This window comes from Mobula birostris, chromosome 7 (genome assembly GCF_030028105.1).
Source record: "Mobula birostris isolate sMobBir1 chromosome 7, sMobBir1.hap1, whole genome shotgun sequence".
Taxonomy (NCBI): Eukaryota; Metazoa; Chordata; class Chondrichthyes; order Myliobatiformes; family Myliobatidae; genus Mobula; species Mobula birostris.
In genome coordinates this window covers 168,931,056-168,992,003 of record NC_092376.1, presented here as the reverse complement: position 1 = coordinate 168,992,003, position 60,948 = coordinate 168,931,056, and the positions used below count along the sequence as shown (strand labels likewise).

The following is a 60,948-nucleotide window of genomic DNA, read 5'->3' as shown; positions in this document are numbered from 1 at the left end:
CACACTGTTTGAACATCCAGTTGGTGCTGTCTTTCACTGATTCTAGTCTGGTTATTATTCTATTGTGGAATTGTTGAGTATGCCAACTAGAAAATGATTCTCAGAGTTGCATATGGTGACATATATGTACTTTGATAATAAGTTTACTTTGAACTTTGAACCGAAAACCATTCCATGGGCAAAGTCACTAAGATTACGTTTCTTCCCCCATTCTGATATTTGTTCTGAACAACAGCTGAACCACTTGACCATTTCTGCATGCTTTTATGCATTAATTTGCTTTCATGTGACTGGCTGATTAGATATTTGCAGGTGTGTAGGTATACCTAATAAAGCGGCCACTGAGTGTATATCTAAAATAGCGAGTACCAATTCTTAACCATAAGTCTTTAAGACAGTGCTTGCATCTTATTGGCAGGTGTAGTGCAAATAATAAAAGGTGAAGGGATAATATTAAAAATGATGTGAGACTAATATATGACTAATTCTTAATTTCTGGCTATGTTTTTGCCCATTGTCTGTAGCACTTCGAAGTTCAAAGTACATTTACCATCAAAGTATGCCTACATTATACAACCTTGAGATTTGCTCTCTTAGAGTCAGCCATAAAACAAAGAAACCCAAAAGTACTCATTAAGAAAAGATTCAAACACCCAATGTGCAAAGAGAAAAAAAACAAATCATGCAAACAATAAAAAGAAGCAAATAGTCAAAGATACAATAAACACATGTAATAATATTTTAACAGAATTGCAATAAATGTTAAAATAAACAGATAGTGGAGTTTATGAGTCATATAGTATCATAATCAATACCCTGAACCTATTATTGTTGTGTGAGAAAAGAATGGCACAGCGTTTTAAGCAACTTCTAAGTTATCAGATCTAACGGGTCTTTAATGGCACAACTGTGATCTAGCACTAATGGACTGGCAGTGGATAAGGAAAGTTGCTATGGTAACCTTACTTAAATGTAAAATGCCTTTCTGTTACGTGAAAAGCCCATCATTCTCCAACAGTTGAATTCTCCTGAGACCTGAGCTAGCAGCCTGGACTAAATGTTGTTAATCCGCATACATTCCAGGAAGTAGAGTTCATCTCTAACTAATTCCATCTGCATCATTGACACCATCATTCTGCACTAAATGCTCAGGAATAACAACAAGCCATTCAGTTAATACAGATTGTTGGCAGCTCCCGTTTACACAGCTCACGTCTGGAAATGGGTTAGGATACTTAGGCATCCGTCATTCCACTTTCAGTTTCTGTCTCTGCTTGGACTGGCCTCTGCCTGGTTTTGACAATCGATGTGTAATCTCAGGTTACGGACTGCCCTCCCAACCAAACATTTTAAACAATCCACAGACTCATTACTTCATTGTCCAGAATTTAATGGATTGTTAATGGGTCTCATCACTTCAAAGTGCAGTACTTTTTATCTCCTTTTTTTTCCCCAAGCCAATACAATTTTATGTATAGCTCTCAGCACGCTCTAACTACAACTCCTTTGAATAGTAAAATGCATCTTTCTCACCGAAGCATAAGGAGAGTGCCAAATCATTTCACTTGTAACAGAAATGACATCCGTATGGAAGGCAATGCTTCAAGAGAATGTTTTTGGTCCAAAAGGAGAACGCTTGATCCACATTCTGCCAATTCAGATATCTGAAGAAAATGAAGATTACGTCTTATGCATTACAGGTAGTCAATGAAACAAAGCAATGTCTTACTATTTAATCAAGTTAAACCTTTTCATTGTGCAATGATTTATGGATCTTTTAAACCATTGCAAGATTTTGATGTTATAACTTTCTCTGCAATGTCTTCTTTCTAAAAATTTTAGTCACCAGAGATGAGGAGGTGCATATCACTTCTCTAAAAATTTTAAATCATGGCCTTAAAGAGACATTCGTAACTCAGAAGGTCTGGTACCTGGACGATCTAACACTGGTGGACGGAAAAGATGCAACTTCAGTAAGGTTTACAGTTCTTATCCTTTCCTTTCTTGTTTCAAAGAGTTGCGTCCTGTTCTTGGTGGAAAGGGGTTAAGAAAATAAGATGTAGCAAATCGACCATGAATAAATATTAATATATTAATCCAAATCTTGCATACCTAAGGCTGCTTGCTTTTAGTGTAAACTGGAATATTATATATACCTCATGTACTTTGGTTAATTATTTTGTCAGAGGTGTCTGTTTACAATAGGCGCGTACCATTTTTTACACAAGTGGCTAATGTTGATAATGTAGAATGCAGGTCCGTTCAATTTTCTGTGGTGATTTACTGAAAACTTGTGAAAAATAATCCCCATAAAACAGATAGAAATACAGCGGCAAATAACTTCAAATGACAGGACTGGAGATCAGGAAGATATGTTATAAGTCATCAAAGTGTGTCTTGGGAATCGGTAGGTAACACCACAGGCATAAGTGGCATAATTTATTGTTTTTAACATTCAGTTAACAAACTATCATTCAGATGTACGATTATACGTTATTAACATCAGCTAGCGTAGTCTAGCAAAGTAATTCATAGTAAAAAGGGTCATATTACCAAGGTTATAGTTCTTCAGTGTATTTGTTGCAGGAGCAGGGGAACATTACCTACAATGAAGGAATTATTATAACAGAATTTACAATATAACAATTCTGCTTTCATTGTGAAGGCAGATCAGCTCCATTATACTGTGACAAAGATTGAGATAATATTTGTAAAAAAGCTGCTTTATTTTTAAGAAGTATTTTTTATCTTAAAATTTCTGTTAGCATTATAAGTCATTCTAGAGGCTGAACTATTTAAAATATTGTTCTGTATACATTTTGATTTATTAATTCAACATTTTGAAATGAAATAAACTGATTTAGTAATTGAATTTTCAGTAGAGCACTTACAATGCAATTACACAGCAATGTAATATTTTAAATTCTTATTGGAATCTATGCATCTATAGTGACAATTCATATCGCAAAAGGAATTAGGAATAGCTTCTAACAGGAAGAAAATCAGAGATCACTGAGTATGAAGATATTCATTATTTTTATTCTGTAATATTTATTGCTAATTTTTCAGATGTGTTATATTACTATTTAAATAAATTGCTTATTGAGTTCAAAGATTGCATATCTTAAGAATGCTTCAACGTCTATCTCAAAGTTTATGTACAGTGTGATGTATTGGAATGGAAATGGTTAGGTACTCTACTTTTCCCTGTTTAACGAAGATTGTTTTGCAATGCAGAAAATGATTCATTTTTAGCAAATAATACTTAAGTTACCAGCATGTACTCAGAAATGGAGAAGTTTTATGCACGAGGAATTAACAATTGAAATGGATCTCTTTTCAATTCAAAGATGGAGACTGAAGGGATATTTAATTGGGACTGATTCAGACAGCATGAAATGGAAGTACCTCAGTAGAATGGTCAATAACCAGCTGATGTGGGTTAATGAAATTGTTACAAGTATTAGAGGGGAGCTTTGGAACACTCATTTAATCCAAAGCGTGGTGGGAGACTTGAAGTCACCGTCTGAAAGGGTGACGAAGGCAGAAGCCCTTATTTTGTTTACTTCTCTATACCTTATTTCAATGTCCAATTGATTATTACCATCAAGCACACTATTGAGCACTCCTACAGGAAAGTAGGGTCCATCATTAAGGTTATGCTCCCTTCTCACTGCTGTCATCAGGAAGGAGGACAGGAGCCTCAAGCCCCAACCGCCAGGTCCAGGAATAGTTATTACCATAGAAATAACAGGCTCCTGAGCCAGCATGGATGGCTTCAGTAACCCCACCACTAAAGTGAATCCACAAGCTACAGATTCACTTCCAAGGACTCTACAACTCAAGTTCTCAGCATTATTTATCTGTATGTCTGTCTATTTTTTTTCTGCACAATTTGTCTTCTTCTGCACATTGGTTGTTTATCAATCTTTATTCATGTATAGTTTTCATAAATTCTATTGGTTTCTTTATTTTCTTGTAAATGCCTGCAAGAAAATGAATCTCAACATATGTGATAAATTGGTTATTTGAAAATAAATTTACTTTGACTTTGAAGAACTAGAACCAGGAGAAATATGCAACAAGTGCTAGGAAGTGAAATTATTCTCAAATGCCCTTTGCTGCCAGGCATCTGAAAATGCATGCTCAATATTTTAATGGCAATTTCTTCTCCCTCCGACATCAGATTTCTATATAGTCAATGAACCCATGAGCACTACCTCACTATACCTCTTTTATTTCCTATTGTAACTTAGAGCAATTTTTAATTTCTTGCACAGTTCTGCTGCCACAAAACATCAAACGTTGTGATATATGTCAGTGATAATTAACATGATTCTGTTTATGATGGGCTGAATGGTCTTCATCTGTACTATAACTTCCTATAATTCTGTACACATGTTTTCAACCAGTTTCTCTGCCAGGGGTTTTCAGCAAGTTGTTGTGTTTAGATTCTAAATACTGGATTTTGCTTTTATCCAACTTGGTTGCTGGATATTTCCTCTCTAGTTCTTGCAAGCTATCAGTAGTCAGCCAAGAGGAGGGAAAATATTCAGAGGTAAGTCCCTAATGTAGAGAGGCATTTGATTTGGGGTGGCATCGTGAGTTGCAAAAGAGGTATATAAGCAGTAGTTGTTTTTCTTTCAAATTGCTGGTTGTAAAGCCATGAGACATGCTGAGTTTGTGACAAGCTGTTACCTAATTACAAGTTCTTGCTATCACACACCCATAATGCATTAATTATCTAATTAATTCCAGTATGTTCATTTAGTTCTTGGAGAAAATTTGTGTGTGTGTGTGTGTGTGTGTGTGTGTGTGTGTGTGTGTGTGTGTGGAAGTGAGATGCAAATTATTGTGTGAATCTTAACCTCCCAAAATTGATGGGGTAGGACAGAAAAGGTATAAAAAAATTTAAACAATTTTCTACTAAAGTTAAATCACTACTGGATTTAATGAACGTGGGATGAGAAGTGAGCGATGATTCCACTCCATGGAGGTAAAGATTCCATTAAAAAATTATAAAAGACAGCAGCCTTAGAGTAATCTGTTGGGCAGGTTTTATCATGACCTCCAGGAACCTTTAGATAGGAACCTTAACCTAACGTCAGTGAAAAAAGGCTGCTTGCATTAACCTTACCTATCATCACCATCATTATGTCCTGTTTATTTATTAAGATAAAGCACGGAGTAGGCCCTTCTGGCCCTTCAAGTCATGCACTCAGCAGTCCCTCAATTTAATCTGAGGTTAATTACAGGACAATTTACAGTGACCAATTAACCTACCAACTGGTATGTCTTTAGACTGTGGGAGGAAACCAAAGAACCCGAAGGAAATCCATGTGGTCAAGGGGAGAATGTACAAACACCTGACAGGCAGCTGCGGGGTTCTACTGGTCTGATATGATGTGAGTGATCACGGTCTCCATGACCATGACTGGTCTTGGAAATTTTTCTCCAGAAATGCTTTGCCATTGCCTTCTTCTGGGCAGTTTCTTTACACGACAGGCTATTATCAGTTGTCTGCCTAGTGTCAGTGGCTGCATAAGCAGCACTTGTGATGTGCACTAGCTGCTCATACGACCATCCACCACCTCCTCCCATGGCTTCACATGACCTCGATCGGGTGGCTAAGCAGGTGCTATACCTCATCCTGAAGGCTAGTAGAGGGAAAGATCATCTTTGCACCTGCTTTAGTCAAGACATATCTCCACCCCACCACCCAATCTCTACCCCTCATAATTTTGTACACCTCTGTCAAATCTCGTCTCGTTCTCCTACGCTCCAGGGAATAAAGTCCTAGCCTATACATGGAAGAGGCTTCCAAGACCCAGAGGTAAAGGAAATTGAGGGTAGTGTTGTGCTTTAACACAATTTCTGGCAGCTGGGACAGGATGATTTTTCTCCAAACTTACCCTTTTACACTAGGCAGGACACAAAAGATAAATTGATCATCTGTTCTGATATAGACTCTTTCACCCCGGGGTTAAACTTTGTACCACACCTCAGACTGAATACTAATCCCCATCTGAGTTACAGAGTAAACTGACCAGACTTGTGAACTTTGAAAACTACCTCTGTGTCCCTTTTATCACTTTCACTTTCCCACTGTTAGCTGAAGGATCCAATCATATTCACAGAGCACAACACAGAAGAGCCTCTTTGGCACAACTAGTCCTTGCCAAGCTATTGTACTGTCTAGTCCCGTCAACCCATAGCCCTCCATACCCCTTCCATACATGTGCTTATCTAAAATATTGAAACTGAACCCGTATCCACTACTTCTGCTGATAGCTCGTCCACATTTTCACCACCCTCTGAGTGAAGAGGATCCCCCTCATGTTCCCTTTAAACATTTCATCTTTCACCCTTGTCACGTGCCCTGTAATGGGTTAAAGAGCCAGCAGAGATGGAAAACACTTCGGAGTGCAGTATTGCTATTAACTAATATTATTTATTAGTAACTACGCAATACAGTAATATAAATGTAGATAAATCAAACAGGTTAGCAATGATTATATATAAGTAAGTAAATCAGTAACTGTGGAAATATATATGAAAACCAAGCTTCTTCAAATCTAGGGGTAAATAGATAGTCTTACAATGATGAATAAAGTTCAGTTCAGTTCGTGGTATTGAGCTGAGTAGTGATGGAGAGAGAGAGGGAGAGAGATTTGAGTCTTCAGGTGAGCTGACACCGTCGATCTTCTCGTTGTCCTCCAAAATCCTTTAAAAGTCGCCGACTGTGACCACAACAAAGGGGACTATTTTTCTGTGGTGGAGCTATCAACCCAGGCAAAGGTGGACACATGGACAACTCCCCACTGGTCACTCCTTTTCCTCACTGCAAGAGCCACTGATCGATCCGCCTGATCGATCCTCCAAAAACCCACATTTTCTGCGGGCACAACAAAGCTCATTCAGTGTCCCAAGCCATGTGTCTCCAGGTCTATCATCTGACTTCCTATTTATCTCACTGTACTGAGTACCAACTGTCTCTCAAATAACTCCTCCTTCCCTTCTCTGTGTAAGAAATGTACAAGCAGGCAAATGTCCTTGGAGAAAGTATAAACATACTCCAGAGAAATTATAACATCGATTGTCCATCAAATAACGCTGCCCTTGGTCTCCATAGTGACTTACGAGCTGCTCGGTGCTCTCTCTCTCTCTAACTCAGCAGAAATCCAAAAGTTATTCTCGTGCCTTAAAGTGACAGTCCAAAAGTTAGTCTTCATCTCTCTCTCTCTTTTCAAAACAAGATGTTGGTGTTAAATACCTCTCTCTCTCTCTCTCTTTCAAAAGTACAGTTCATAGGGGTAATGGAGCACAGATTATAGGGGTGATTTCTTAACCTATGATCTCTAGTTCTACTCTCACCCAATATCAGCAGAAAATGCCTGTTTACATTTACCCTGTCTATACCACTCATAATTTGTATACCCACAGGATGGTGGGAAACTACTGCAGGGTTCTCTCCTTCCAAATGGATGTCAACTCAGGTTTACACTTGTGTGGGTATCTCGCAAACTAAAGGAGTGGGTTTTGTGAAGTTTGGAGTTCGAAGTCCAAAGTAAATTAATTATCAAAGTACATAATGTTCACCCTGAGAATCTAATAACCATAATAAAATCAATGAAAGACCACAGTAAAGGGCAGGCAAAAGACTGTGCAAATATAAAAAAAAAGGACAAAAAGAAATAATAAATAAATAAATAAGCAATAAATATCAATACCATGAGGTGAAGCATCCTTGCAAGTGAGTCCGTAGGTTGTGGGAGCAGTTCAGTGTTGAGGCAAGTGAAGTTGAGTGTAATCTCCTAAAGTTGATTCTTTTCCTGGTAACTAATCCATCTCTCTGTTGAATCAATAATTGTTAGCAAGCTCGAAATTCGATTGTAGTGGTTTCTCAGTTCTATAAAGCAAGAGCTCTATTTTTAAATGGGAAATATTTTGGATTGGATACCAAACTCAACACCAACACTAGCTGCCTTTTCCAAAAGCTTACTTCTAGAAAGCATTATAGGGCTAGTGAAACAAAAAAAAAATACTTCATGCCACCTTTAAAGTTTCTTTCCTCAGGCATTTAATCTGATTAACCATTCTAGTTAGCCTCCACTGGTCCCCCTCTATCCATCACCTCAGTCACTCCATTGCATTGTATCTACTTTAAACTATGTTTTATAGTGCAGTTTATATTGTAAGTACATGGTGGCATTTAATCCATATGGATTTTATTCCATATTCATATATCTAGCATTATTTTATATAATTTGTTATTCTTTATATTTGTTGAATGTTATCTTTTTTTGTTGCTTATAGTGTCAACACTCCACAGCAAATCCTAATACATGTAAATGTATATGGAAAATAAAGATAATCCTTGATCCTTGATGAAAGCTTCTGGCTACAAAGAAATGATTTCCAGCCTATCATTAGAGTCATAACGCACAGAAAGAGACTGTTCAGCCCATCTAGTCCATGCTGAACTGTTATTCTGTCTAGTCCCATCAACTTGCACCTGGACCATAGCGCTCCATATTGCTCCCATCCATGTACTTATTCAAACTTCTCTTAAACTTTGAAATCGAACCCGCATCATTACTTTGCACTCACTGCACTCTCTTAGTCAAGATGTTTCCCTTAAATGTTTCATCTCTCATTATTAACCCTCAACCTCTAGTTCTTGTATCACCCAAACTCAGTGGAATAAAGCCTGCTTGCATTCATCCTATCTATACCCTTCATAATTTTGTATACCTCTCATGCTCATAACATCACTAAAGACCCATCCCGTTCCAGACACTGTCTGTTCAATCTCCTGCCATCTGGAAGGAAATACAGAAACAAAGACAGTAAGACTGAAGAACAGTTTCTTCCTAAAGGCTGTTGTGCAGCTGAATAATGCTGACCCCTGGCTTGCCAATGGTCTTTGAGTGTTACGGACTATGAAAGTCACGTGTTGAACGTAAATATGGGATTTTTTAAATTAAGCCGTACCACATGCGTTGTAAATATCTGTTTTGCACAGACTGGAGTAGCACCACAATCTCGTTATCTTGAGCAATGACAGTAAGGTTCTATTCTATTCACTATCAAACTCCTCCCATTCTCCTATGCTCCATGGAATAAACTCCAAATCCAGTCAACCTTCCCCTAAAATTCAGGTCCACAAGTCCTGGCAAAATCCTTGTAAATTTTCTCTGTACTCTTTCAATCTTAGTGATATTTTTCCTGTTGGTTGGAACTTTAAACAAGTAGCAAGAACTATTCTAAACTTTTAATTTTACTTGGGCACAACTTTAAGGTGATTGGAAGAAAGTATAGAGAGGGATATCAGAAGTAGGTTTCTCTTTAACACAGAGCAGGGTAGGTGCGTGGTGTATCCTGCCGGGGTGATGATAAAGGCAGATACATTAGGAAGATTTAAGAAACTTAAATAGGCACATAAATGAATGAAAAATAAAGGGCTACAAAGGGGAAAGTGTAGATCGATCTTGGAGTAAGTTAAAAGTTTAGCACGGTGCCATACTATTTTATGTAAAATTAGTATGACTATCTTATATCACCTGTAATAATGTCACCTTATGTCAGGGTGTCACTGTTATAAATGAGCCTATGCACAGCTTCATACATCATACAAATATGGAATATTAGGAAATTTATTTTGCAAGACGAACCATATGGTGCACCTCTGAAGATAGAAAAGGAGCCACCTGCTTAATAGCATACATCGAAATTGTAACAGCCCAGCAGAAAACAAATCCTCAGGTACACTTTCAGAATCAGAATCACTTCCATTTCAAGTAATGTTTTTACATTTCAAGAAGTATCAGGATGGGAATTTGAATTGCCAAGGCAAAGAAAGTATGGATCAAGTGCTGGTAAATGGGATGATAGTGACCATGGACAAGGCTCTGTTTGTCTGCTGAAATATTTTATGAAAATGCTTTACTGAAATTACATATTCTCTCTCTCTCTGCTCTCTGTCCCCCCCTCTCTCTTTCTCTCGCTCTCTCTCTTTGTCCTTTTCTCTCCCTCTCTCATTCTCCCTCATTCTCTCCCACACCCTCTCCTTTTTCCTCTCCTTCTCCCTCTCCATCTCCCACTCCCACCCCTTTCCTCTCTCTCTCACTCTTGCTCTTCCTCTCCAACACTTTCCTACCCTCTTTTCCGCTCCTTTTTCCCCATCCTCTCTCTCTCTCTTCCTCTTTCTCAACTATCCTACATATGTGAGAAGAAGGAAGGCTCTGTGGTAATCTCTTGGCAATCTTTAAAATTATTAATAGATTTGGTAGTGCAGACTTGGAGGAAATGTGTCCATTTGTGGCCAAGGTGAGAATCAAGGCCATAAGTATAAAATAGTCATGAATGAATCCAGTGGGGAATTCAAGGCCAAACCTCTTTACTCTGATGGTGGTTAGAATGCTACCACAAGGAGTGATTAAAGTGATTGGCATGGATGGATGAATTTAAGAGAATGATGGAAACAGTAAATTCAAACAGAAGATTCAAATTGAAGGCGGTGTTATTGTGCTTAGATGAAGAAGGAAGAGGGGAGGTTTAGTACAAGGGTTTTCAACCTGGGGTCCACAGACTCCTTTCTTAATGATATTGGTCCATGGTGTAAAAAAAAGTCAGGAACCACTGCTTTAGGGCATAAATCGGGATCTTTTAGATTCAACAGCTTCTTCACAATGAGAGTGGTGAATCTGTGGAATTCTCTGCCACAGGAAACAGTTGAGGCCAGTTCATTGGCTATATTTAAGAGAGAGTTAGATATGGCCCTTGTGGCTACGGGGGTCAGGGGGTATGGAGGGAAGGCTGGGGCGGGGTTCTGAGTTGGATGATCAGCCATGATCATAATAAATGGCGGTGCAGGCTCGAAGGGCTGAATGGCCTACTCCTGCACCTATTTTCTATGTTTCTATGTTTCTATGTTTCTTGTGCTGTTAAATTTGTTCAATAAGACATAAACCATTTATGGTAGACCATTCCACTAAAACATCTTCTGGAGCCAAGCTTCATAACTTAGATCACATTACGGAAGACCATCGGAAGTAGGGGCAGCAGGAAGTAGAGATGATAGCTCACAGCTCTGGTGTCCCAGGTCCTGACTTCTTGCCTTGTGTGCATGGAGCCTGCACGCTCTCCTTGTGATGGTTTTTCTTATTATAGCACATAGTTGTATGGTCTGGTAAGTCAATTAGCCACTGTGAGTTTCCTACTGTACTGCAACTGGCAGAATGGGGAGGGTTGGGATTGATGGGAACAATGGGAAGTAACAAATAGGACTATTGCTGAAGTTTGGTTGATAGTGAACACAGACCCAGTGAGCCGAAGAGTCTGTTTCTCAGCTATATGACTCTGTTGTGCACCATATGTAGCTTATTTTGTTCTCACATTTACCTGCAAATAGTCTCTCCAAATCAACTTTGAGAGTTCCTGTTTGATGCGATGAAAATTAGTCTTTCTTCAAGTTAGGACTTTTACTTAAAGATGTAACTTAAAGTTGAAGTTTTATAAGATGTTGGTAGGCCTAATTTGGAGTATTGTGTAAACAACAGGAATTCTGCAGATGCTGGAAATTCAAGCAACACACATAAAAGTTGCTGGTGAACGCAGCAGGCCAGGCAGCATCTCTAGGAAGGGATGCAGTCGACGTTTCAGGCCGAGACCCTTCGTCAGGACTAACTGAAGGAAAAGTGAGTAAGGGATTTGAAAGTTGGAGGGGGAGGGGGAGATCCAAAATGATAGGAGAAGACAGGAGGGGGAGGGATGGAGCCAAGAGCTGGACAGGTGATAGGCAAAAGGGATATGAGAGGATCATGGGACAGGAGGTCCGGGAAGCAAGACAAGTGGGGGGGGAGCCAGAGGATGGGCAAGGGGTATATTCAGAGGGACAGAGGGAGAAAAAGGAGAGTGAGAGAAAGAATGTGTGCATAAAAATAAGTAACAGATGGGGTACGAGGGGGAGGTGGGGCATTAGCGGAAGTTAGAGAAGTCAATGTCCATGCCATCAGGTTGGAGGCTACCCAGACGGAATATAAGGTGTTGGTCCTCCAACCTGAGTGTGGCTTCATCTTTACAGTAGAGGAGGCTGTGGATAGACATGTCAGAATGGAAATGGGACGTGGAATTAAAATGTGTGGCCACTGGGAGATCCTGCTTTCTCTGGTGGACAGAGCGTAGGTGTTCAGCAAAGCGGTCTCCCAGTGTGCTTCCAATGTGGCCTTTTATATATTGACGAGACCCGACGCAGACTGGGAGACCGCTTCAATCAGAGGGGGTGAGAGTGTGGAATGAGCTGCTAGCACAAGTGGTGAATGTGATTTTGATTTCAACCTTTAAGAGAAGCTTGAATAGGTATATGAAAGGGAGGAATATGGAGGGCTGTGGTCCGGGTGCTGGTCAATGGGACTAGGCAGTTTAAATGGTTTGGTAAAGACTATATGGGCCGAGTAGCCTGTCTCTGTGCTATTAAAGGTTTTCTCTGACTCTATGGCTCTATTCAGAGCTGAGCTGAAAAACAGCAGGTGGAGTTCAGCCCAGAAAAATATGAAGTGATTCACTTTGGAAGGTTGAGTTTGAAAGCAGAATACAGAGTTAATAGCAGGATTCTTAACAGTGTGGAGAACAGAGGGGTCAACATCCATTGATCCGTCAATATTGCCGCACAAATTGATAGTGTTGTTGGCGTATAGTGTGTTGGCCTTCATTAGTTAGAGGACTCACGTTCAGGAGCTGTGAAGTAATATTGCAGCTCCATAAAACCCTGGTTAGCCAACTTGGAATATTATGTTCAGTTTTAGTCACCTCATTATAGAAAGGATGTGGAGACCTTAGAGAAGATGCAGAGGAGATTAAGCAGGATGCTGCCTAGGTTAGAATCCATGTCTTATGAGAAAGGATTGAGTGAGGTAGAATTGTTTTGTTCAGCGTGATGGAGAATGAGAGGCAACGTGATGGAAGTGTAAAAGATCATAAGAGGCAGAGATCAAGTAGACAGCCAGGGACTTCATCCCAGGGTAAAATGGCTATTATGAGGGGCATAACTTTAAAGTGATTGTGAATGCCAGAGGTTTGTTTTTTATGTGGAATGTGATGGGTATCTTGTATGCCCTGTCAAGGATAGCAGTGGAGGCAGATACATTAGGAACACTTAAGTGACTCTCAGATAGGCTAATGGATGACAGAAAAATAGAGGGCTATGTAGAATGGAATGGTAGGATTGATCTTAGAGCTGGTTAAAACGTTGGTACAACATTGTACTGTGCTGTAATGTACGGTGTTCTGTGTTTAACTCTCCACTCATGTCCTCTTGTTTGAATCTCCCCCGCTCTCAATGGAAAAAGCCTATCGATGTCAAATCTATCTATCACCCTCATAATTTTAAATACCTCTATCAAGTACCCCCTCAACCTTCTAAGTTCTAAAGAATAAAGACCCAACTTGTTCAACCTTTCTCTGTAACTTAGGTGATGAAACCCAGGTAACATTTTAGTAAATATTCTCTGTACTCTCTCTATTTTGTTGACATCTTTCCTATAATTCAGTGACCAAAACTGTACACAATACTCCAAATTTGGCCTCACCAATGCCTTGTACAATTTCAACATTACATCCCAACTCCTATACTCAATGCTCTGATTTATAAAGGCCAGCATACCAAAAGCTTTCTTCACCACCCTATCTACATGAGATTCCACCTTCAGGGAACTATGCACCATTATTCCTAGATCCCTCTGTTCTACTGCATTCTTCAATGCCCTATCATTTACCATGTATGTCCTATTTTGATTAGTCCTACCAAAATGTAGCACCTCACATTTATCAGCATTAAACTCCATCTGCCATCTTTCAGCCCACTCTTCTAACTGGCCTAAGTCTCTCTGCAAGTTTTGAAAGCCTACTTCATTATCCGCAACTCCACCTATCTTAGTATCACCTGCATACTTACTCATCCAAGTTACCACCCCATCATCCAGATCATTAATGTATATGACAAACAACATTGAGCCCAGTACAGATCCCTGAGGCACACCGCTAGTCACCGGCCTCCAATCTGACAAACAGATATCCACCACTACTCTCTGGCGTCTCCCATCCAGCCACTGCTGAATCCATTTTACTACTTCAATATTAATGCCTAACAATTGAACCTTCCTAGCTAACCGTCGTGTGGAACCTTGTCAAAGGCCTTACTGAAGTCCATATAGACAACATCCACCGCTTTACCCTCGTCAACTTTCCTAGTAACCTTTTCAAAAAATTCAATAGGATTTGTCAAACATGACCTTCCATGAACAAATCCATGTTGACTGTTCCTAATCAGACCCTGTCTATCCAGAAAATTATATATATACCATTTCTAAGAATACTTTCCATCAATTTATCCACCACTGATATCAAACTCACAGGCCGATAATCGCTAGGTTTACTCTTAGAACCCTTTTTAAACAATGGAACAACATGAGCAATATGCCAATCCTCTGGCACCATCCCTGTTTTTAATGACATTTGAAATATTTCTGTCAGAGCCCCGGCTATTTCCACACTAACTTCCCTCAAGATCCTAGGGAATATCCTGTCAGGACCCGGAGACTTATCCACTTTTATGTTCCTTAAAAGCGCCAGCACTTCCTCTTCTTTAATCATCATAGTTTCCATAACTTCCCTACCTGTTTCCCTTGTCTTACACAATTCAATATCCTTCTCCTTAGTGAATACTGAAGAAAAGAAATTGTTCAGATTCTGCCCCATCTCTTTTGGCTCCACACGTAGCTGTCCACTCTGATTCTCTAAGGGAGCAATTTTATCCCTCACTATCCTTTTGCTATTAATATAACTATAGAAACCCTTGGGATTTATTTTCACCTTACTTGCCAAAGCAACCTCATATCTTCTTTTAGCTTTTCTAATTTCTTTCTTAAGATTCTTTTTACATTCTTTATATTCCTCGAGCACCTCATTTACTCTATGCATCCTATATTTATTGTAGATATCTCTCTTTTTCCGAACCAAATTTCTAATATCCCTTGAAACCCAATGCTGTCTCAAACTTTTAATCTTTCCTTTCAACCTAACAGGAACATAAAGATTTTGTACCCTCAAAATTTCACCTTTAAATGACCTCCATTTCTCTATTATATTCTTCCCATAAAACAAATTGTCCCAATCCACTCCTTCTAAATCCTTTTGCATTTCCTCAAAGTTAGCCTTTCTCCAATCAAAAATCTCAACCCTGGGTCCAGTCCTATCCTTCTCCACAATTATATTGAAACTAATAGCATTGTGATCCCTGGACCCAAAACGCTCCCCAGCACAAACCTCCATCACCTGACCTATCTCATGCCCCAACAGGAGATCCAAACAATCCCCCTTCTCTAGTTGGTACGTCTATGTATTGCTGCAAAAAACTATCCTGCACACATTTTACAAACTCCAAACCATCCAGCCCTTTTACAGTATGGGCTTCCCAGTCTATGTGTGGAAAATTAAAATCTCCCACAATCACAACCTTGTGCTTACTACAAATATCTGCTATCTCCTTACAAATTTCCTCCTCCAATTCTCGCTCCCCATTTGGTGGTCTATAATACACCCCCATAAGTGTTACTACACCTTTCCCATTCCTCAGTTCCACCCAAATAGCCTCCCTAAATAAGCCCTCTAAACTATCCTGCCAGAGCACTGCTGTAATATTTTCTCTGACAAGCAATGCAACACCTCCCCCTCTATCACACCTGAAGCAATTAAATCCAGGAATATTTAGTTGCCAATCACACCCCTCCTATAACCATGTTTCACTAATATCCACCACATCATATTTCCAAGTATCAATCCATGGTTTAAGCTCATCCACCTTTCTTATAATGCTCCTAGCATTAAAATTATATTAGATTAGATTAGATGAAATAAATGCATTTCAGAAATTTTCCACCTCTCACTCTCTGTTTATCACTAATGGTGCAAACAACTTTACTATTTTCTTTATCTTCCTTCGCCCCTACACCTATTAGGGTGGAATTGAGGAATAGGAAAGGTGCTGTGATGCTTATAGGGGTGTATTATAGACCACCTAACAGAGACCGAGAACTGGAGGAGCAAGTTTATAAGGAGATAGCAGATATTTATAGTAAGCACAAGATTGTGATTGTGGGAGATTTTATTTTTCCATACATAGACTGGGAAGCCCATTCTGTAAAGGGCTGGATGGTTTGGAGTTTGTAAAATGTGTGCAGGATAGTTTTTTGAAACAATACATAAAGGTACCAACTAGAGAACGGGCAGGGTTGGATCTCCTGTTAGGGAATGAGACAGGGCAGGTGACGGAGGTATTTGTTGGGGAGCAGTTTGGGTCCAGTGATCACAATACAATTAGCTTCAGTGTAATTATGCAGAAGGATAGAACTGGACCTAGGATTGAGATTTTTGATTGGAGAAAGGCTAACTTTGAGGAGATGCGAAAGGATTTAGAAAGAGTGGATTGGAAAAGTTTGTTTTATGGGAAGGATGTAACAGAGAAATGGAGGTCATTTAAAGGTGAAATTTTGAGGGTTCAGAATATTTATGTTTCTGTTAGGTTGAAAGAAAAGGTTAAAAGTTTGAGACAGCCATGGTCTTCAAGAGATATTAGAAACTTGGTTCAGAAAAAGAGAGGGATCTTCAATAAATATAGGCAGCGTGGAGTTAATGAGGTAATCGAGGAATATAAAGAATGTAAAAAGAATCTTAAGAAAGAAATTAGAAAAGCTAAAAGAAGATACGAGGCTGCTTTGGCAAGTAAGTTGAAAATAAATCCAAAGGGTTTCTACAGTTACGTTAGTGGCAAAAGGATAGTGAGGGATAAAATTGGTCCTTGGAGAATCAGAGTAGACGGCTATGTGCGGAGCCAAAAGAGATGGGGGAGATTTTGAACAATTTCTTTTCTTCAGTATTCACTAAGGAGAATGATATTGAATTGTGTAAGGTATAGGAAACAGGTAGGGTAGTTATGGAAAGTATGACAATTAAAGAAGAGGAAGTACTGGCACTTTTAAGGAATATAAAAGTGGATAAGTCTCCGGGTCTGGACAAGATATTCCTTAGGACTTTGAGGGAAGTTAGTGTAGAAATAGCAGGGGCTCTGACAGAAATATTTCAAATGTCATTAGAAACGGGGATGGTGCCGGAGGATTGGCGTATTGCTCATGTGGTTCCATTGTTTAAAAAGGGCTCTAAGAGTAAACCTGGTAATTATCGGCCTGTGAGCTTGACGTCAGTGGTGGGTAAGTTGATGGAAAGTATTCTTAGAGATGGTATATACAATTTTCTGGATAGACAGGATCTGATTAGGAAGAGTCAACATGGATTTGTGCATGGAAGGTCATGTTTGACAAATCTTATTGAATTTTTTGACGAGTTTACTAAGAAAGTTTACGAGGGTAAAATGGTGGATGTTGTCTATATGGACTTCAGTAAGGCCTTTGACAAGGTTCCACACGGAAGGTTAGTTAGGAAGGTTCAGTCATTAGGCATTAATATGGAAGTAGTAAAATGGATTCAGCAGTGGCTGGATGGGAGATGCCAGAGAGTAGTGGTGGATAACTGTGTGTCAGATTGGAAGGACGGTGTGCAGCAGTGTGCCTCAGGGATCTGTACTGGGTCCAATGTTGTTTGTAATATATATTATTGATATGGATGATGGGGTGGTTATTATGATGTAATTGTTATATGGTTATATGGTTACATCTGTTCCTACACTCTGTTTTCCCTCCCCCCTTATATCTAGTTTAAATCCACAGGAGCCTCTCTAGCAAACCTACCTGCAAGAATATTCGTCCCCCTCCAGTTCAGATGTAAACCGTCCCGCCGGAACAGGTCCCACCTTCCCTGGAAAACTGCTCAATTATCTATAAGTCTGAAGCCCTCCTTCTTGCACCATGTCTTCAGCCAGGTGTTGATCTGCGCTACCTTACTATTTCTAAACCCGCCTGCACGTGGCACTGGTAGCAATCCTGAGATTGCTATCCTGGAGGTCCTGTCCTTTAACTTGGTGCCTAACTCCCTAAACTCACCAGTCCTATCCTTTTCTATGATTATCTTGAGACTGATAGAACTAATAGAATTATGGTCTTATGGTGGTATGCCTGAGGTTTTCAGTTTTATTTTTGGTACAGTTTGTGTGTGAGGACACTATAGTCTGTTTGAGCACTTGGCAGTGTTCTTAAATCAAAGGCAAAAAATTCTAGAAACATTCACCATGTCAGGTAGCTTTTGTGAAAAGAGAAACAGAGTTAACTTTTCAGGTCGTACACGCTTTGGTCCGATAAATGGTCTTCAAATTGAAATATCAGAATCAGATTTAATATCACTGGCATATGTCGTGACATTTGTTGTTATTCAGCAACAGTTCATTACAATACATAATAATAATAAAAACTGTAAATTATGGTATATATATATATATAAATTTAAATTAAATAAATGGTTCAAATAGAGAGAAAACAAGTAGTGTGGTAGTGTTCATGGGTTCAAAAATTCAGAAATTGGATGGCAGAGGAGAAGGAGCTATTCCTGAATCACTGAGTGTGTGCCTTCAGCCTCCTGTACCTCCTCCCTGAGACGAGAGCATGTCTTGGGCGATGGATGGATGCTGCCTTTTTGAGGCATCGCTCCTGAAGATGTCTTAGATGCTGGGGAGGCTACTGCCCATGATGGAGCTGACAGAGTTCACAACTTTTTGCAGCTTACCCAATACGGTGATGCAGCCAGTTAGAATGCTCTCTACGATGCATCTATAGAAATTTGTGAGTAACATACCAAATCTCCTCAAACTCCTAATGAGAGTTGATAGCTGCTGTCATGCTTTCTTTTTAACTGCATCAATATGTAAGGCCCAGGATAGTTCCTCAGAGATGTTGACACCCAAGAACTTGAAAATGCTCACTCTTTCCACTTCAGATCCCTCAATGAGAGCTGGTGTGTGTTCCCTTATCTTACCCTTTCTGAAGCCCACCATCAGTTCTTTGGTCTTCCTGACGTTGAGTGCTAGCTGCTGCTCTGACACCACTCAACTAGCTGATCTATCTCGCTCCTGTATTCCTTCTGTTGAATTCTATTAATTCTGTTAATACTAGCTCAGTTTCTCTTTTCACAGAAACTGCCTCACCTGCTGAGTGTTTCCAGAAAATTCTATTTTTGTGTTTTGATTTGCAATCTCGATATATTGGCAAGATGTAATAAAATCCAATGAGCAAAATTGTAAAAGAATTTTATCGTATTGTACACGTCTTCTGAGACTAGGTTAACAATTTTGCCCTTTTCTTATTGTTACCATTAGAGAGGAGGTACAGGAGTCTGAAGACACACATTGAACATTTTAGGGACAGCTTCTTCCTCTCTGCTATCATATTTCTAAATGGACAATGAATCCATATGCACTACCTCACAATATTCTGCTCTCTTTTTTCACTGCTTATTCAAGTTAATTTAATATACAGTACTGTGCAAAAGTCTTTTGCACAGTAGTGTAGTAATTTCATGTATTGCACTATACAGCTGCCACAAAAAAAACTAATTTCATGACATACGTGAAGGATAATAAACCTGATTCTGATATGGGTCTTTATTGTAGACTGGGAGTGAGAAGGGAGCAGGGAGAGGGGCATCATGGTTGGGAAAAAGAGAAGGGAATGGGAAGCACCGTGCCACCTCCCGCCCCAGCAATACTTCTCTGCCACCTGTTCCACAACCCTCCGGTGGTGTTCCTCTCTCACCATTCCCAACATCCTGTGTTCCCGCCAGATTTACAAGTGCTCCACACTGACAAGTCCGGTACTGTGCAAAAGTCTTAGGCATCCTAGCTATATACATGTGCCTAAGACTTTTGCAGTGTGCTGTATTTATTTATATTAATATTAAACTTGTTAATATTACCCAGTGATATTAAGCATGTTTCTAATTCTGACTCATACAAGTTAATTCTGAGGAAATGTTCCACATTTCACTGCATAACAATGCATGGGGCAGCTGGCCTGATTGTGTGTATGACGATACTACCAGAAAAGAGATGGCACCTAATTGTAGCAACCATCACTTTGAATGGATTTCAGCCAGTCAATGTTTTAATCTGTTTTGAAAGGGTATTATAAAATTGATTTGCAGTTATAATAAAACTTAACCACAGTCACAATGTCTGCTCCAGTGCAATGAGGCTGATTGATATAGCTTCTGTTTTTAATATTAATGTTTGTCAATGCACATTTGAATAAGGGAGCATCAACTATGCAAGATGCAATTATGTTACAGATGGTGGAAAACAATTCCAAACAGACATTAGTTGGAAAAAAAATCTTTCAAAGTCTTAAATTCCAGTCAATACTTTTTTTATTTGACTTTTTTTGTTTACCATGAGAAACACTTAGAGCTTGGCTAATGGAATTTTATCACAACATAAATACTGTTACCAGCTCAGTTAAAACCTGCATGGAAGGCTTAAGCAAAGTATCACAATGAAGTTCAAGAAAAATTATTTGTCTGGATCACCTGTTCTCTTTTAGAAACATAGAAACATAGAAAACCTACAGCACAATACAGGCCCTTCGGCCCACAAAGTTGTGCAGAACATGTCCCTACCTTAGAAATTACAAGGCTTACCCATAGCCCTCTATCTTTCTAAGCTCCATGTACCTATCCAAAAGACTCTTAAAAGGCCCTATCGTATCCGCCTCCACCACCGTTGCTGGCAGACATTACACGCACTCACCACTCTCTGTGTAAAAATCTTACCCTGACATCTCCTCTGTACCTACTTCCCAGCACCTTAAACCTGTGCCCTCTTGTGGCAACCATTTCAGTCCTGGGAAAAAGCCTCTGACTATCCACACAATCAATGCCTCTCATCATCTTATACACATCTATCAGGTCACCTCTCATCCTCCGTCACTCCAAGGAGAAAAGGCCGAGTTCACTCAGCCTGTTTTCATATGGCATGCTCCTAATCCAGGCAACATCCTTGTAAATCTCCTTTGCACCCTTTCTATGGTTTCCACATCCTTCCTGTAGTGAGGTGACCAGAACTGAGCACAGTACTCCAAGTGGTGTCTGACTAGGGTCCTATATAGCTGCAACATTACCTCTCGGCTCCTAAATTGAATTCCATGATTGATGAAGGCCAATACACCGTATGCCTTCTTAACCACCGAGTCAACCTGCGCAGCTGTTTTGAGCGTCCTATGGACTTGGACCCCAAGATCCCTCTGATCCTCCACACTGCCGAGTCTTATCATTAGTACTATATTCTGCCATCATATTTGACCTACCAAAATGAACCACTTCACACTCATTCTGAGAACAAAGATTCTCGAAATATTTTCTTTCACAAACCTAAGATATCCCAAAATTCATTCAAATCTGCTACTTATGAAGTGTTGTACAGAAGAAAATCTCTTATTGAGCTTAAAATATAGACAATCAGTATGTATATCCTCCTTTTTCTGCACACTTATGTGTCAGTCAAAGAGCCTCTAGAACATCCCTTCATATGTGTCAATTCTCAAGCAAAAGAAACATTGACTGCACTCTTTTCCATAGATGCTGCCTGACCTGCTGAGTTCCTCTAGCATTTTGTGTTTCTCTTCATATTTGTCTCGACTACCATTCCTAGCAGGAGATTCTAGGCACTCAACACTCTGAGTGTAAAAAAGCTCATACCCTCCTTTGGACCATCTCACTAATATTTTATAATTTCACCAATGAATTCAACGGTAATGTAGATCACATCTTAGTGTTCAGAGGGGCCACTTGGGGCTCATTGAACTTCTCACATTAAACGTATGGCCTCTAGTGATAGAACCTAGAAAAAGACACCACTCTCTACTCTACGTTCCTCGTAACGCTGGACAACAAAGGTGTTGCTTCCTGAATATTTTTGGGTGCATTTTATGGATTTTGGGCTGTTACTGAAAATCACCATGAGATTTCCCTATTATGTAGCATTTTTAAAAATAATTCCCAATATTTGTTATTCAAATTCATAACTCAAGTCTCCTGAAGACAGGTGGCAGATCAACTGATGATCCCACTGGTGATAGCACAGGACAGTTAACATCTTAGTCCACGTGTATTCTGTAACTCAAGTCAGAATAACTGATGAAATGTTTAAGGAAGGGCTTCTTTGTTGGGCCACAAATCAAACAGGTCATCAACGATGGGAAATTTGAAGAATCTCAAATGGGACCAGAGTAAATCTCATAGAGGTCATTCAAGGATGATGTTGAAAATTTCAGCTACAGAGCACCGAACTACATGCATTTGGTTGACAGCTGGCTTCAAGAATACAAAGCGATGAAGTGCAACATGTCTCTAAAGATTAATTTTCTGCATTCCCATTTAGACTTCTTCCCTGCAAATCTTGGTGCTGTCAGAGACAAGTATGGTGAAAGGTTTCACTAGGATATTGCAGTCATGGAGAAACAGTATCATCGCAAGAAGAATCCATCATTGCTGGCTAATTATGCAAGAATCTTCAGACACTGATTACATATGAAAATGATCAAAAAAACATTTTTAACTTAATTTATCTATTGCTAAGCATCAGCACCATTGTGCCGTTAAACGCATTATATTCAATAAAAATTTTCTTGTTTCTCCAAATTCCTATGTGATATAAATAGTTGAAATTAAATTTGTGTTCAGCTTCAAGTGGTCTATTATAAACAAAAAAATTACTAAGGAAGCAACAGTTCCAAAACAATTTGGTGTCTAGTATAATTTTATAAAATACTATCAGATTTTCCATCAGCCTCTGCCACTTCATAGAAAACAACCCAACTTAGTCAAATCTCTCCCCATCACGCATGACCTATAACCCAGGCAGTAACCTGGTAATCCTTCTCTGTATCCTCTTGAAAGCCTCCACGTTCTTCATACATTAGAGTGACCAGAACTGAATGTGACATTCCAGATGTAGGCTGAACAGAGTTTGTAAATCTGCAATATAGTTGACTCCAAAGCATTTTAATTCAGCAGCAACGTAATGATCCTCAGCTCCTGATGTTTGAAGCTCAGCGAAAATGGACCCAGACCCCCAAAGGATAGTAAGGATGTGACCTACAAATTACAATGAGAGATAGAAACTGCATACCAAAGGGCAATGCTACAGTATTCATGAGGAATTTCAATACGCAGGTAGATTGGGAAAATCAGGTTGGTGCTGGATTCCAAGAGGGGGAGTTTCTGGAGTGCCTATAAGATGGCTTTTTAGAGCAGTTCATGATTGAGCCCACTTGGGGAAAGGCTATTCTCAATTGGGTGTTGTACAATGAACCAGAATTGATTCAAGAGCTTAAGGTAAAATATCCTTCAGGGTAAGTGATCATAATATGATTGAATTCACCCTGAAATTTGAGGGGAAGCTAAAGTCAGATGTAACAGTATTACAGCAGAGAAAAGGGAATTACAGAGGCATGAGAGAGGAGTTGATCAGAATTGCTTGGGAAAGAACACTGGCAGGGATGACGTAGAACAGCCAAGGCTGGAATTTCCGGAATCATTTCGTAAGGCACAGGATAAATATATACAGTATATACATATATATAGCGCGCACAGCTCTCCGGTGAAATGATTTGTAAGTAGGATGCCGTGGACAATTCTGATTTGATGGAGACAGACGGGAGAAGCACAGAGGAACATTGGGAGAAATTTCTGAAACACCCAGTTAGCTGCCGCTGCTACTGTGCGATCGAGAATCTCCGGACAGAAGTCCCCAAAATCCCCAGCTTTGCCTGCTGCTGGCGACTGAGGCTGGGGTTGAAGTGTTCGGCAGAGATGGTGCTTGGTACTCGGTGTCGGAGGGCTGATTGGAGCTCAAAGTTTTCGGATGACTCGGAGTCGGACTGTGGTCGAGCATGGCAGGGAGATTTTTCTTCCTTCTCCCGTCTGTGTGAGATGTGGGACTTTCGAGAGACTTTGAACTTTTTTACTGTGCTCATGGCCTGTTCTTCATCAAGTTATGGTATTGTTGCACTGTTTTAAATATATGTTATAATTATGTGGTTTTTGTTAGTTTTTCTGTCTTCGTCCGTCCTCTGTTTCTGTGGTATTACACCGGAGGAATATTGTATCATTTCTTAATGCATGCATTACTAAATGACAATAAAAGAGGACTGCGTGTCTTCATAATCTAAAAAAAAGTATTCTAAAGGCAAGGTGACACAACCATGGCTAACAAGAGAAGTCAAAACCAACATAAAAGCTAAAGAGAGGACCTATAATAGAGCAAAAGTTAGTGGTAAGTTGAGGATTGCGAAACTTTTAAATACTAACAGTAGGCAACTAAAAAAGTCATTAAGAAGGTAAAGATGGAATACTAAAGGTAAGCTAGACAATAATATTAAAGAGGATACCAAAAGATTCTACAGATACATAAAGTGCAAAAGAGAGGCGAGAGTGTATATTGGACCACTGAAAAACAATGCTGGAGAGGTAATAATGGGGGACAATGAAATGATGGATGAACTAAACAAGTATTTTACATCATTCTTCACTTTGGAAGACACTAGCAGTATGGTGGAAGTTCCAGATGTCAGGGGTCACAAAATGTGTGAAATTACCATAACTAGAGAGAAGGTTGTTGGGAAACTGAAAGGTCTGAATGTAGATAAGTCACCTGGACCTGATGATGTATACCTTTGAGTTCTGAAGGAGGTGGCTGAAGAGATTCTAATGACATCAGTAATGATCTTTCAGAATCACTAAATTCTGGAATGGTTCCAGAAGACTGGAAAATTACAAATGTCACTGCACTCTTCAAGAAGGGAGAGAGGCAGAAGAAAGGAATCCATAGGCCAGTTAGTCATCTCCGTGGTTGGGAAGATGTTGAAGTTGATTATTAAGGATGAGGTCTCAGGGTACTTGAAGGCACATAATAAAACAGGCCATAGTCAACATGGTTTCCTCAAGGACAAATCTTTTGTAAATCTTTAAAGAAATAACAAGCAGGATAGACTAAGGAGAATCAGTTGATGTTAAGTACTGGGAGTTTCAGAAGGCTTTTGACAAAGTGCCACACATGAGGCTGCATTTACATGAATGATTCCCACATAGATAAAGCAGTGATTGATTGGCAGGAACAAAGGGTAGGAATAAAAGGAGTCTTTACTGGCTGGCTGCTGGTGACAGGTGTTGTTCCACAGGGGTCGCTTTCGGGACTGATTCTTTTTACGTTATATGTCAATGGTTTGGAAGATTTAATTGATGGTCTTGTTGCAAAGTTTGCAGGCAGTATCAAGACAGGTGGAGAGAAAGGTAGTTTTGAGGAAGTACTTGGAGACAGATTTGAAGAATGGGCAAAGAAGTGGCAAGTGGAATACAGTGCCGGGAAGTGTATGGTCATGCACTTTGGTAGCAGGAATGGAAGGGCTGGATCTTTTCTAAATAGAGAGAAAATAGTGTAAAGGTAGATAAATCTCCCGGACCAGATGGAATGCACCCTTGTGTTCTGAAGGACGTAGCTGTGGAGATTGCGGAGACATTAGCGATGATCTTTCAAAAGTCGATAGATTCTGGCATGGTTCTGGAGGACTGGAAGATTGCAAATGTCACTCCGCTATTTAAGAACGGGGCAAGGAAGCAAAAAGGAAATTATAGACCTGTTAGCTTGACATCCGTGGTTGGGAAGTTGTTGGAGTCAATTGTCAAGGATGAGTTTATGGAGTACCTGGAGGCATATGACAAGATAGGCAGAACTCAGCATGGATTCCTTAAAGGAAAAGTCTGCCTGACAAACCTATTGCAATTTTTTGAGGAAATTACAAGTAGGCTAGACAAAGGAGATGCAGTGGATGTTGTATATTTGGATTTTCAGAAGGCCATTGACAAGGTGACACACATGAGGCTACTTAACAAGATAAGAGCCCATGGGATTACGGGAAAGTTACATACATGGATAGAGCATTGGCTGATTGGCAGGAAACAGAGAATGGGAAAAAAGGGATCCTATTCTGGTTGGCTGCCGGTTACCAGTGCTGTCCCAGAGGGGTCCGTGTTGGGGCCGCTTCTTTTTACATTGTACATCAATGATTTGGATTATGGAATAGATGGCTTTGTGGCTAAGTTTGCTGATGATATGAAGATAGATGGAGGGGCTGGTAGTGCTGAGGAAACAGAGAGTCTGCAGAGAGACTGAGATAGATTGGAAGAATGGGCAAAGAAGTGGCAAATGAAATACAATGTTGGAAGGTATATGGTTATGCACTTTGGCAGAAGAAATAAACAGGCAGACTATTATTTAAATGGGGAAAAAATTCAAAGTTCTGAGATGCAACGGGACTTGGGAGTCCTCGTACAGGATACCCTTAAGGTTAACCTCCAGGTTGAGTCGTTGGTGAAGAAGGCGAATGCAATGTTGGCGTTCATTTCTAGAGGAATAGAGTATAGGAGCAGAGATGTGATGTTGAGGCTCTATAAGGCATTGGTGAGACCTCCCTTGGAGTACTGTGGGCAGTTTTGGTCTCCTTATTTAAGAAAGGTTGTCATGACGTTGCAGAGGGTACAGGGAAGATTCACTAGAATGATTCCGGGAATGAGAGGGTTAACATATGAGGAATGTTTGTCCGCTCTTGGACTGAATTCCTTGGAGTTTAGAAGAATGAGGGGAGACCTCATAGAAACATTTCGAATGTTGAAAGGCATGGACAGAGTGGATGTGGCAAAGTTGATTCCCATGATGGGGGAGTCTTGTACGAGAGGGTATGACTTAAGGATTGAAGGGCATCCATTCAGAACAGAAATGCGAAGAAATTTTTTTAGTCAGAGAGTGGTGAATCTATGGAATTTGTTGCCACGGGCAGCAGTGGAGGCCAAGTCATTAGGTGTATTTAAGGCAGAGATTGATAGGTATCTGAGTAGCCAGGGCATCAAAGGTTATGGTGAGAAGGTGGGGGAGTGGGACTAAATGGGAGAATGGATCAGCCATGATAAAATAGTGGAGCAGACTCGATGAACTGAATGGCCGACTTCTGCTCCTTTGTCTTATGGTCTAAAATATAAATAACTGAGGTGCAAAGAGACTTGGGAGACCATGTGCAGAATTCTCTAAAGGTTAATTTGTCATTTGAGTCTATGATGAGGAAGGCAAATGCAATGATGGCGTTCATTTCAAGAGGACTAGAATATAAATGCAAGGGTGGAATGTTGAGTTCTTATAAAGTACTGGTGAGCTCTCACTTGGAGTATTATGAACAGTGTTTGCTCTGTTATCTTAGAAAGGATGTGCTGAAACTGGAGAGTATTCAAAGGAGGTTTATGAAAATAATTCCAAGATTAAATGGCTTGTCAAATGAAGAGTGTTTCATGGCTCTGGGCCTGTATTCACTAGAATTCAGAAGAGTTAGGGATCTCATAGAAACCTTTTCAAATGGTGAAAGGCCTTGATAAAGTGGATGTGGAGAGGATGTTCCCTATGGTGGAAGAGTCTATGACCAGAGGACATGGCCTCAAAATAAGGGGCTTTGTTTTAGAACGAATCTGTGGAATTTATTGCCACATGCATCTGTGGAGGCCAAGTCTTTATGTATATTTAAGGCAGAGGTTGATAGGTTCTTAATTATCCAGTGCAGGAAGGGATACGGGGAAATGGCAGGAGGTTGTGGCTGAGAGGAAAATTGGATCAGTCATGACAAAATAGTGGAGCAGACTCTTTGAGTCAAATGGCCTAATTCTGCTCCTAAACCTTACAGTCTTATGGTCTAAAACCATCCTGATAAATTTCTTTTAAACCTATATCTCAACATTGTGAAAAATAAAAATAGAAAATGATCAACTATTTTAAAACTTTTCCCTTCTTTATGAAAGGAGGCACAGAAGCATAGTAGTTGGCACAATCACTTAACAGTGCTGGTAATCACTGATCTGAGTTGGATTCCTGCTGTCTGTACAGTCTATATGATCTTCCTGTGTCCAAGTGGGTTTCCTTCCACAATCCAAGGACATATGAGACAGTGGGTTGTGGGCTGCTGCATTGCCTTTGGAAGAGTAGTGGCACCTGCTGACTACCCTCAGCATAGTCCCTGGACTGTGCTGGTTGTAGACACAAAGCAATGCATTTCACTGTATGTTTAAACGTATATGTGACAAATCAAGCTAATCTTTACCTGCATGGCTGACTTGCTATATTCCATTTTACATTGTCACACAAAGCAGGGCTTAGGTGTGAATCTTGAAGACAGGAGGTCTTGCAGATGCTGGCGATCCAGAGTAACACACACTAAATGGAGGTGGAACTCAGCAGGTCAGGCAGCATCTATGAACAGGAATACACCATCAATCTTTTGGGCCGAGACCTTTCATCAGGACTGGAAAGGAAGGGGGAAGAAGCCAGGAGAATTCCTCTCCTTAGATGCTGCTGAGTAGCTCCAGCATTTTGAGTGTGAATCTTGAATGTCATTTGGATGCTTGAGCGGAGGAAGCCACTACATTAATATTCAATGCAACACTCTGTGCAGCACAGTGTAGGTCTAACCATTGATTTTATTTCCACTTCATTCCCAGATGTAAAGAGGCCACTTAGAAACAAACACATGCTGTAGATTAATTTTGGAACTTTCCTGTCCTTTTTGCACAATGCAATATCCAGTGGTTCAATCTGTGGTTGAGTCATCTGGAACACAATGGTTTAGAGAGGCCAGTTTAATCAAGGCTCTTTATCAGGAAATATCTTTCAGTAAGTAGATTTTAATCTGATTTGGAATTTTTCTTCCTGCATTCTGAGAGCAATTTATTCTGATTTGCTAATAAAATGCAATTTAGTAAATCTTCTATGAGCCCCAAAGTGGCCCATGTGTACGCTAAGATGTGATCTACATTACATTCATTGTTCAAACTATAAAATATTAGTTAGATAGTAAGTGAATCAATTATGGGGTTAGTACATGTAGTACTGAGTAGTCCAGAGGCCTAGTCCTACTTTGAATTCTTAGCATCTGGAAAATAAACTAATGATCTATATTTCAGTTTGAGGAAACACCTTTAAGACAGCTAGATGATAAAACCTGTCCAAATCCACAATGACAAATAAGCATTTATCTGTGTGTCTGGAATATGGCCATTCTGCCCATCTTACTAGTGTCTGTTGGATCACTGCCTCCTGCTTCTATTTTTTTCAATAACCTTCAAATATTGTCTTCCTTATCTTTTCCTGATCTCAAAATCTTCCTGAAATATTAGCTTTAAATTCCTGGGTATTGACATATTGCATGACCTGCCCTGGGCCCAGTACGTATTGCAATCACAAGAAAAGCAAGTCAATGTCTACTTTCTTACAAGGTTAAGCAGGTCCAGTTTGTTACCAAACACTCCAAAAATCTTCTATAGATGTACTGTTGAAAATATCCTGACTTGGTGGTTCATGGTCTGGTATGGAAACTTGAAAGGCACAGGAACTTAAGAAGCCGCAAAGAATGGTTGACCCAACCCAATACATCACAGACACATCTCTTCCATCCACCAGTTGTATCTACAGGAGGTACTGCTTCAAGAAGGCAACATCCATCGTCAATGATTCCCGCCAATCAGGCCATGCCAACTGCAACAAGCAGAACCTTCAACAAGTAGAAGGTATTGGCACTGCATGAAGAAGACAGCATCCATCAGCAAAGGTCCTCACTATTCAAGCTATAGTTAACAGCAGCTAGGAAATGCAGAAGTCTAAAGTCCCACAGCACCAGGTTCAAGGACGTCAGCCATTCGGTTTTTGAATCAGTCTGCACAACCCTAATCACTACAGTAACATAATGACCAATTAGACCACATTTGTGCTTCAATGGACTTTTTTTCTGTTTTAATTGTGCTCCTTCAAGTGACTTTGTATAATTTATGTTTAATTCATGTTTTGTAAATTTATATTTTTATTGCTATAGGTAGCTATGGAGACCAAGTCACTTGATATATTTAAAGCAGTGGTTGATGGGTTCTTGATTAATAAGGCATCAAAGTTTACAGGGAAAAGGCGGGAGAATGGTGGTGAGAGGGATAATAAATGAACAATGATGGAATGGCAGAGAAGAGTTGATAGTCCGAATGAGCTAATTCTGCTCCTGTGTTTTATGGGTAACCATGATATGGGTAACCATGGGCAATATTCAGCATGACAGAAATACACAGAATGACAGAAAAATCAACTACGGTCAGTTTTCAGGTAGCAGAATCTGATTTATTATTGTTGGCCTATGTCATGAAATTTGTTATGTGGCAGCAGTACATTGCAATATGTAATAGTAAAAACTGTAAATTACATTAAGAACAATATGTATATTATATCGATATATATATGTGTATGTGTATATATATATATATATATATATATATATTTAAAATTAAATTAGATTAAGTACTGCAAAAAGGGAAAATAGTGAGGTAGTGTTCATGGATTTAATGTCCATTCAGAAATCTGATGGCAGAGGGGAAGAAGCTGTTCCAAATTCACTGATGTGTGCCTTTAGGCTCCTGTCCTTCCTCCCTGATGGTAGCAATGAGAATAGGGCATGTTCTGGGTGATGGGGGTCCTTAATGATGGATGTGACCTTTTCAATGTGGCATTGTTCCTTGAAGATGTGTTGGATGTATTCTACGGGTTATTTACATCTGGAATAGTCTATATTGTACATAGAGGAGGGCCAAAGTCTGGACTGACAGAATTTACTTAAACTTCTATAATGCTTACACCTTCATATAATCTCATAAAAATATACCCCACAAGTGTAACAGGTGGGGTATAATGGGTAGCTCTGTTGGCCCCACCTGTGACCTATCAGCCCCAATCTCAAGCTTTTATACTTGTTATCTCCCCTCCAGACTCTTAGTCCTGAAACAGGGTCATGACCAGACGTCAATATTTCCTTTTCCATCAGATATATTGCTTAACACATTAAGTCCCTCCAGCAGGTTGATTTTTGTTATACATATATCTCTGTTCAGTTTCCAGCATCCTCAACATCATGCGTCTCCTGGAATAAAGGGTTAACATGATATCTGCTCAGCCAGAGAGAGGAAGCGGCAGGAAGTCTCTGGTTTAGCTGATTGCAAAGTAATGTTTCCAAAAGTTGTTTTTCTTCTGCTGGCAGCTATACAGTCACAGTCAGATGAGCAAAAGCCTGTGAGGTTACTGACCTGAGGCAAATAGCTTTCTAATGATTTCATCATCTGACCTCCTGTCTCCAACTCCCGAACTCACACTGTGGTTTCCTTGTGCAGTTGAAAATTCCACATGCATTCCTCGTGGAGAACCCAAACAATTTCCTTCCTTAGTCCTTTATGCTTGAAACATCAGTGTCGTCAAAGCATGACTAAATGTAGAGGCTGAAAGTTCTTACAAGTTGTGCAATACTTTTAATTTAATTTTAATTTAGAGATACAGCACAGTAACACACACTTCTGGCTGAATGAGTTGGCACCACCCAATTACACCCATGTGACCAATTAACCTACTAACCCATACATCATTGGAACGTGGGAGGAAACCAGAGAACCCAGAGGAAACCCACACACTCGCGAGGAGAACCTACAAAATCCGTACAGACAGCAGTGGGAATACCACCCGAGACACTATGTTATGCTAAATGCTAATCTACTGTACTTGAATTGAATTGACTTTATTACTTACATACTTTATATACTATAGGAGTAAAAATCTTCACGTTACGTCTTCATTCAAATGTACAATATGCAATTATAGTAATTTATAATAAATAGTATATACAACAGGATGGTCAATATAACAGAGAAATACAATTGTATCAGCATGAATTAATCAGTCTGAAGGAAGAAGCTGTCCCAGGGCCTGTTGGTCCTGGCTTTTATGCTGCGGTACCATTTCCCAGATGGTAGCAGCTGGAACAGTTTGTGATTGGAGTGACTGGGGTTTCCAATGATCCTTCGGGCCCTTTTTACACACCTGTCTTTGTAAATATCCTGAATAGTGGGAAGTTCACATCTACAGATGCGCTGGGCTGTCCGCATCACTCTCTGCCGAGTCCTGCAATTGAGGGAAGCACAGTTTCCATACCAGACAGTGATGCAGCCAGTCAGGATGCTCTCAATTGTGCCCCTATAGAAAGTTCTTAGGATTTGGGGCCCATACCAAACTTCTTCAACCATCTGAGGTGAAAGAAGCGCCCTTGTGCCTTTTACACCACACAGCCGGTGTGTACAGACAATGCGAGATCCTCAGTGACGTTTATGCCGAGAAACTTAAAGCTGTTCACTCTCTCAATCCCAGATCAATTGACGTCTATAGGGGTTAGCCTGTCTCCCTTCCTCCTGTAGTCCACAACCAGCTCCTTTGTTTTTGTGACGTTGAGGGAACCCAACTTGAGTGCTGGGCAGTTGAATTTGACCTAAAACGTGATGCTGATCCTGATTGAGCAGTCTGAATTTGGAGATGAGTTTGCTTGAAATTATAAGATTGGAAGTGGAGCTGCATCTACTTATGTTAAGAGTCCAACAAAGGGCCTTTACTGCCCTGATGCTCCAGAGATGAATGTAGGTCCAGGTACATGGTGTCTGCTCCTGACCTGTCTTAGCAGTAGGAAAATTGCAGTGGATCAAGGTTGCCTGAAAGGCTAGAGTTTATGAGTGCCATGTTTACCCTATTGAAGCATTTCATGTCGGGGGATATCAGAGCCTCCAGTCAGTCATCATTAAGGCACTTTGCCTTGTTGTTCTTAGGTATTGGGATGATAATAGTTTTCTTAAAGCAGGAGGGAATCTCAGACTGAAGCAGGGAAAAGTTAGTGATGTCTGGAAAACCTGACACAGGACTCATGGCATTAAATCTCTTCTCAAAGTGAATATGGAAGAACTTAGCTTTATTTATTAAAGCAGTTTATTGGCAGACCAACTCATTCAGAATGCCGCTGCTAGACTTATAACCAAAATCTGAATGAGAGAACATATCATTCCTGTAACAGCTACTTTGCGTTGGCTTCCTGTATCTTTTAGAATTGATTTTAAGGTTCTCTTACCTGTTGTTAAAGCTCTTAATGGTCTGGGACTGGAGTACATCACGGATTACTTTTGTATTGTAATCCTTCTCAAGCTCTTAGGTCTTTTTCTGCCAGTCTCTTAAAGTTAAACAATCTTCCTCAAAAGATAATTGACAGGTCAGCTTTATTGAACTACGCTTTTAACTGTGGAAGTTAATACCTAAAACTATAAAGGATGCAGACTCATTTGACACTGTTACGTGCAAGCTCAAATCCTGTATGTTTAACCTTGTTTTTTAACCAACATCTTTTTGGCTTTTATTTTATGTTCATGTTTGAACAGTGCTGTGCAAAAGTCTGAGGCTCATATATAGAGCTAGAGTTTTACACAGCACCTCATTTGTCAATGTGGAGCAGAGAGCATGTCTGTACATCTGGCAAGAGCAAACGATGGTGGGAATGGCAAGTGTGGAGCACCGGAAGTGGGGTTTGGGCAGGTGGCAGACAAGGAGTGCTCGGGGCTGGGGGGGTGGTACGGGTGCAGACGAACCCAGCCCTGAGACAGCAGGCAAAGTCATTTGATTCCAAACAATCGGTTTATTGATCATTGCAGAGTGTCTCTCTGGTGTTTCCTGTTCCCTCCCCTCTCCCTTTCCTTTTTCTCAACTATGATTCCCCTCTCCCTGCCGCCTTCCCACTCTCAGTCCACAATAGATATCCATATCAGAATCAGGTTTATCATCACTCATATATGTAATTAAATTTGTTTTTTTTTGCAGCAATACAGTGCAATACTGTACATAAAATTACTACTGTACTATGCCAAAGTCTTAGGCACCCTAGCTATATATATATATATATATATATATATATATATATATATGCTTAAGACCTCTACAAAGTACTTTTATCTCATTGTAAAGTACTTTGAACTACATCATCTTTATGAAAAGTGCTCTATAAATAAAGTTATTGTCATTTATTTGACAGTTTCAATATATGATCTTGCAATAAGTTTTTCATTATACAGATCTATACGTACTTGTGCCTGTTCACATGAAACTAAGCTCGGTTCATCTTGATTTAACTTCATGAAAAAGTCATCCATCAGCGCTATTAACTCTTTTTCTTTCCCCTTAGATATTATGTGAGCTTCTGAGTGTCTTCTCCAGAATTTTCTCTCTTTAACCTCCAACAACGAAGGTTATTATCTGGAAAACCATTAAGGACACCAGGAGGCAATATCGAGCCAAGTTGGAAGCCCAGGCTAACCAGAGGGATGCCAGTAGACTATGGCAGGGTCTAAATGAGATCACTGACCGCAAAGAAAAGGCTGGGAATATCAATAACTGTGGTGCTTCTCTTTCTGATGAACTTAACGTATTCTACACAAGATTCGAACAGAAGAGGAGCGTCCCGCTCCCTCTGGATGAACCGGACCTGGTGGCATCGAGATTCATCGTCACCGAGGAGGACGTTAGAAGGGCCTTCCTGAAGATAAATTCAAGGAAGGCGACGGGCCCAGATGTTGTCCCGGGACCGGTTCTCCGGGCCTGTGCAAGTGAGCTATCTGGAGTGTTTGCTGACAGTTTCAACTGCTCCTTGCTTCAGTCTAAGATCCTCTCGTGTTTTAAGAAGGCAATGATAGTCCCGGTGCCAAAGAAGAGCAAGGTGGCATGCCTGAATGACTATCGACCTGTGGCTCGGACATCAATTGCTATAAAGTGCTTTGAGCGATTGGTTATGGCACACATCAACCACAGCCTACCGGTCAACCTCGACGCTTTGCAATTCGCCCTACATTCTTCCTTAGAACACCTAGAGAATAAAGATGCATACGTAAGGCTCCTTTTCATTGACTACAGCTCTGCTTTTAATACCATCATTCCAAATAAACTGATTCCTAAATTCCAGAACCTGAGCCTTAGCACTCAGATCTGCAGCTGGATCTTCAACTTCCTCACAGACAGGACCCAGGCTGTAAAAATAGGGGACAAACTCTCCTCTACAATCACCCTGAGCACCGGTGCCCCACAAGGCTGTGTACTCTGCCCCCTGCTGTACTCACTGTACACCCATGATTGTGTAGCCAAGTTTCCATCAAACTCAATATGTAAGTTTGCTGATGACACAACAATTGTAGGCCATATCTCAGGTAATGATGAGTTTGAGAACAGAGAGGAAATTAAGAACCTGGTGGCATGGTGCGAAGACAATAACCTATCCCTCAACATCAGCAAGACGAAAGAATTGGTTGTTGACTTCAGAAGGAGTAGCGGACCGCACGACCCAATTTACTTCAGTGATGTGGAAGTGGAACAGGTCAAAAGCTTTAAGTTCCTCAGGGTCAATATCACAAATGACCTGACTTGGTCAAACCAAGCAGAGTTCACTGCCAAGAAGGCCCACCAGCGCCTCTACTTCCTGAGAAAAGTAAAGAAATTTGGCCTGTCCCCTAAAACCCTCACTAATTTTTATAGATGCACCGTAGAAAGCATTCTTCTAGGGTGCATCACATCCTGCTATGGAAGTTGTCCTGTCCAAGACCGAAAGAAGCTGCAGAAGATCATGAACACGGCGCAGCACATCACACAAACCAATCTTCCGTCCTTGGACTCACTTTACACTGCACGCTGTTGGAGCAGTGCTGCCAGGATAATCAAGGACACGACCCACCCAGCCAACATACTTTTCGTCCCTCTTCCCTCCAGGAGAAGGCTCAGGAGCTTGAAGACTCGTATGGTCAGATTTGGGAACAGCTTCTTTCCAACTATGATAAGACTGCTGAACGGATCCTGACCTGGATCTGGGCCGTACCCTCCAAATATCCAGACCTGCATCTCAGTTGTTTTGCACTACCTTACTTTCCATTTTTCTATTTTCTATTTCTGATTTATAATTTAAATTTTTAATATTTACTATCGATTTGTAATCCAGGGAGCGGGAAGCACAGAATCAAATATCACTATCATGATTGCCAATGACCTGTCCAGCTCTTGGCTCCATCCCTCCCCCTCCTGTCTTCTCCTATCATTTTGGATCACCCCCTCCCCCTCCAACTTTCAAATCTCTTACTCACTCTTCCTTCAGTTAGTCCTGATGAAGGGTCTTGGCCTGAAACGTCGACTGTACCTCTTCCTAGAGATGCTGCCTGGCCTGCTGCGTTCACCAGCAACTTTGATGTGTGTTACTTGAATTTCCAGCATCTGCAGAATTACTGTTGTTCGCTATCATGATTGTATGTTCTAGTATCAATTGTTTGGCGACAATAAAGTAATTGCTTTCGAATCATTGAGCATAGATGATGTCTCGCACCCTAATTTGTCCAGGCGGATCAAGTTGCCTGATGAGCTTAAAATATGTTTTTTCAATTTGGCCCCTATCCCTCAAACCCTTTTTTGTCCATGTAACTGCCTCCTAATTGTTTAACTGTATGTACCACTACCACTTCCTCTGTCACCTTATTCGGATGTCTACCACCTTCTGTGTGAATATCTTGTCTCTGAGGTTCCCTTAAAATCTTTCCCAACTCACCTTAAATCAATATCCCTTAGTCTTAAACTCCCCTGGGAAAAAGACTGTGACTATTCTCCTTATCTATGCCCCCTCATAATTTTCGATGCCACTGTAAGGTCACTCCTCAACCTCCTGAGCTCCAGGGAAAAAAAAGTCCCACACTATCTAACTTCTTCTTACATCACAAGCTTTCCAGTCCCAGTCCACTAACACTATGCTCAAGCCATGTTCAACTTTTACCGATACCTGCCATTCTCTAGTCCAGCGAATGAAGGCAGAAGAGCATTGTTTATCAGTTTAAAGTGAAGTAATATGAAGTACCATTTTTTTGCAGTTCCTGTTTATATTGGAGAAATGCTAACCCATTCTGAAATTTGTGCATGGTATGTGGGTGAGGTAGGCAATGCACCATTCCCACCACTCTCTGTAAGGAGTTTGTACGTTCCACCCCATGACCGTGCAGGTTTCCTTTGGGTGCTCTGGTTTCTTCCCACAGTCCAAAGATGTACCAGTTGGTAGGTTCATTGTTCATTGTAAATTGTTCTATGGTTAGCCTGGGGGTTGCTGGGTGGCATGGCTTAAAGGGCCAGAATGGCCTATTCCGTGTTGTATCTCAATATAAAATCAATTGCCTTTTTTAAACTTACACACAAAGGACTTCACATGTAATGCTGGAGGGATTCATCAGGCCAGAATGGCCTATTCCATGTTGTATCTTAATATAAAAACAATCTCCCTTTTTAAACTTACACACAAAGGACCTCACACGTAATGCTGGAGGGATTCATCAGGTCCTACAGTATCTATTAGGCAAAATAAAGAGGCTACATATTGTCTTGGCCCAATTGAGTTATGCCAGCATTTTGTGTGTGTTTCTCTGGATTTCCAGCATCTGTAGAATCTCTTGTGCTTACACAAGGAACCTGTCTCACGTTGTTCTGCTCAAATAGTGTTTCAGAATCAGAATCAGATTTATTATCACTGGCATATGTTGTGAATCTTGTTGTTTTGTAGCAGCATTACAGTATAATACATAAAATATTACCATAAGTTACAATAAGAACTATATACAAATAAATAAAGGAATAAGATTCTTAGGATTTTTAAGATTAGTTTTATTTGTCACAAGTATATTGAAACATACAGTGAAATGCCTTGTTTGAACCAAAACAAATCAGCGAGGATTGTGCTGGGCAGCCCACAAGAGTTGTCACGCTTCCAGTGTCAACAAAACATGCCCGTAACTTACTAACCCTAACCCACACATCTTTGGATGGTGGGAGGAAGCAAGAGTACCCACGTGGTCACAGGGAAGAGGTACGAACTCCTGACAGACAGTGCAAATTCAACCCTAATCTTACAGCTGGCGCTGTAAAGCATTGTGCTAACTGCTACGCTACTGTGCCATCTCATGAATTGTTCAGACATCTGATGGCAGAGCTTTAATGCGACTGTGAATTTAAACATAACTAGAGTCATAGAGTTGTACAGTATGGAAATAAGCCCCACATCCCACTGCGCCAAGTGAAATTTGGCTCCACTGCATATTAAGCAAACTTAATCAGATTTAATCCGTTAGGAACTCTTTATTTATGATTGACCTGTTGCAGGTCCCACACTGTGCAAGATGCAGTTACAATCCGCACAATGTTGTACTCGCTTCAAGTATTTTGCCCTTTTCAGTAAGGAAGATTTGAAGAAGAATCAAGGTCACATATCTTGTTGGGTCTCCTTGCCCTCATTTAAATTCCCAAAATGCATTACTTCAAACTTGCCAGAGCTAAATTCTGTCCAGTATATTCAAGATTGTTTAATGCAGAGGTTCCCAAACCCCTCAGTTAATGGTTGGGGTCCATGGCAGAAAAAGTGTTGGGAGCTCCTAGTTTAATGCCATTTTCAGCACACAAGTGTAAAGGCGAACAAAATAATTTTTACTCCAAATCCAGTGCATCATCTAAGGAACACAATATGATTATGAACACAATAGTAGGAAACAAAATACATAAATACATAAGATAGTTTATGTTCATAGATTGACTATAAAAATGCTAGACACAAGTGTGTCTGTACATACGGTGGCTCTGGCAGGAAATGATAAAGTAGTGGTGGTGGGGGAGGCAGGGGGAGGTGTGGAGGGTTGGGTTAGTTGGGTTAGTGGATGGAGGTGTTGATGGACTTTACTACTTGAGGAAAGTAATTGTTTTTAGGTCTGGTGGTTCTGGCACGGAGGCTAGGCACCCTGATGGGAGTGGGACAAACAGTCCATGAGCAGGGTGGGTAGGATCCTTTATGATGTTACTGCTCTTTTTCCAGCACCTTTTTGTATGCATATCCTGTATGTCCTTGTTGGCGAGTAGACTGGTGCACTGATGTGACACCAAATTCAAAGCACTGGTGAGAACTATAAGAATTATCATCTGAAATGGAAACTTGATAGGTTTTATATTATATTACAGCATGAGCACGGAACCATTTTAATAATTCAATGATTGTTCTAAAATATAATATTGAAATTTGTAACCATTACCCACATGTTAAAATTAGATTAGTAACTAATGATTTATGGGTCTGATATTATCTTTTGTCCTACACTGAGGATGAATGTTTAAAAGCCGCTATAACAATTATCCTTGTTGGTTTTCTCTCCTGCAGGATAACCCACACCTCGATCTACATTTTCAAGCTGTCTACAGCTGGGAGGCCAGCAGCACTGCAGCCAAGTACGCATTCGTAAGGAGCTTACGAAAAGTGAATAAAGTCTACCTGCAAAAAGATATTCAGTTTCTGAACTTTGACGATGACTACATCAAAGAAATGAGTTTCTTTGGAGTCCCGGAGGACACAATGTTGGTAGTACAACTATGCTTACAGGCTTTCAACTGTATCTGCTTGTTGGGTTCTTTGTAGGGGGGTTCACCCTAGTATTTTCTGATATAATTCCCATCATTATCATCTAATTCAGTGTTGAAAATTCTTTTTGTTAGATAACTGAAACGTTACTTCAATAAAATATGCTTTATCATTTCCACCACTACTTTATCATTTCCTGTCAGAGTACTCCTGTGCCTAGCATCACTTTATGGACATTCAATCTGTCTATGTATATAAGCTATCGTATGTAGTTATATTTATTTGTTTGTTTTTCTATTGTGTTCTTTATCTTATTGTGTTTTTTTTTTGCTGTATCGAATCCAGAGTAACAAGTACTTCATTCTCCTTTACACTTGTGTACTGGGGAAGACATTAAACAACCTGGAATCTTGAATCTTGGATTTTCTTACAGCCAAAATATTAACCATTCATTGTCTCTAATTGCACTGAAAATTGAAGGCTATATTTTTATAAATTAACAATGCCAAAACTTCCAAGGGGCCCACAACCTTGTCACAGGGTTTGGAGGTTTGCGTGCCTCAGTGACTCAGAGAGCTATGCTGGCTGGAGTCAAGGCCTCCTGCTTTGGCCTTTGTAGGGCCAAACAGGTCAAAAGGTTGAGGCCAGAATAAGAGTGGTCCACCAGTCCTCCGGGTTCAGAGGTTCAGCTCAGGGCTAACAACCCTAGCTGGTCAAAAAAGAACTGTTATAGCAATAGCAATAAAAAATCCTATATCTGTGTGCAACTGAGGAACCTGAATTACATCTGGGGCACAATAGAGAAGATGACCGAGGACAGACAGAGATAGGGCACCCTCATGCTGCCCTAAACACCGGCAGCATAACAGGCAAATACTCTCATATCAGGACTAAAATCCAGTGATTCTGGTACGTAAGTAGCTAGTTATAAAGCTAATTTATTTATTATGTATCAGGTCAGAAGTGACATACTGCAATAATAATGAGTAGCTGACTAATCAAAGAAATCAACCTCTGTCAATAAGTGTCTCTGGAATCTAGACATGAAACAAGGATGAAGAATATACAGAAAGGAGAATATACAGCATATCGAAAATACAATGTTTACCAAGTGTGGCAGGTCACATTATTTGCTGGCTGTATTAAAACATTTTATCTCATAGATCAATAATATTAATGAGTCACACAAGGTACTGATGCAACTAAGTGTGTATTCAAATCCAAGCAGCAGAGGATCATTAGTATTAACTACCTGGGTCAAAGTCTTTTTTGAATCAGTAGATAGTAGATTTAATTTTTACTCCACCAAGTTATCACAAGATGAAGGCTAACAAGTGGTTATTAAGGTGTGGAATGCATTATCTGTCATGTGAGATGACTTCAAAGACATTAAAGGATTGGAACTAAATGCAACATTTTCTGGAAATTTCATGCTAAAATTGGAAGAATGAAAAACTGATCGACAGGAAATGAAATTAACCATAACTCCTCTCATGAGAAAAGTCAAAGTTAAAGTAAATTTATCATCAAAGTACATATTTGTCTCCATATACTATGCTGAGATTAATTTTCTTGTGGGCATCTGCAGGAAAATAACAAAGTAAAATAGGATTTATGAAAAACTATACATAATGAAAGACCAACAAACTACCAATGTGCGAAAGAAGACAAATGGACTTCAAAAAAGACACATCTTTTGCTTTCTTCTTCTATTTGATAAAGTGAACAGGGAAACATTAATTTCCAGACCAGTAATTATTACCGAGCAACAGCACATGAGAAAATAAGGAACCAGGGCAGGGCAAAATTTGGGGTTTATTTCCAACCAAAATACATGCTCTCTCTTCCTGCTATTTTTTTTTCTCAGCTGGTTACTGGTGTCTGATACTCTGTTAAATTATATTAATTCAAAGAGACTCGATTTTGAGTAAATATTACTTCCATTATGCTGTCTGCCTTGAGTGTAAATCAGCAGCAACAGGTTATGCTTTATTTATTAAGTAAACTCAGAAGGTAGTCCATTAACAAAAAGTTGCCTGGATGAACATCTGACCATTCTTTATCTAAACGTACAAAATAAAAGCCGAACATGTCACAATGGCGGGGGCATTGGGAGCAAGGGTGGACCCAAATGCAAGACACATCTTGTGAGGTTACTTAGATTTAGTTTATTGTTCGATATCAGGAGAGCTAGGCAGGAGCAGGAGTAGCGAACTGGACAAGGACTCAGGACTATGACTAGGCTGGGACCAAGGGTCTGGGCTAGGACTCAGAATCGGCTCCCAGAACTAGAGGAGACATGAAGAGGCTAGGGTATGGACTCCAAGCCCGAGACTGGGCAAGGACGCAGTACCTGAGTCAGGACCCAGTACCTGGGTCTTGCCTCGGGCTCGGACCCCATAACCAGGCATGGACATGACATGGGCTAGGGAAAGGAGGAACGTGGGAACACAGAGCCTCGGTCTCATGGAACCATGAACACATACACAGAACACAGAGTCAGGTCCCCTACTTGGGTACAGGACATAGGGCCAGGACTCACACACAGAACAGAGAGCCGGGACCCCTCTTTGGGTACAGGACATAGGGCCGGGACTCATGACCCTCCGCAGGGCCACGGCAAGATGGCCTGACTTACCCCACGGAGGCAAGGACAGGATAAGACAAGACCAACACGAATGAACACCAGACAGTACCTATCTAGCTCCGGTGATGGAACTAGATCAAAGTGCAGGCGGGGGCTGCAGACGAGAGCTAGAGGCAAGAGGGGCTGAGAAGGGATTCAGGCAAGGGGGTAGGACAGGAATCACAGACCACCAGGGCCAGGACTTGACTCAGAACTGGGAAGCCACCAGGACCAGGACTTGACATGGTACTTGAATGCCGCCAGGGATTGGACTTGACGTGGTACTTGAATGCCGCCAGAACCAGGACTGGATGTGGTACTGGAATGCTGCTGGAGTCAGGACGTGGATGTGATACTTGGATGCCGCCGGAGCCAGGACGTGGTGCTTGGAACCTCCGGGTAGTGCCGCGCTCTCGACTCGACCCGGGAACAGTAGACAGCGGCTCTTGATTCTCTCCGGTGGGTTAACTGACGGACCCACCTTGATGAGGAAACTTTGCAGGCTCGCTTCGGCAAGGTAACTGGACAGGGTTGCTCCAGTGAGGAAAGGCGAATTACTGGCACTCGCTTTGGGCAGAGACAAGGCTTGCTCTGGCCAGATGACTTTGCAGACTTTGCAAACGCTCCCACACCGAACGACTGAAAGCCGGAGACTATAAACTACCGGTTCAGCCGAGTGTTAATTGCCTCTAATCACCAAAATCGAGGGACACGGGAAAACAGGGAATCAACGGTCCGGATCGTCACTTAAACAAGCTAAATTTAAAGGGACCCCGATCCGGACCATGACAGAACATCACAATGCAGTAATTAAGTGAGAGAATAATTGAATTCAGAATAGAGTTCTCATGTTGATATTTCTTTTTCGATAATCTGGTAAAATAACTTGTCTTAAATGTATAATTACTAATGATGGAAGGTTAGTTTCCCATAACTAAAAACCCCAAAATTTGTAAAGTACATTTTGTGGGAATTCATCAGGTGTGTTGAAGAATTGTGTTGCATTATCTAGGACTTCCTGGATGTGAAATAGATTGTAGTCAATAGGACTATTAAATTTTGTACGCATAATTTAGTTATTTATAACATGACAATTAAATAGTGAATCCTTGAAGTAAAACTGAAACACGTATCCATGTTCAGATCATCCAGGAAAATACTGCAGCACTTGGAAAGAAAATTCGTCACAGGACACACACTTTAGTAACAATTGCGTCTGTGCTCCAGTCAGTCTAGCTTCCTGTAGGTTCAGTTCAATATCAAAACACTTCAAGTATAAAACTGCACACCCAAATCTCCAAGGCAAGACTAAGAAAGGTCTGTACTGTCGGAAGTTCATTTTTTAGAAGACCTGTTGTTTGGAAGAAGAGATAGGATGTTATTTCAAGGCACTGGCCTCCTTAGAGTGTACCTCCTTATTAACATCATTAAAAATGACTACCTAGTTATTATCATATATCTGTGAAGAAATTCATTTTCACATTTCCTGTAGTACTGCTGTGCCTACACTTTGTCAGCTACAGCTTTAGATCCCTTTGGGGTCATAATGGGTTGTGAAAGGCATTAGGCATGATGGCACAGTTGTCAACATAACACTGCCAGAGTGCTGACGACTTGTGTTCAAATTCTATCATTGTTTGTAATGAAATTGCACATTCTACCTTTGACTGTGTGGGTTTGCTCTGGGTGCTCTGGTTTCCTCCCATATTCCATTAGCCAGTGTGGGTTGATTGGGCTGGGAGAGCCTATTATCATACTGTAGCTCTAAAATAACATTTCTGTATATACAGTAATGTAATATACAGCTGCTAAGATTGCACAGTATGGTATTTGTCAACATGGAGCGGGGAGGGAGTTTGTAAACCTGGCGGGAGCAAAGGATATTGGGAATGGTGAGGATGGAGTGCCGTGGGAGGACTATAGGATAAGTAGCAGAGCAGGAGTGCCAGAGGTCGGCGCGGGTGCAGACCCACCCAGTCTTGAGAGACCAGGCAAGGTCATTTGCTTCTAAACAACCGGTTAATTGATCATTACAGAATGTCTCTCTGATGCTTTCTACTTACTCCCCATCTCCCTTCCCCCTTTTCCCAAACATGAATCCCCTCTCCCTGCTGCCTTCCCACTCCTAGTCCACAATAGAGACCCATATCAGAATCAGGTTTATCATCACTGACGTGAGTAGTATTTTAAAATATTTAACAAATTCTCTTAAATTCTTAGACTGATACTTGTAGATATGTTTTTTTTGCACTGGGTTTGAAATTGCTCCATGCTGGCTAACTGCCATCTTGCCATACTGCTCTAATGAAAACTTGCTGTCTATGTCATTAACACAATGCAGGTAAACCTGGCATTTTGTTTAGCAAACCAAAACACTGTTGATTACCAAGTGAAAGACTTATTATGTGGAACTGGATGGGACTCAGGAGGCAGTTTGGAAGCACGTGCAAACATTTTCCATTAATTCTAAATGCACCATAGCCTGAAAAACATTTTGCTAATTTTGTTCATCATTCCTCTTTCTGACGGTTTAACAGACACTGAAATGAAACTAAAGAGGAAATGGAGGAATGCTAAATGATTGAGATGGGTATCACCACAATGTACAGTTTCTTATCCTCTACTTGAGGCATAGCACTTACTGTACACATTAACTTTAATTCTCAAGGATTATGCCAACCTTTAATTCAGCATATCGGTGTTACAGATCATAATTCCAATGTTGTTCTTTGGAAGAGGATTTCAGAGAAGATTTACATGCAATGATATGGATGGTATCTGAAAAAAAATCACAATAACACATACAGTAGCGCTACAACACAAGCCAGATAACCTGGAATCAACAGAAATGCTGGTTGCTTAGTACTTAAATCATGGCGAATTCCTTGTTTTCATTTGAAGATGGACCAACAGCTCCCAATATCACTTGAATGTGAGCAGATTAAATCTGACATGCAATAAATATGACTGTTCTATAAAATTATACTATTCAGAACATGAAACATGTTAAATATATTCAAAGTCTAATTTTAAACATCATCTTACATTATATATTTGGTTCTATCAACGCATTACGTCTGTAACCTTAAAACGTAATTTTAATTATTTGTTATGTCTTCCCTCCTGCTGTGAAATGGGAACACATCTTTTTCCCTTATTAGGGAGAGAGAGAGAGAGAGTATTCATTAAGTACCTCTGCTATCTCCTCCGGTTCCATACACACTTTCCCACTGTCACACTTGATTGGTCCTATTCTCTCACATCTTATCCTCTTGCTCTTCCCATACTTGTAGAATGCCTTGGGGTTTTCCTTAATCCTGTCCATGAAGGCCTTTTCATGGCGCCTTCTGTCTCTCCTAATTTCATTCTTAAGCTTCTTCCTGCTAGCCTTATCATCTTCTAGATCTAGTATGGAAGAGCAAGAGGATAAGACGTGAGAGAATAGGACCAATCAAGTGTGACAGTGGGAAAGTGTGTATGGTACCGGAGGAGATAGCAGATGTACTTAATGAATCAATCTTGGGACCGAGTTTAAGAGCTGAGAGGTAATGTTGCGGCTATATAGGACCCTGGTCAGACCCTACTTGGAGTACTGTGCTCAATTCTAGTTGTCTGTCTACAGGAAGGATGCGGAAACCATAGAAAGGGTGCAGAGGAGATTTACAAAGATGTTGCCTGGATTGGGGAGCATGCCTTATGAGAATAGGTTGAGTGAACTCTGCCTATTCTCCTTGGAGCGACGGAGGATGAGAGGTGACCTGATAGATGTATACAAGATAATGAGAGGCATTGATCGTGTGGATAGTCAAAGGCTTTTTTCCAGGGCTGAAATGGCTAGCATGAGAGGGCATAGTTTTAAGGTGCTTGGAAGTAGGTACAGAGGGGAAGTTAGGGGTAAGTTTTTTTACGCAGAGAGTGGTAAGTGCGTGGAATGGGCTGCCGGCGATGGTGATGGAGGCGAAAATGATAGGGTCTTTTAGGAGACTCCTGGATAGGTACATGGAGCTCAGAAAAATAGAGGGCGATGGGTAAGCCTAGGTAATTTCTAAGGTAAGGACATGTTCGGCACAGTTTTGTGAGCTGAAGGGCCTGTATTTTGCTGTAGATTTTCTATGTTTTTATGTTTCAATGTAACCGTAGCAAAAGTGGGGGCACTTCAAGTGAACTTTTGAGGAGACGCAATCGTGATCTTGTACATAGAAAGAAAGCAAACCTTGCTTTTTGACCTCAGGCACTCTGAATTGCCGTACAGGGTGCCTTTTGATGCAGAGATTTTTTTTTTATTTATTTACTTAGAGGCAAAAGCGTTATAACCGCTTTCACCCAACAAAGCCACACCACCCAGCATCCCACCTATTTATTGCCTAATCACGGGACAATTTACAATGACCAATTAACCTACTAGCTGGTATGTCTTTGGACTGTGTTAGGAAACTGGAGCACACGAAGGAGACCCACAAGGTCATGGGGAGAACATACAAACTCCTTCCAGACAGCACAGGAACTGAACTCTGAACTCCAGGATCTCTCGAGCTGTTACAGTGTCACACTAACTGCTCCATTGGCATGGCATTTTTATTTAAATATGTTTTAATTTTCACTAACCCTAACCCATATGTCTTTGGAAAATGGGAGAAAATTGGAGCGCCTGGACAAAATCCACAAGGACACAAAGAGAATGTACAAACTCCTTACAGACTGCAGCATGAATCGAACCCCAATCGGTGATCACTAGCAGTGTAAAATGATTGTGCTAACTGCTACACTACCGTACCACCCAAGCTGAACATCCAGTGTGTGCACGTCAATTTCCAAACAACATCGACTTGAAAGTGATAGAGTAATTTATCATTTGACATTGGGTGTAGTAAGATATCAGCTAGGAGACCAGGAATAATTCTGTTGCTTCTTATTGTGACTGTGCATATATTCTAGGCCTGAGATTAACATTTCATCTGTAAGGTGGATTGCATTGCCTGCTAAAATATCAAGATTTTACGAAAACCTGAGTAAAAGTGTTTTAAGCTAATTTAGTTTCTTCATGAAAATTATGCAGAAGTGAGGATGATATAATGATTTGTGATTGAACTATGGTGCTAAATCAGTTTTATTTCTTTTGGGGCTCTTCTTCCCTCACAGTCTCCTAAAGGAGATAAAGCTGTGTGCACAGGATTGGCGCCCATTGATAATTCCATCAGAGACTTTTATATGCTGAAGAAGAAAAATTCAACCTTAAAAGAGGTGAGAAGGTGCATTCATAATACAGTACTTGCATAAATCATACTTTGTGATTCCAAGACATTTCAATAGGTTTCAATAGGTACATTTAATGTCAGAGAAATGTGTACAATATGCATCCTGAAACTCTTTTTCTTCGCAAACATCCATGAAAACAGAGGAGTACCCCAAAGAATGAATGACAACTACAACATTAGAACTCCAAAGCCCCCCCCCCCCAGCTCCCCTCCCGTGCACAAGTAACAGCAAGGCAATGACCCCCCCTCCCCCACCAGCAAAAAAGTATCAGCATCCTTCACCGAGCACTCAAACGTGCATCAAAACATCGATAAAGACACAGACTTGCAGTACCCCAAAAACTACTTGTTCACCCAGTAATTTGACATGCCACAGACTCTCTCTCTCTCTCCCTAATAAGGGAAAAAGATGTGTTCCCATTTCACAGCAGGAGGGAAGACATAACAAATAATTAAAATTACGTTTTAAGATTACAGACGTAATGCGTTGATAGAACCAAATATATAATGTAAGATGATTTTTAAAATTAGACTTTGAATATATTTAACATGTTTCATGTTCTGAATAGTATAATTTTATAGAACAGTCATATTTATTGCATGTCAGATTTTTAATCTGCTCACATTCAAGTGATATTGGGAGCTGTTTGTCCATCTTCAAATGAAAACAAGGAATTCGCCATGATTTAAGTACTAAGCAACCAGCATTTCTGTTAATTCCAGGTTATCTGGCTTGTGTTGTAGTGCTACTGTATGTGTTATTGTGATTTTTTTTCAGATACCATCCATATCATTGCATGTAAATCTTCTCTGTAATCCTCTTCCAAAGAACAACATTGGAATTATGATCTGTAACACCGATATGCTGAATTAAAGGTTGGCATAACCCTTGAGAATTAAAGTTAATGTGTACAGTATGTGCTATGCCTCAAGTAGAGGATAAGAAACTGTACATTGTGGTGATACCCATCTCAATCATTTAGCATTCCTCCATTTCCTCTTTAGTTTCATTTCAGTGTCTGTTAAACCGTCAGAAAGAGGAATGATGAACAAAATTAGCAAAATCCAGAACGAGGGGTCACAGTTTGAGGATAGAGGAGAAGCCTTTTAGGACTGAGGTTAGGAAAAACTTCTTCACACAGAGAGTGGTGAATCTGTGGAATTCTCTGCCACAGGAAACAGTTGAGGCCAGTTCATTGGCTATATTTAAGAGGGAGTTAGATATGGCCCTTGTGGCTACGGGGATCGGGGGTATGGAGGGAAGGCTGGGGCGGTGTTCTGAGTTGGATGATCAGCCATGATCATAATAAATGGCCGTGCAGGCTCGAAGGGCCGAATGGCCTACTCCTGCACCTATTTTCTATGTTTCTATGTAAAATGTTTTTCAGGCTATGGTGCATTTAGAATTAATGGAAAATATGTGCTCGTGCTTCCAAAATGCCTCCTGAGTCCCATCCAGTTCCACACAATAAGTCTTTCACTTGGTAATCAACAGTGTTTTGGTTTGCTAAACAAAATGCCAGGTTTACCTGCAATGTGTTAATGACATAGACAGCAAGTTTTCATTAGAGCAGTATGGCAAGATGGCAGTTAGCCAGCATGGAGCAATTTCAAACCCAGTGCAAAAAAAACATATCTACAAGTATCAGTCTAAGAATTTAAGAGAATTTGTTAAATATTTTAAAATACTACTCATGTCAGTGATGATAAACCTGATTCTGATATGGGTCTCTATTGTGGACTGAGAGTGGGAAGGCGGCAGGGAGAGGGAAATCATGGTTGGGAAAAGGGGGAAGGGAGGTGGGGAGGGAGTAGAAAGCATCAGAGAGACATTCTGTAATGATCAATAAACCAGTTGTTTAGAAGCAAATGTCCTTGCCTGGTCTCTCAAGACTGGGTGGGTTTGCACCCGCGCCGGCCTCTGGCACTGCTGCTCTGCCACTTACCCCATAGTCCTCCCACGGCACTCCATCCTCACCATTCCCAATATCCTTTGCTCCTGCCAGGTTTACAAACTCCCTCTCTGCTCCATGTTGACAAATACCATACTGTGCAATCTTAGCAGCTGTATATTACATTACTGTATATACAGAAATGTTATTTTAGAGCTACAGTATGATAATAGGCTCTCCCAGCCCAATCAGCCCACACTGCCTACTGGAATATGGGAAGAAACCAGAGCACCCAGAGCAAACCCACACAGTCATAGAGAGAATGTGCAATTTCATTACAAACAATGATAGAATTTGAACACAAGTCGTCAGCACTCTAGCAGTGTTATGTTGACAACTGTGCCATCATGCCTAATGCCTTTCACAACCCATTATGACCCCAAAGGGATCTAAAGCTGTAGCTGACAAAGTGTAGGCACAGCAGTACTACAGGAAATGTGAAAATGAATTTCTTCACAGATATATGATAATAACTAGGTAGTCATTTTTAATGATGTTAATAAGGAGGTACACTCTAAGGAGGCCAGTGCCTTGAAATAACATCCTATCTCTTCTTCCAAACAATAGGTCTTCTAAAAAATGAACTTCCGACAGTACAGCACTTTCTTAGTCTTGCCTTGGAGATTTGGGTGTGCAGTTTTATACTTGAAGTGTTTTGATATTGAACTGAACCTACAGGAAGCTAGACTGACTGGAGCACAGACGCAATTGTTATTAAAGTGTGTGTCCTGTGATGAATGTTCTTTTCAAGTGCTGCAGTATTTTCCTGGATGATCTGAACATGGATACGTGTTTCAGTTTTACTTCAAGAATTCACTATTTAATTGTCATGTTATAAATAACTAAATTATGCATACAAAATTTAATAGTCCTATTGACTACAATCTAATTCACATCCAGGAAGTCCTAGATAATGCAACACAATTCTTCAACACACCTGATGAATACTTAATTCCCACAAAATGTACTTTACAAATTTTGGGGTTTTTAGTTATGGGAAACTAACCTTCCATCATTATCAATTATACATTTAAGACAAGTTATTTTACAAGATTATCGAAAAAGAAATATCAACATGAGAACTCTATTCTGAATTCAATTATTCTCTCACTTAATTACTGCATTGTGATGTTCTGTCATGGTCCGGATTGGGGTCCCTTTAAATTTAGCTTGTTTAAGTGATGATCCGGACCGTTGATTCCCTGTTTTCCCGTGTCCCTCGATTTTGGTGATTAGAGGCAATTAACACTCGGCTGAACCGGTAGTTTATAGTCTCCGGCTTTCAGTCGTTCGGTGCGGGAGCGTTTGCAAAGTCTGCAAAGTCACGGCGTGCCAATGTCATCTGGCCAGAGCAAGCCTTGCCTCTGCCCAAAGCGAGTGCCGGTAATTCGCCTTTCCTCACTGGAGCAACCCTGTCCAGTTACCTTGCCGAAGTGAGCCTGCAAAGTTTCCTCATCAAGGTGGGTCCGTCAGTTAACCTGTCGGAGAGAATCAAGAGCCGCTGTCTACTGTTCCCGGGCCGAATCGAGAGCTCGGCACTACCCAGAGGTTCCAAGCACCACGTCCTGGCTCCGGTGGCATCCAAGTATAACGTCCACGTCCTGACTCCGGCGGCATTCCAGTACCACGTCCAGTCCTGGTTCTGGCGGCATTCAAGTACCACGTCAAGCCCAATCCCCGGCAGCGTTCAAGTACCATGTCAAGTCCTGTCCCTGGCAGCGTTCAAGTACCATGTCAAGTCCTGGCCCTGGCGGCTTTCCAGTTCTGAGTCAAGTCCTGGCCCTGGCGGTCTGTGATTCCTGTCCTACCCCCTTGTCTGAATCCCTTCTCAGCCCCTCTTGCCTCTAGCCCTCATCTGCATTCCTCGCCTGCACTTCGGTCTAGTTCCATCACCGGAGCTAGATAGGAACTGTCTGGTGTTCATTCGTGTTGGTTATGTCTTGTCCTGTCCTTGCCTCCGTGGGGTAAGCCAGGCCGTCTTGCCGTTGCCCCGCGGAGGGTCATGAGTCCCGGCCCTATGTCCTGTACCCAAGGAGGGGTCCCGGCTCTCTGTTCTGTGTGTGAGTGTCGGTCCTATGTCCTGTACCCAAGGAGGGGTCCCGACTCTGTGTTCTGTGTATGTGTCCATGGTTCCATGTACCTGCTCTCCTGAGACCGAGGCTCTGTGTTCCCATGTTCCTCCTTTCCCTAGCCCATGTCATGTCCATGCCTGGTTATGGGGTCCGAGCCCGAGGCAAGACCCAGGTACTGGGTCCTTGCCCAGTCTCGGGCTCGGAGTCCATACCCTAGCCTCTTCATGTCTCCTCTAGTTCTGGGAGCCGATTCCGAGTCCTAGCCCAGACCCTTGGTCCCAGCCTAGTCGTAGTCCTGAGTTCTTGTCCAGTTTGCTACTCCTGCTCCTCTCTAGCTCTCCTGATATCGAACAATAAACTAAATCTAAGTAACCTCACAAGATGTGTCTTGCATTTGGGTCCACCCTTGCTCCCAATGCCCCCGCCATTGTGACATGTTCGGCTTTTATTTTGTACGTTTAGATAAAGAATGGTCAGATGTTCATCCAGGCAACTTTTTGTTAATGGACTACCTTCTGAGTTTACTTAATAAATAAAGCATAACCTGTTGCTGCTGATTTACACTCAAGGCAGACAGCATAATGGAAGTAATATTTACTCAAAATCGAGTCTCTTTGAATTAACATAATTTAACAGAGTATGAGACACCGGTAACCAGCTGAGAAAAAAAAAATAGCAGGAAGGGAGAGCATGTATTTTGGTTGGAAATAAACCCCAAATTTTGCCCTGCCCTGGTTCCTTATTTTCTCATGTGCTGTTGCTCGGTAATAATTACTGGTCTGGAAATTAATGTTTCCCTGTTCACTTTATCAAATAGAAGAAGAAAGCAAAAGATGTGTCTTTTTTGAAGTCCATTTGTCTTCTTTCGCACATTGGTAGTTTGTTGGTCTTTGATTATGTATAATTTTTCATAAATTCTATTTTACTTTGTTATTTTCCTGTAGATGCCCACAAGAAAATGAATCTCAGGGTAGTATATGGAGGCAAATATGTACTTTGATGATAAATTTACTTTAACTTTAACTTCTCTCATGAGAGGAGTTATGGTTAATTTCATTTCCTGTCATTCAGTTTTTCATTCTTCCAATTTTAGCATGAAGTTTCCAGAAAATGTTGCATTTAGTTCCAATCCTTTAATGTCTTTGAAGTTATCTCACATGACAGATAATGCATTCCACACCTCAATAACCACTTGTTAGCCTTCATCTTGTGATAACTTGGTGGAGTAAAAATTAAACCTACTATCTACTGATTCAAAAAAGACTTTGACCCAGGTAGTTAATACTAATGATCCTCTGCTGCTTGGATTTGAATACACACTTAGTTGCATCAGTACCTTGTGTGACTCATTAATATTGTTGATCTATGAGATAAAATGATTTAATACAGCCAGCAAATAATGTGACCTGCCACACTTGGTAAACATTGTATTTTCGATGTACTGTATATTCTCCTTTCTGTATATTCTTCATCCTTGTTTCATGTCTAGTTTCCAGAGACACTTATTGGCAGAGGTTGATTTCTTTCATTAGTCAGCTACTCATTATTATTGCAGTATGTCACTTCTGACCTGATACATAACAAATAAATTAGCTTTATAACTAGCCACTTACGTACCAGAATCACTGGATTTTAGTCCTGATATGAGAGTATTTGCCTGTTATGCTGCCGGTGTTTAGGGCAGTGTGAGGGTCCCCTATCTCTGTCTGTCCTCGGTCATCTTCTCTATTGTGCCCCAGATGTAATTCAGGGTCCTCAGTTGCACACAGATATAGGATTTTTTATTGCTATTGCTATAACAATTCTTTTTTTGACCAGTTACAGTTGTTAGCCCTGAGCTGAACCTCTGAACCCGGAGGACTGGTGGACCACTCTTATTCTGGCCTCAACCTTTTGACCTGTTTGGCCCGATCAAAGGCCAAAGCAGGAGGCCTTGACTCCAGCCAGCATAGCTCTCTGAGTCACTGATGCACGCAAACCTCCAAACCCTGTGACAAGGTTGTGGTCCTCTTGGAAGTTTTGGCATTGTTAATTTATAAAAATATAGCCTTCAATTTTCAGTGCAATTAGAGACAATGAATGGTTAATATTTTGGCTGTAAGAAAATCCAAGGTTCAAGATTACAGGTTGTTTAATGTCTTCCCCAGTACACAAGTGTAAAGGAGAATGAAGTACTTGTTACTCTGGATTCGATACAGCACAAAAAAAAAACACAAAAAGATAAAGAACACAATAGAAAAACAAACAAATAAATATAACTACATACGATAGCTTATATACATAGACAGATTGAATGTCCATAAAGTGATGCTAGGCACAGGAGTACTCTGACAGGAAATGATAAAGTAGTGGTGGAAATGATAAAGCATATTTTATTGAAGTAACGTTTCAGTTATCTAACAAAAAGAATTTTCAACACTGAATTAGATGATAATGATGGGAATTATACCAGAAAATACTAGGGTGAACCCCCCTACAAAGAACCCAACAAGCAGATACAGTTGAAAGCCTGTAAGCATAGTTGTACTACCAACATTGTGTCCTCCGGGACTCCAAAGAAACTCATTTCTTTGATGTAGTCATCATCAAAGTTCAGAAACTGAATATCCTTTTGCAGGTAGACTTTATTCACTTTTCGTAAGCTCCTCACGAATGTGTACTTGGCTGTAGTGCTGCTGGCCTCCCAGCTGTAGACAGCTTGAAAATGTAGATCGAGGTGTGGGTTATCCTGCAGGAGAGAAAACCAACAAGGATAATTGTTATAGTGGCTTTTAAACATTCATCCTCAGTGTAGGACAAAAGATAATATCAGACCCATAAATCGTTAGTTACTAATCTAATTTCAACATGTAGGTAATAGTTACAAATTTCAATATTATATTTTAGAACAATCATTGAATTATTAAAATGGTTCCGTGCTCATGCTGTAATATAATATAAAACCTATCAAGTTTCCATTTCAGATGATAATTCTTATAGCTCTCACCAGTGATTTGAATTTGATGTCATATCAGTGCACCAGTCTACTCGCCAACAAGGACATACAGGATATGCATACAAAAAGGTGCTGGAAAAAGAGCAGTAACATCATTAAGGATCCTACCCACCCTGCTCATGGACTGTTTGTCCCACTCCCATCAGGGTGCCTAGCGTCCGTGCCAGAACCACCAGACTTAAAAACAATTACTCTCCTCAAGTAATAAAGTCCATCAACACCTCCATCCACTAACCCAACTAACCCAACCCTCCACACCTCCCCCTGCCTCCCCCACCACCACTACTTTATCATTTCCTGCCAGAGCCACCGTATGTACAGACACTCTTGTGTCTAGCATTTTTATAGTCAATCTATGAACATGAACTATCTTATGTATTTATGTATTGTGTTTCTTACTATTGTGTTCATAATCATATTGTGTTCCTTAGATGATGCACTGGATTTGGAGTAAAAATTATTTTGTTCGCCTTTACACTTGTGTGCTAAAAATGGCATTAAACTAGGAGCTCCCAACACTTTTTCTGCCATGGACACCAACCATTAACTGAGGGGTTGAGAACATCTGCATTAAGCAATCTTGAATATACTGGACAGAATTTAGCTCTGGCAAGTTTGAAGTAATGCATTTTGGGAATTTAAATGAGGGCAAGGAGACCCAACAAGATATGTGACCTTGATTCTTCTTCAAATCTTCCTTACTGAAAAGGGCAAAATACTTGAAGCGAGTACAACATTGTGCGGATTGTAACTGCATCTTGCACAGTGTGGGACCTGCAACAGGTCAATCATAAATAAAGAGTTCCTAACGGATTAAATCTGATTAAGTTTGCTTAATATGCAGTGGAGCCAAATTTCACTTGGCGCAGTGGGATGTGGGGCTTATTTCCATACCATACAACTCTATGACTCTAGTTATGTTTAAATTCACAGTCGCATTAAAGCTCTGCCATCAGATGTCTGAACAATTCATGAGATGGCACAGTAGCGTAGCAGTTAGCACAATGCTTTACAGCGCCAGCTGTAAGATTAGGGTTGAATTTGCACTGTCTGTCAGGAGTTCGTACCTCTTCCCTGTGACCACGTGGGTACTCTTGCTTCCTCCCACCATCCAAAGATGTGTGGGTTAGGGTTAGTAAGTTACGGGCATGTTTTGTTGACACTGGAAGCGTGACAACTCTTGTGGGCTGCCCAGCACAATCCTCGCTGATTTGTTTTGGTTCAAACAAGGCATTTCACTGTATGTTTCAATATACTTGTGACAAATAAAACTAATCTTAAAAATCCTAAGAATCTTATTCCTTTATTTATTTGTATATAGTTCTTATTGTAACTTATGGTAATATTTTATGTATTATACTGTAATGCTGCTACAAAACAACAAGATTCACAACATATGCCAGTGATAATAAACCTGATTCTGATTCTGAAACACTATTTGAGCAGAACAACGTGAGAGAGGTTCCTTGTGTAAGCACAAGAGATTCTACAGATGCTGGAAATCCAGAGAAACACACACAAAATGCTGGCATAACTCAATTGGGCCAAGACAATATGTAGCCTCTTTATTTTGCCTAATAGATACTGTAGGACCTGATGAATCCCTCCAGCATTACGTGTGAGGTCCTTTGTGTGTAAGTTTAAAAAGGGAGATTGTTTTTATATTAAGATACAACATGGAATAGGCCATTCTGGCCTGATGAATCCCTCCAGCATTACATGTGTAGTCCTTTGTGTGTAAGTTTAAAAAAGGCAATTGATTTTATATTGAGATACAACACGGAATAGGCCATTCTGGCCCTTCAAGCCATGCCACCCAGCAACCCCCAGGCTAACCATAGAACAACTTACAATGGACAATGAACCTACCAACCGGTACATCTTTGGACTGTGGGAAGAAACCAGAGCACCCAAAGGAAACCCACATGGTCATGGGGTGGAACGTATAAACTCCTTACAGAGAGTGGTGGGAATGGTGCATTGCCTACCTCACCCACATACCATGCACAAATTTCAGAATGGGTTAGTATTTCTCCAATATAAACAGGAACTGCAAAAAAATGGTACTTCATATTACTTCACTTTAAACTGATAAACAATGCTCTTCTGCCTTATTGATCAATATTGATCCTAATGATCCAGAAATCTGAATCCCTGCCCCCGCTCCAATCCTTCATCCATGCATTTATCCTCCACCTCATTCTATTCCTATACTCACTGTCACATGGCACAGGCAGTAATCCCGAGATTACTGCCTTTGAGGTCCTGCTTCGCAACCTTTTTCCCAACTCCCTGTAGTCTGCTTTCAGGACTTCCCCCTTTTCCTACCTATGTCGTTGGTACCAATATGTATCATGACCTCTGGCTGTTCTCCTTCCCACTTCAGGATATCGTGGACGCTATCAGTAACACCCTGGACCCTGGCACCTGGCAGGCAAGCTACCATCCACGCTTCTTTCCTGCATCTACAGCATCACCTGTCTGACCCCCTAACTACAGAGTCCCCTATCACTGCTTCCATCCTCTTCCTGTTCTAACCTTCTAAGCCACAGGGCCAGACTCTGTGCCAGGGTCACAGCCACTGTTGGTTCCCCCAGATAGGCTGTCTCTCTCAACAGTACTGAAGCAGGAATACTTATTGTTAAGGGGGACAGCCACTGGGGTACTCTCTATCATCTGCGTCTTGCCCTTCCCTCTTCTGACTGTTTTTGATGGAAATCCCATCTTACCTTTTGCCTTCCTAGTTGGTGGAAAACAGTTCTCCTAGAACTACCTTGATTTTTTCCATATACTATTGCTTCATGGGACGTGGACTGTCAAGGCCACTATTACTTTCTATCCTTAATTACCTTTGAGAAGGTGACAATGAATTGCTACCATATTTCTGGTACACCAAAGCTTCCAGTTGCCTGCCATTTTAATTTCCCATCTCAGCTCCACCCTGACCAAAACACAAGAGATTCTGCAGATGATGGAAATGAAGAGTAACAAACACAAAAACAAAAAAAAATCTGTAGCAAATTAGCATGTCAGACAGCCTCTATGGAGAGGAATAAAGTGGACATTTCACCCTTCATCAGGACTCTGACATAACTGTTTGCTGTTTGGGGTAGTGAGGCCCAATGCAAGATTGAGGAACAACACCTTGTAATCCATCCATTCCCGACACAGATCAAATTATTGTTCCTGTTAACACATTCTATCTTTCTATTTATATCAGAACTGCCCATTTTTGCTTGGTTGGACTTTGTTTTTCTCTTTCTGTTTGCATATTCTGGACTGCTGGAAATACCTTGCAGTTCATTTGCCTTTACTTTTTCCACTATCACCTCCCAGGGTCTTATTTCACACCTCCTCTCCCACTCACCCGCCTTCACCCTCACCTTGGTTCACATATCACCTATCAGCTTGCACTCCTTCCTCACCCTCCCCCCTCCTTCTTTTACTGGCTTTTACCCCATTCCTTCCCAGTCCTGTTGTAGGGTTTCTGGCGGAAACATCAACTTTTTTCTTTCCCTCCATAGATGCTGCCCGACCTGCTGAGTTCCTCCAGCATTTTCTGAGTTGCCCTATGCTTCATATTAGGCTTCCAACTGAACTATTAAGTCATCTGGTCTCTCATTAATAGAGATTTCTCTTTGATTCATGCTTCTTCCTTCCCTGAATCTCCCTGGACATCTGACCCCACACACATCCTCAGCTACTGAAAACAAGCTTGTTCTCTGTCTTCACAAGTGCAGATGAATGGCTTAGGACCTGAAATGATAACTGTTTCCCCTTCCACAGATGCTGTTTGCCCTTCTCAGTGTCTCCAGCATTTTCAGAATTTGTTGTGGAGGCTGAAGGTTTAGTCAAGCAAAAATCGATAAACAGGAATAAATTTCAACACGCAGGTGAGCGATCAACTTGAAGGAAACTTGCACCTTCCTATTCCCACCTGTTACCTTGTTCTTCTTGGTGAGGTAGGAGATGATGAGATACCTCAGCGTTGAGAGGCAGTGCATTTCGTGGATGATACATAGTACTGAGCCTGTGAGAGAGGGAGTGAAAGTTCAGGATGATTCAGAGTTATTTATCACATGTACACCAAAACATACAGTGCTATATGTCATTTGTGTTAACAACCAACATAACGTAAGGATGTCTGAGGCCAGGCCGCAGGTCTCACCACACTTTCCAGTGCCAACACAGAATACCCAAAATACTTTGGCACAGCAACACAGAACACAACAAACAACAAAACAACAACAGAAAAACAAGCCCCTCTCCATCCTCCACTCTTCCTCCCTCCCACCCACACACACAGTCTGCCAACTCTAGTCTCGAGCCTCCACTCCCGAGGCTTTAGCCATTGAGCTTTTACTTCCAGAATTCTGACTGACTTTTATGCTCCAAACTTCAGAATCCACCCCAGACTAACCAATGATGGGATCCTGAACTCCAGGTGCGCCCACTAATCAGTCTTCGTGCCTTCTGCTCGTATGGCCTTTGAGATCAAAGCAGAAACCCGCATATGGATGTCTTTCGAACATGGAGTGCAGAGTGGAGAACTGGCCTATCACTCCTCCATATCCCTGTTCCTAAACCCTAATATGACTCCTCTCTCTGTCCACAAAACAATCCCTACAAACTTAAGATACAATTTGGTCTGAGCAACGATCTCAATGGAGAAAGCAATTCAGTGCCATCTTGAAAAATAAAATTATGGTTGGGCTTTGATTCAAACCGTGTTGAGTACCTTGAGTTGGCTTATGGCCATCTAGAGAAATGGAAAGTATTCCAGTAATATTTCCAGTTTGTGTATTGCAGATAGTGGAAAGATTTAGGGAGGTGAGTTATTCACCACAGAGTACAAGGTCTCTGACCTTGTCGTATAGAAATAATATTAATGTGGTCGCAATTAAGTTTCTTTTTAATGTTGACTCATTTGATATTGTTGGAGGAAAATAATGAGAGTAATATTGTTGAAAGCCAAGGGTTTGTGGTTTAACATTTTGTTGTTACAGCTAATCATTCTCAATTGTCTGGTATAAATATCACTTGTCACTTATCAGCCCACAATTGAATGTTCTAGGAGCTTTGCTGCATGCAAGTGTGAATTTCTTCTTTTCCTAGACACATTGTGCAATTATCAGTGGACTTCCCAATTTTGATTAACAAAATAAAAACAGGATGAATAATATAAACATGAACCAGCTCTAATTCTCAAGGAACAGTAGTTATATTTCATCATTATCATTATGTGCTGTGTCATTTGGCATAGGCGATCATGGTCTCATGATCATGATTGACTTGGCAAATATTTCTATAGATGAGCTTTGCCATTGCCTTCTTTTGGGCAGTGTCTTTATAAGATGGGTGACCCCAGCCATTATCAATACTATTCAGAAGTTGTCTGCCTGGCATCAGTGGTCACATAATCAGGACTTGTGATATGCACCAGCTGGTCATATGACCATCCACCATCTGCTCCCCTGGCTTCACAGGATCCTGATCAGGGGCAAAGCAGGTGCTACACCTTTTCTAAGGGTGACTTGCAGGCTAGCGGAGGGATGGAACGCCTTACACCTCCTGTGGTAGAGACATACAGAACCTCCACCACATCACCCATAAGATTCAGTTACTTATGTTTAATGTTCAACATAAAGCATAAGTAATTGAATATGAACTAATGCAAGCATAAGACTACTGCAATCTTCTAAAACTTTACTGATATCAATGGAGCTGACTTTCAGAAGTGGGTGGCAGTATAAGCAAACTGTGAAATTGTACATTGAGTGTGTGTGACTAAAGATGAATTTTAATCCACCTGATTAAGATTTTGTAGTTTTTTTATATACTCATATGACTTCTTATGGCAGACTACAGGTCTGTGACTGAGACTGAGTAAATGCTACAATATACAAAAGCCCAAAAATTGGTTTTGTTACCTGAGTTCAAATCCCACCATAGCAAAACAGCAAGTGGGAGATTAAATTCGCTAATTAAATATGGACATAGAAGACAAGTTTGTATTGGTGATTATGATTTGAAAAATGCTGTGGCTCTGTAAAAAGCCATGTGGAATACTTACGCCTTTCAAGTCTCCAATAAGTGACAGCAGACTCATCACAGCCTTGTAATTATCTTTCCAATGTGTCGCAAGCCTCTCCATTCAAGATGAATTACAAATAAGCAATTAATAAGAACTTAAGGATCAGGAAAATGAGTAAGCCATTCAATCCCTCGAGCATCTTCTGCCACTTAATGAGCTTGTGAAAGATGTGATCAAGACCTGAATATCACTTACATCTTTCCCTATTCCCCTTGACTCGCTCATTAATCAAGTAATTCCCATTAACCACTTTGAATGTATTCAATGACTCTCCCTCCACAGAGAATTCAGTGACTTGGAGAGAGGAAATCCTTCTTCATCTCCCTCTTAAATACTATATTTCAATAAAAGCACCTCCCTTTCTTTGAAATTCCAATAATTTCAGGCCAAATCTGTTCAGCTTTTCTTCATATGTCAACCCTTTCATCTGCTCTGTATGGCTTCCAATGCAATTGTTTCCTTCCTTAAAATATTGAGAGGAAATCATCACAAAGTACACAGCACAAGACTGGTCTCATGTGTGCCTTCTAAAGTTGCATCAAAACTGCTCAATACAAATACCTATGTCAGGATGTTGTTTATTGACTACAGTTCAGAGTTTAACTCAATCGTTCCAACAGTTCCGATCGAA

General features: G+C 40.6%; 1 protein-coding gene across 1 annotated transcript; it reads left to right on the top strand.

Moving 5' to 3' along the window:
• The first annotated feature begins 1,163 nt into the window (after positions 1-1,163).
• On the top strand, positions 1,164-39,646 carry LOC140200882 (exocyst complex component 1-like). Its single transcript, XM_072264519.1, has 3 exons — positions 1,164-1,700; positions 1,843-1,973; positions 39,126-39,646. Exons 1-3 carry the CDS (start codon positions 1,577-1,579, stop codon positions 39,378-39,380), a joined length of 510 nt encoding a protein of 169 aa, XP_072120620.1. The 5' UTR covers positions 1,164-1,576; the 3' UTR covers positions 39,381-39,646.
• Positions 39,647-60,948: the final 21,302 nt, after the last annotated feature.

Bases quoted from the DNA above. Each gene is read 5' to 3' on its own strand.
- LOC140200882 (XM_072264519.1), top strand. From the start codon at position 1,577: ATGACATCCGTATGGAAGGCAATGCTTCAAGAGAATGTTTTTGGTCCA. The intron at 1,701-1,842 runs GTAGTCAATGAA...TAAAAATTTTAG, and splicing joins TTACGTCTTATGCATTACAG to TCACCAGAGATGAGGAGGTG. The intron at 1,974-39,125 runs GTAAGGTTTACA...TCTCTCCTGCAG, and splicing joins ACGGAAAAGATGCAACTTCA to GATAACCCACACCTCGATCT.